The sequence below is a fragment of the Thamnophis elegans genome, chromosome 1 (assembly GCF_009769535.1).
Source record: "Thamnophis elegans isolate rThaEle1 chromosome 1, rThaEle1.pri, whole genome shotgun sequence".
NCBI classification, from domain to species: Eukaryota; Metazoa; Chordata; class Lepidosauria; order Squamata; family Colubridae; genus Thamnophis; species Thamnophis elegans.
Window position 1 is genome coordinate 175,158,315 of NC_045541.1, and position 70,818 is coordinate 175,229,132.

Here is a 70,818-nt window from a genome sequence, read left to right on the forward strand (position 1 = left end):
GCAGATGGGGACTGCAACCAAGAAATTAAAAGATGCTTGCTCCTGGGGAGGAAAGCGATGGCAAATCTAAACAATATACTAAAAAGCAGAGACATCCCCCTGCCAACAAAAGTGCGTCTAGTCAAGGCTCTGGTTTTCCCAGTTGCAATGGATGGCTGTGAAGGTTGGACCATAAGGAAGGCTGTGCGCCAAAGAATGGAGGCCTTTGAGCTCTGGTGCTGGAGAAGACTCCTGCACTGAGTCCCTTGGACTGCAAGGCCATCCAACCGGTCAGTCCTAGAGGAGATCAACCCTGACTGCTCTTGAGAAGACCAGATCCTGAAGAGGAAACTCAAAGACTTTGGCCACCTGATGAGAAGGAAGGACTCCCTGGAGAAGAGCCTCATGCTGGGAACGATGGAGGGCAAAAGAAGAAGGGGACAGCAGAGAATGAGGTGGCTGGATGGAGTCACTGAAGCAGCAGGCGTGAGCTTAAATGGACTCCAGAGGATGGTAGAGGACAGGAAGGCTTGGAGGAACGTTGTCCATGGGGTCGCCATGGGTCAGACATGACTTCGCAACTAACAACAACATGGTCATTGAGTGAATCCATCTTACACCGCCTCCCCCCATTGGCTTTCCTTGTCAGAAGCTGGCTTGGATGGTCAAAAATGGCAAACACATTCCTATTTGTATCATATTCTAATACAGAAAATTCTTCAAGTGAATATAAAGATAAAACCAGACACTTTTCTTTTGGGCTTAATGGAAAAAGACTTGGAAAAATTTCGTGGAACTTTGATGCTATACACCAATGGTGGGTTTCAAAAATTTGTAGAACCTCTTCTGTAGGTGTGGCCTGCTTTGTGGGAGTAGCTTGCCGCCCGTGTGACCGGGTGGGAGTGGCTTGCCAGCCATGTGACTGGGTGGGAGTGGCTTGTCAGCCATGTAACCGGGTGGGAGTGGCTTGCCAGCCATGTGACTGGGTGGGCGAGTCCTTGGGAGAAGGGCGGCATATATAAATCGAATAAATCGAATAAACCTAACTTGTAAAATGTGGTGAAACTCACTTAACAACGCTCTTGCTTAGCAACCAAAATATTGGCTCAGAAACTCTGGCACTGAAGTGTGCAAGTCTTAAAGATGTCAAGTTACAAGACCCTCGCACCCCTAACCCTTTAGAAAAAAAAACCCAGGGGTGTTCAAACTTGACAGCTTTAAGACTTGTGGACTTCAACTCCCAGAATTCCTCCTCTCGCTCTTCATCTTGATGATGTGCGGACGGGCGGGGTGGGGAGGGAGCTGGAACCGGTTCTAAATGGCACTGTAGATTTGTGGAACCTCTTCTATAGAAGAGGCTAGAACTGGCAGGAACCCACCCCTGCTATACATGTTGACCAAAGGTGGGTTGCTGCTGGCGTTACTCCCGGTTCGGTGCAAAAAAAAAAAGTGTGTGTGCGCATTCGCTTCACACGCCAAACCAAAAAAGGACCAAAAAAGGGCTGTGGGGTGGCACCACAACCCCTGTGCTTCCCCCCTGCCCCCTGTGCATTTGCGGGCGACCCTTCTGCGCCCCCCAAGCAGAGACCCAAAAATCAGCTGGCTGCTGGGAGTGCTATAGGTTCGCCATCATGGCCCTATACTATTTCAGACATGAAATGGTTGTCCAATCTCTTCTTAAAAAATTCCAGTGTTGGAGCATTCACAACTTCCGCAGGCAAGTTGTTCCACAGATTAATTGTTCTGTCAGGAAATTTCTTCTTAATTCTAGGTTGCTTCTCTCCTTGATTAGTTTCCACCCATTGCTTCTTGTCCTGCCCTTGGAGAATAGCTTGACTCCCTCTTCTTTGTGGCAACCCTTGAGATATTGGAACACTGCTGTTATGTCTCTCCTAGTCCTTCTTTCTATTAAACTAGACATACCCAGTTCCTGCAACCGTTCTTCATATGTTTTGGTCTCCAGTCCCCTAATCATCCAGGTAACCTTCCCAGATCCTTAGCTTGTCCACCCTCCCTTCCCAGGACCTCAGAAGGGCCAAATTCGGGCACAGCCCAAGAACAAAAGTGCAGCTAGTCAAAGGTGGCATTCTGTGTGTGTGTGTGTGTCTCTGTGTGTGTGTGTGTGTGTGTGTGTGTGTGTGTGTGTTGGTCTTGCTAGCACAAGCAGCAGCTGCAGCAGGGCAGCAATCAATTCATGTGGGTTTTTAAAGGGGCTGGGAGTCCTTATCCAAACACTGCTGTTTGCCTTGTTTTACCCCACCCAAAACGTTTTGGAATATTCCGCTGGTTGTTTTGAAACCCTGGGTGAATCCAAAGCAAAGAAAAAAGGGAGAGAAAGCCGACCTTTGCCAGCTGAGTCACCGGCCACAAGGACATCTCTGAAGGCAGAAGTCAGCTGAGACACCCGGGGATGGATGCTACCGCAATCCAGGGCTCCGTAAAGCTACGATTGCGTCTGCTTATTAGATCTCTCTTGGTGGGACGCAATACAGGCAGTCCTCGACTTGCGACCACAATGGAGCCCCGAATTTCTGTTGTTAAATGAGAGATTTGTTAAGTGAGTCTTGGCTCGCTTTACGCCCTTTCTTGCCACAGTTGTGAATCACTGCAGCTGATAAGTTAGGAACCTGATTGTTAAGTGAATCTGGCATCTCCATTGACTTTGCTTGTGAGCAGGTCACAAATGGGAATCACATGCCCCTGGGACACAGCAACGGTCATAAATATGAAACAGTTGCCAAGCATCCGAATTTTGATCACATGTTGCAGCCAAGGTTCATAACTGGGGGGAAAAACCGGTCGCGTCAACTTTTTTCTTCCTTTAAAAAACAAATTGTTTCATTAAACATTTTAAGCTTTAAAAACAGAAAAGAACAACCAGAATACAGAAAAAACAAGACACACATAACAATATAAAACAATTCTACAGGCTTCCATATTCGGCTTACATACTTAGCTTTTATAGTTCTCTATTCTACATTGCCTTCCTATCAGTTTTAACATCTGTAATAGTGTAATAACCGTTCTACTCACAGTTGTAACAACAATAATTTGTTCATATCACCATTATAGTTACATTATGGTCAATGCTTTAAGTTTGATAGTAATTAGTAACTTTGGTTAATTTTTATTCAATACTACCGTGTTTTTCAGAGTATAAGACGCACCCTTTTTCTCTCAAAAAAGAGGCTGAAAATCTGGGTGCGCCTTATAGGCTGAATGCAGCATTTTTAGCCTCCCAACCCCGACCCCTTGCAAAAATGGCTGTGCATAGCCTTTAGGAGGCTTCCAGAGTGCTCCTGAGGGCTGGGGAGGGCAAAAATGAGTGAAAAACTGGGTGTTCTTTCCCCCCCCCCCAGCCCCGAAGAGCACTCTATAAGCCTCCTAAAGGCTATGCATGCCCCTTTTTTGACAAAAAGGGCCCGTTTTTGCTAAAAATTGGGCATTTTGGGGAGGTCTGCAGAGTGCAAAAACTTTTTTTTTAATTTGCCTCTTCAAAATCATGGTGCATCTTATACTCCGGTGCGTCTTATACTCTGAAAAAATAAGGTAAGTTTTAAAAAAGCAAAAAAAGAGAGACTTCTATCTCCTGTTTTGGCTTCTGTTTCGTAGCCACTTGTACATTCTACATGTCACTTTTTTCAGTGCCGTTTTAACTTTGAACGGTCACTAAACAAACTGTACAGGTAGTCCTCGGCGTGCCCTCATTCATTTAGCGACCTTTAGAAGTTACAATGGCACTGAAAAAGTGAATGTTGACCATTTTTCACACACGACAGTTGCAGCATCCCATGTGTTCAAAATGTGGGTGATTGGCAACTGGCATGTATTTATGACCGTTGCAGTGTCCATCGGTCATGTGGTCCCCTGTTGTGACCTACTCACAAGGAAAGTCAATGGAGATGCCAGATTCACTTAAGGTAGCAATCGGGTTACTAACTTATCAGCTGCAGTGCAAAATTTGACAAAACTCAACAACCGTCTTGCTTAGCAGCAGAAATTTTGGGCTCAATGATGGTCGTAAGTCAAGGACTACCTCTTCTTCTGCAATGCTGCTGAGAGAACAACATGACCACCCACCTAAAACCAGTAAGAGCTAAGCACCAGATAAAACAGTTGTTCTCGTGACTGGGGCCACGAGTGCCCATGACAAAGTTCGCACGAGCGGAGATGCGCGCGCCCACCGGCCAGCTAGTCACATGGCCCAGGGATCAATAGGTTGGGGTCCCCTGCTTGGACCCTTAAAAAAGGATTGGAGGGTGGGGGCCAACCTCATATCTGGAGGGGCAAGATGTTCTAGAGCAGGGGTGTCAAACTTGATATCATTGAGGGCCGCATCAGGGTTGTGTTTGACTTTGGGGGGGCCGGGGTGGGTCTGGCCCAGTGGTGGGTTCCGGATCCCGGTGCAACCAGTACGGTGCAACAGGGCCGTGTGTCCACCACATGCACGTGTGCAGCGGGTGCATGCATACTTAGCGCCTGTGACGCTCTGCGACGCTCCAGCTGCTCGGGGGAGTGTCGCGCAGGCGCCATACACTCCGTGCATGTGCGCAAAAGCCCCAATCGGCTCAAATACAGGTAAGGAATGCGGGTGGGCAGGTGGGCCCGCCGGAGCACCGTACCGGAACGGTATCTGGTGCTCCCAGCAGGTACCAGTACACCTGTATCGGGGCGTACCGGTCATATCCCACTACTGGTGTGTCCAGGATGTGCAAGGCCAGTTCAATGTCACCTGTGTTGGGGCACCTGTGGTGGGCTCTGCCACCGAAAACGGGCTTCCAAGTTCCATTTTCGGCTGCAACACCTCCCGCAACCCTCTGCCAGCCCTCCTGAGCTCCGTTTTGGCTGGCAGAGGCAACACGGGCCAGTCCTTCACTGTTTCCAGGGTGGAACTGCAGGCCAGATCTAAGCACCTCGTGGGCCAGATTCGGCCCCCGGGCCTTGAGTTTGATACCCTTGTTCTAGAGGACAGGAGCCACAGCAGAGAAGGCCTTGCTCCTGGTCCCAGCCAGCTGGAATAATCGGCCTGACAGGACCCACAAAATGCCTCCTCTGACGGCACGGCTGGGAGTTAAAAACTGCCTTGTATAGCAATGGAAATTCTGGTCATAAGGATGAGTCATGTAGTCATAAATCAAGGACTGCCTGTGCTATGTTTGTATATGGGTTAGATTAAGTTACATGGTAAAGGGCAGAATTCATTCTATTTTAATATGTGAATCTTTTTTCTTCATTTTAACCTCTCTGGGGTATAAAAAAAAGTTAAGATTGTGCGATCAGTGTTGTGTCATAACAACTTACTATTTTGGTTACATTTGATGAATAATAACATTAAAATAGGAAACAAGGAAAAATACAAGAAAAAATGGCACCAAGGCTAGCATTTGCAATTTTACTGGGTCAAACAATAATGTCTGGCTTTTGTCTTAAGGCCCACAAAAATGAGGCCGACAGAATATTAAATTTAATACCATTTCATTTACACTTGGATTGTGGCCTTCCTCTTTTCCTAGATCAGTGTTTCTCAACCTTGGCAACTTGAAGATGTCTGGACTTCAACTCCCAGAATTCCCCAGCATTCGCTGGCTGGGGAATTCTGGGAATTGAAGTCCGGACATCTTCAAGTTGCCAAGGTTGAGAAACACTGTCCTAGATGTTACGATTCGCATCCTCTCTTTTTAATATTTGGGAATTCTTCTAAGAGGTGTTTTTAAATATAGGTAGTCCTCAACTTATGATTGGTCATTTAGGGTGTCTTACAATCTGGATCTGAAATTTTGGCAGTTGTGGACAAGTGACCAAATTTCAGGTATAATAGGGCTTCATTTGCTATTTGTAGCATCCTGCAGTCACACGATCACACTTTACGACGATTTTGCTGAAAACTGGCACTTGCTTCCGGTTTCCTGCCGAATCATGCCCAGAGTGAACTATGGGTTCACTTAATGACTACAGCATTCGCTTAAACAACTGTTTGTAACATTAAGTAACGCCATGTGACTCATTTGACAATCGCCATGATTTATGACCATAATGGGAAGGTTCCATTACTGTCATACGTATGCCAAGGACTACCTATATGCATTTTGAGACCAGAATGAAAATTGATACCCGAGTACTCTACACAGTGAATTTTCTTGGGTGAATGGGGCTGTAGTTTTATGTTTATAATGTTATGCCAGTTATTGCAATTTTATGGGCTGGTATGTTTGATATTTTTTTTTATTGGTTAATGTATTATTGTATAGGTATATTTTGCCTCCTGGGAACCATAAAAGCATTTGGAATAAATTAAATAAAAACAAATGGAGATAAGAGTTGATAAGGATTACTCTCCAGTCACATTTAAATAATTCCCTTCTATCTAGGAATGTCCATAAGGACAAAAAAAGTCAAGATGGCAGCCGTGACCATAATTGACATTAACATTTTTTTTAACTCTCTCCCACAAATGCCCCTCATCTCCACTAGGGGCAGCAAAGACCCCTGGCAAACTCTTAACTTCCCTCTAGTGGCCATCTCGATTTTTACTTTATATTTTATTTTCCTCAGTGATGATCTTGATGTTTATTTATTGATTGATTTATTCATTCATTTATTTTTCCTATCCCTATTATTTCTAAACCTCCCATCTCCCTCCCAGCCCAGATAGGGTGGTGGGTGAACTCAGTTGACCGTGATGTAGCAAATAAACTAGGCGGAGGGATGCGGGCCCTTTCAGGATGCAGGCCAAATTTTGGAAAGATCTGCTGAAGTGACCCCTTCCATTGGCAAGACTGTGTAAGCTCAAAAATAGCTCCGGCCTTGGATTTTACCCATTCACATAGCCCAGTGATGGCTAACCTTTTTGTCCTTGCCTGCCGAAAGTGCACGCACGCTCATGATAGTGCGTATGTGTGCGTGCCCAAACCCATAATACAATGTGTGCATGACCCCCCTGTGACCTTTGCCCCTGTGACCGTGCACTCCCCCTGCACCCACCCCCCTGCATGAGCGGACGCCCCCCCCCCCCGCACCCCATTTTGGGCCTAGCAGGCCTCCATGAAGCCTCCTGGGACCAAAAAAGGGGCGCAGGAGGGAATGGGAGGCACGCTGCCCCCCCATCCCCATGCACGCCTACGCTGTTACAGGCGCTAAGTCCGCCTTGTATGCCGCTTTATTCCTCTCTAGCGTTCATCTCCATTGTTTAGTGATGCATTTCCTGCCTCTCTAGGATTTACCTCCATCTGCTCCTGGGAGGCATTTCCTGTTCCTGTGGGTTGTATATAGTTATATTATCCATAACTTGTATAGTGTTTTAACTGTGTTTTGATTAAACAACATGTGCTGCAGAGACACCAAAACCAGCTGGCCGGTGGGAGGCCCACGCAAATGCACGGTGGAGCTCAGCTGGGGCGACAGCTCACGTGCCGGCAGAAAGGCCTCCGGTGTGTCACCTGTGGCACGCGTGCCAAAGGTTGGCCATCACGGATGCAGCTCTTTCCTGAGCCACTGATAGCCTCACACCCTCGCTGGCTGCCTTCACACAACTCTTCTATACCTATTTACCCCGTTAACTCCTTTGGGGAAGCACACTGTCTACTATCCAGCCCACCAAGCCAGAAACTAAACACGCAACAGCCTGTTGCCCAAACCCGTCTGCAGCCCACCGGCTCCAGGGCGTCGTGTGAATGCCACGACCACGGTCTTCAAATGCTTCTTCTTGCCCACAGAAGAGCGAGCCTGGGAGCGTTTCCCAGGCTGCTTGGCTTGCCTCTCCAAGTATCGCTTTTCGACCCTAATAGGGTCAGGGAAAGCCAAGGCTGAGCTGGCCATCCCGCAACAAGCCCTCATGGGCGGAAAGAGGCGATCGGGTGCCACCGCCATGCCCAGGGCGATCGCGGGCTTTATGCCCTCCCACCCCTAGTCTCCAAGCCTCACTTTGCGACCTTAAAGGGGTCGGGGAAAGCCAAGGCTGGTAGGCCATCCCGCAAAAGCCCCAGTGACCGGAGCTGCAAAAAAGGAGGAAAAGGACCGATTGGGTGCTGCCACCGTTCCTGGGGGTGAACATCCCTCCTGCTCCTAATCTCCAGCGGACTTCGACTTCATGTCTTCCTGCCTGTCTCCAAGCCTCGCTTTGTGACCCTAATGGGTCTGGGAAAGCCTAAGACTGGCTGGCCATCCCGCAAAAACTCCCACCGGGCGGAAAGAGGCGATGGGGGGGGGGTGGGGAGGTGCCGCCGTTCCCCGGGCGGATCGCAGACTTCATGCCCTCCCGCCTCTGGTCTCCAAGCCTCGCTTTGCGACCTTAAGGCGTCGGGGAAACACAAAGCTGAGCCCGCCATCTCGCAAAATCCCCGTAGGGTGGAGCTGCAAAAGTGGGGCGGGGGGAAGCAGGCGATCGGGTCCCGCCGCCATGCCCGGGGCTAATCCTAACCCCTCCCGCTCCCTAATCTCCGAGTCCCACTTTGCGACCTTAAGGGGTCGGGGAAAAGCCTTAAGGCTGAGCGGACCATCCCGGAAAAGCCCCGGTGATCGGAGCTGCAAAAAGGAGGAAAAGGGGCGATCGGGTGCCGCCACCGTGCTCGGGGTGAACGCACACTTTACCCCTCCCGCCCCTAACTTCCAAGCTTCACTTTGCGACCTTAAGAGCTCGGGAAAAGCCTTAAGCCTAAGCCAACCACGGCTGCAGGAGCTGCAAAAAGGAGGAAAAGAGGCGATCGGGTTACGCCGCCGTGCCCGGGGCGATCACGGACTTCACCCCCTCGCCCCCCCCCCACTCTCCCCTCCCCCACGACTCCGGCTCGAGTCCCATTGGCCTCGCTTTGGTCGCCCGCGAGCGCCGCCGCCGCCTGAGCCGGCGAGGTTGGCGAGTGTGACGTCAGCGGGCAAATCCCACTGCTGACTTTGCAGCCTCGCTTTGCCCCATCATCCCCCCCCGCCTGTCCCCCCCCCCCGGCCTTCCCTTCTCTTGACTTGGATCTTTTTTCCCCTCCCTCTCCTCCTTCGCAAGCCCCACCCAGCCCCGTGTGACTCTCCTTGTGTGTGTGTGTGTGTGTGTGTGTGTGTGCGTGCGCGCGCCCGCGCGGGACCGCGCGTGTGGGATATATTTAAAAAAAAAAAACTTTGGAGCGCCTCCCTGAACATTAAAAAAGCCACCGGGCGGGCAGCAGCGGACACCTTTGGCGAACCGGGCAGCGCAGGCGGCGGCCGCTGCTGCTGCTGCTGCTGCTTGCAGAGCGAGAGATCCTCGCCTTCCCTCCTGGCCTGCCTGCCTGCCGCTGCTTTCCCACGACCGATCGATCACCCGGGTTGGCTCTCTCTCTCTCTCTCCTTCCTCCCGTTTTACGGATCTTTTGCCGGCGCTTCCAGAGCTCCCGTCTTGTCCGGAGCGAGGATACCCCCCTCTCCCCTTCGATTTCATTTCTGCCGAGAGGACATTTCGGATTGTCGATTATTCCAAGTTTCTTAAGATTCCTGTTTTGTTGGGATTCGGGATCGGTCTGACGGCATCGGTGAGTCCCCTTGGAAAGCGCCTCGGAGTGGCCAAAAAGGGACCCTCGGGGCGGGGAACGCGAGTCCCTTGTAACTTGGGTTAGAGCCGGGCTTGGGTTCCCACGTTACGCGGAGGAGACGCGGGGCCAGCTTTCCCGTGGGAAACAAAGCGATCGGGTCGGAACCAGCTTTGATACGGTAGATGATCGGGGTTTCTTTGGGATATATTTTTTCCCCCTCTCTGGTCTTTCTTTTACTTCGGAGTAAATCCCGCTCAAAGCCGAGCCGTGAGTAGTAGAAACTCCACAACTCCTTTCCCGAAACTGTTTTAAACCACAACCTGGATTAGGGGCACTTTACGTTGGAGTAGGGCCGCTTCCTCTTGAGTCGATCTCTTTTGTCCTGCCGAAGACTTGCTGGCACGATCGAGAGAAATCGTTGTCACAATAATAAATCGGGCGGTGCTGGAAAGAAGCAGGTTAAAACACACACACAGAGAGAGAGAGAGAGATCGGTCGTAGCTAACCTTTATATCTTTAGGGTGGCAACTGCTTGGGAGAGTTAGATCCAGTTTATTGTCCTGGGGAGGATTCAATCCGGATTAAGCAACCCTAGCATCACAAGGGAAGGGCTCTCTTAGGAGGTGATTCCATCTGGGGGCTTTCTTCCCACCGAATTAATATACAATTAGGTCTGCGGGTAAGAAGGGAAAAATTAGGGTTAGGGTTAGGGTTATATTTAATATAAAATATATAAAATTATATATATATAAAATTATACCCTGTTTTTCCCTCCCTTTTTAATCCAAGAAAGATTCCCCCCCCCAACAACACCCTTTTCCAGGGAAGAAAAAAAAAATCAGTACAATGGTCCCAGATGTGGGATTTCGGAGGCCGATAGATAGGAGCGAGAATGGGGCGAGCGTGACTGAACAAAGCTTTATGTGTTCTCTCCAGCCTTTGTGGAGGAGAAAAGCTTTATTTTTTTCCCAACCAGCCAGACGCTCTCTCTGAACCAAACTTGATGGTTTTATTTGAAACCATTCGAAATAATATGTTAATTGAACAGAATCAAGCTACCCTGGGAGAGAGAGAGGAGAGGTTGGCATTTTAAGTCCATCTGGCTGTGGGCTTCTCTTTCTTAGCCTTCCTGGATTCTCCTCTGTGTCTACCTGCAAATACCTGTAAGGAGGTTAGGAGCCTTTCCTGAACTACCAATTTGCTGGGGTGAAGGAAAGAAAAAATAATATAGGGGGGAAAAAAGGCCTGCTCCAGTTAGAACCGAAGAAGTTTCTTGGATGAGAAGCGAAAGGTTTTCGGGGGGGGGGGGGAACCCCCCAAGAAAATCAGGTTCCTTTTTAAATCTGGATGATTTAAGAATCTCCATGGACTTTCAGCCTGCTTTGAAGGACCCCTGTCAAAAAAGACCATTTCTTGGGTTTGTGGTTTGGATGGCCTGCTAACTTTTCCAAACCTTCCCGATCCATTTCTGTAATATTGCAAGGACTTAAGATGTGGGTTTTTTGTTTTTTTTTACAAAACTCCCCTGTCCTGATTTTTGGGGAAGCGTTTAGACAAATCCAGAGAAGCAGGAAAGACAGTCCTATATTTTTCCTTTTCTCCTGTCCTAGAGAGTAACACAGATGGGAAATAACATACCCTATATTACCCTGAATGCCATGTCTGTTGGGGAGAATCTGTGTCTCCCTTTTGAGGGAATCCCATTCATTTATCCACTTTTTTTCCTGCCCAAAGACAACGCAAGCACCCTCCCTTGGAGAGGTGGGGCAGCCAGCTTCTGCTGAGCCCTTCCACCTCCCATTGATTTTTGCCCACGTCGGCAGGATCTGACTTAATCCCAGTGTCTGGCGCCCACCCTGTCCCCTCTTTTTTCTTTGTTGCATTGTCAGGATCTCTTCCGTTCATCCTTGGTTTCCCCCCACCCAAAAAAAACCCTCCGGTGGGAAAAACTGATCTCTGCTCTTCTGTCCCAGCTTTCTCTGTCTCTCTCTCTCCCACTCCGTTTTCAGGCTTCCCAGAAACTCCATGATAGGGTGGGAGTACGGCGTGGGTGACCAGAGTCCGATGCCTCCTTCTAGGCAAATAGATTGACACACACACACACATATTAATTGCGATATTCTCCCGCATGGCTTCTGACCTGGAAACCCTGGGTGTTGTGCAAGTTTCCTTTGTTTACTCTCTGATGAGAGAGACGGCCCGGTGACTTTATTCTCCCCAACTCAGGAGCCGGAAAGAATTAACTTTGTGGGCCGGAACTGGTTCTGATGATGCGGGATCCGATGTGGGTCGGTCACCTCGAGGACCAGAGGTTTAATCTTCTGAGCTTTCGGACTCCTGCTGGAGCCCATCATCTGGGGACACATTCTCTCTCACTAGAATGTGTTGGAAGCAAAACCTCTGGTCCTGGGGATGGATCCAGATTGGATCCAGGGACGTTATCCTGGGACATGTATATTGGTTTGCCTTTGCTCATGAGGTTTAGATTTGTGGGCAGGGAGGCCATCTTTCAGCCAGCTGCTCCTCTCCTCCTCCTCCTCCTCACCCACCCACCCCCCATTTAAACCCTCCCCACCTAGGGATGGCCTTTCCTATCCTGCTCCTCTTTGCCTCTGCGATGCTGCTGCGACTTTTCTATTCCTTCTCCTCCCAGTCGCCGCTTCCGCTGGCCACCCACTTGGGTGTCCTTGGGGACGAGGGGTTCGCCTTCCTAAATGGAAGACAGGGGAGGGAGGACAGTTTGGGTGGCGACCCCCAGCTCTCCGAAATCCCGGAAAAGCCGGGGTGGAGATGGAAGGCAGCGTCGTTTGGCGCTGGGGAGAGGAGGCTGCTGGAAGTGGGAAGGTGGGTGAATCCAAAGATGTGTCACTGAAGCATTCAGAAAATTAAACTCGGCCACGCGCAACGCCCTGTGCATTGGCAAAGGCTGGCGGGGTGGGTGGGGGGGAAGAGGGGGAAGGAAGGAATCTCAGGCCATCAGAGCTTGCTTGTCTGAGTCACACAGGTCTTGAGCCCTTCTCTGCCCGCTTGGAATATTGCTTCAGCATTTGCAATGCCCCAGTTTAAAAGGGGAGGTTTTCCGTGTGCAAAAATGTTGGCTTGTAAGGAGGGCCCAGAACTCCTCTATGGGGGTGGGGGGTGGGGGCAGACTGCTTTCCTTTGAGGAATGGGTAGAGATCCATTGGAAAGCCACCTTCCAGATTCCAGATCCTGCCACCTTAGTTGTTCAGAGAAGGTTGCAGGGGGCAGTAAAACAAAAAAAGCGAATTTTTTTTCCTTCCTGATTCTCAAAAGAATTGTGGATTTGGTGAGGCACAGGCAAACTTTGGGCCTCTTGGATTATTCCTGTGCCACCATCTTCAGACCAAGGCATTGAGTCTTTTCTCACTCCGTAAACCCGTGTTTCTGCATCTGAGTTTGTAGGTCTGGGTTTATGGCGCTGAATCTGCTCCCGGAACACGTTGATGCAAGGACTCTGAAAACTCCTGAACGTTAGTTGTGGCTCCTCTGAATTAAAAGAAGGAAAAAGGGGAAACGCTACCGATTTGCAAATGGCAAAGGGCTTTTCCCCTTTGCTTTGACACCTCTGCCCCTATTTTGTCCGGAGGATGTCCTGGAGATGGGGACAAACACCCACCCGCTCCGTAGGGTTCTGTGGGGCAGAGAGCATTTAGTTGACTTTATTTTTCCTTGGTTTGAAAATAAATCCGCCGCTTCGGCTTGCAGGCTTAAGCTGTTGGTGCGGAAGGGGTGTGCGTGAGTTTGCAGAGCCCCCGTCCACCCCATCTCACTTGGAAAAAATGCAGCGGGGCTGGAAAATTTCCAAACTAGTTTTGCAGGCCAGGGGAAGGGTATTCCGGCAGGCCCTCTGGCATTTTGAAGGGGGACTCTCTCCTTTCCTTTACAACAGGAGTGGGTGCTCCCACAGGGGGGGACCTGTGGATGACACACGGAAAAAGGCCCTTGCTTCCAAAGGAAGGGGGAGGGAATGGGAATTTCCTCTGTGGAAGATTTTGTTGAATTAATAAGTCAGCTGCAATTAATACGCCCTCCACACACCCAGACAGGCTGAATCCTGTTCTTTTCCCTGACCGGTTCAAACTTACAAGGTCAGTTTGGAGGCAGAAACTTCACAAGCTTTGGGGTATCCCAAACACTGAAAAAAAAAAACAAAAGCTTTGATTGCCCTAACTAAGGAGTCCCCAAACTTGGCAACTTTAAGACTCGTGGACTTCAACAACTCCCAGAATTCTCGAGCCAGCAAAGCTTCCTGGGAGGTGAAGTCCACGAGTCTTAAAGTTGCCAAGTTTGAACCTCTGCCCTAAGTTGTAGGGCAAAATTTTGGGGTGTCTCTCCTTCCATGCAAATGAAGGAGGAATAATAGTTGTTATTCACCCTTTGGCCTTAGGGAGGGTCACTTTAACCACACACTTCCCTTTGGCTTGCTCCTTGTGCCACTTTTTTTAGGTGGGGGGCTCACACAACCAAAGACAGCAGTGGCTAAACCGCATGTAGAGGTAGACCACAACTCACAGTCCCAATGGGGATCCCAATGTCCATTGCTAAGCAAGGCGGTGGTTAAGAGAGTCGCACCTGATTTACAACCTTCCCCCCCCACAGTTATTAAGTGAACCATTGCAGTTGTTAAGTGAATCATGCGGTCGTTAAGCAAATCCAGCTTCCTCTATTGAATTGGAAAGCCGACTGGGAAGGTTGCAAACAGTGACCACGTATGGTGAATAGATACTGGTTCCCAAACTCCCAAATTTTGATCACGTGATTGTGGGGATGCAGCGATGGTTGTAAGTGTGAGGACCGGTCCAAAGTCCCCCCCTTTTTTTTCAGGGGCTTGGAACGTTAAACGGTTGCTAAATGGTTGTTACGTCTAGGATTAGCTGTATCTTTCCAGTGCTAGAGGATGCTATGAACAAGAGCATTGCTTGTTTTCATCTAAGATGGTTTGTCTGAAATGCTCTTTGCAGGGAGACGGAGAAAGAGAAAATATTTCTGTCTCTCCAGAAATTTGAAATTAGTTTCAGACCGCAATCTTAATTCCAAAGCCCATCCTGGGCTTTCAGACAAAGGTTGCAGATAGGAAAGGTTGCAGTTTAATATGAGGGCAATCATGATATTACTCACTGACATCCCCCCTCCCAAAAGCTTCTCCCCTCACACCCCCACCCCATCCCACCCTGCCATCCTCAAACCATTCATCTCCTTGGATTCTCTGTCACTCAATCCTATTGTTCCCCAACCATTTGGGTTTCTCCCAGCAGAGGGCGCTCTTGCTTTGCTGACTCATTCTTGATAATACCCCTGTTAACTTCCACACTTTAAAGCCGCCACGTTCATACAGAATATCTGTAGTCAGATTAGCCTGGAAAGCAGGCTGAAGCCCTATAGTAATGTTGCTCAATCTTGGCAATTTTTAAGAGATGGGGACTTCAACTCCCAGAATCACCTGGCCATGGGGAATTGGCTGGGTAGCTGGCCATTGGGGGAATTCTGGGAGTTGAAGTCCACACCTCTTAAAGTTCCTAAGGTGGACAAACATTTCCCTATTGGCTTTTTGCAATAAAAACAGAATCAGTCCCTTCGACGCTCATTCTAGGCCTGGCGTCTGTTCTTAGTCCCAGTTGCAATGGATGGCTGTGAAGATTGGACCATCAGGAAGGCTGAGCACCGAAGAATGGAGGCCTTTGAACTCTGGTGCTAGAGAAGACTCCTGCGAATCCCTTGGACTGCAAGGCCATCCAATCAGTCAGTCCTAGAGGAGATCAACCCTGACTTTTCTTTAGAAGGCCAGATCCTGAAGCAGAAACTCAAAGACTTTGGCCACCTGATGAGAAGGAAGGACTCCCTGGAGAAGAGCCTCATGCTGGGAACGATGGAGGGCAAAAGAAGAAGAAGGGGATGGCAGAGAATGAGGTGGCTGGATGGAGTCCCCGAAGCAGTCGGGGTGAGTTTGAATGGACTCCAGAGTATGGTAGAGGACAGGAAGGCCTGGAGGAATGTTGTCCATGAGGTCATAATGGGTCGGACATGACTTCACAAATAAGAACAACAAAGACAAAAGACCCAACTTAAGCTTTCATTGCATCCTCAAAGCACTAGAGAAATCAGATCTGGGGTTGTTGTTTTTTTTGGTGTCCCTCCAGCCCAAATTATCCTCCCATTGATGGCCTAAAGATAAAGTAGAAGCAAAGCTGGCTGAGGAATTCTGGGAGTTGAAGTCCACCAGTCTTAAAGGGGCCAAGGTTGGAGCCCCCTGATCTGTAATCCATCAAAGTTTATTCTGTTGTTATTTTTTCTTGTTTAGCTTTCAACGTTCACAAGACTATTGTTTTTCTTGGTGACTTGTCTGGAAAGTCTTTTCCAAGATAAAATCTCTTGGAGGACATCACTTTTTAAAGCAGGAACTGAACAAATCCACAGTATGGACTTGCTTTGAAACAGGAATCCAGCTATGATTTCCCTGGTCTCTCTTCTTTTTTAACTTTGTGAGCATCTTTTTTCTCTCTGTCACTATCTGAAAGTGGTCTAATTCTCGATTCAGCCCAGAGAAGCCCAAAAGTCTGCATAGAGATTGTTGGGGGCTATATGCGAACTCTGTAAACTGCTTAGAAAAGCGAGAAAATTTTGGTGACCTTTGCATTTTTGCTTTTTTCATATTGCACTAAATCAGGGATCCTCAAACTATGGCCCCTGGGCTGGATACGGCCCGCTGAAGCAATTACTGCTGAAGGACCCCATCCCGTCCCTAATTCATATTAGTGGTGTCCATGTGATTTAAAATTACGAATTTAGTGATCCCTGAGGTCTGAAAGGTTGGTGAGTGCTGCTGTAAAGCACTGAAGAAGCTGTATATAAGTCTAAGTGTGACTGCTATTTCTGATTTTAATCTAATTATACGTACAGCATTAGGTTTAAAGAAATTTGCCTGATACACTATATTGCCAAAAATATTCCCTCACCCATTCAAATAATCAGAATCAGGTGTTTCAATCACTTCCATGGCCACAGGTGTATAAAATCAAGTACCTAGGCAAGCAGACTGTTTTTCCAAACATTTGTGAAAGAATGGGTCGCTCTCAGGAGCTCAGCGTGGAACTGTGATAGGATGCCACCTGTGCAATAAATCCAGTTGTGAGATTTCCTCGCTCCTAAATATTCCAGAGTCAACTGTCAGTTGTATTATAAGAACGTGGAAGTGTTTGGGAATGAAAGCAACTCAGCCACGAAGTGATAGGCCACGTAAACTCATCCAACATCAGTGTGTGACTTCACAAGCGTGCTTGTGGAGGAATGGTCACAAATTCCCATAAACAAACTCCTGAACCTTGTGGACAGCCTTCCCAGAAGAGTTGAAGCTGTTATAGCTGCAAAGGGTGAACCAATGTCATATTGAACCCTATGGATTAGGAATGGGAGGTCGCTTACAGTAGGTTCATATGTGAATAAAGGCAGGTGAGCGAATACTTTTGGCAATATATTGTATCTTCAACACGCTTTCTCGGTGATTCAGTTCAGTCTGGAGTTGTGGGTTAGTCTTCAGACACTTTATCACCCAGTAGATAATACAAGCTTCCCAAATCATAAAATGAAGCATCAGCTATCACGAACTCATGCCCACTTCATATTCTTCTGATAAGTCTTTATCATATAAATGGCGATCCCATTGAATACATCCTGCCAGGGCAATGGGGTTAAGCCGTGATCTGTGAAATCATAGCCTGCTGAACATTAGCTAGATCCATGCCTCAGACTACGCCAGTCTTTTCCAATCTTGTGAGAATTCTGGGAGCTGAAATCCACACAACTACAAGCTGCCACGGTTGAGAAACACTGTAGTAAGGTGTCAGTCATGGCTTACAAATGATGGTAATTCATTTTCAGCCCATAGATTGTGCTCAGTCAGGACACAGCAAACCACAATGTGCTAAGAAGCTTAACTGGTTGATTGAGCACCAGGCAGCTGCATTTCCACCCCATCTTATTAAACTTGGTTAGCATTCATCTTGGTTATCTTTTGCGAGTACCCAGCTAGTATCCCAGTTTCGATCAGAATAGAGCTGGCTTTGGAGGTCTTCTAGATAAACCCTGCTCAAGCAGGAGACTCTATACCATTTCAGACAGGTGGCTGTCCAGTCTTTTCTTTAAAACCTCCAGTGATGAAGCACCTACAACTTCTGGTGGCGAGCTGTTCCACTGGTTAATGGTCTTCACTGTTGCGAAGTTTCTCCTTAATTCCAAGTTGCTTCTCTCCTTGATTCGTTTCCATCCATTGTTTCTTGTCCTGCCCTCTGGTGCTTTGGAAAATAAATTGACCCCATCTTTGTGGCAACCCCTCAAATACTGGAATACTGCTATCATGTCATCCCTAATCCTTATTTTCTCTAGGCCGGCTATGCCCAATTCCTGCAACTCTTCTTCATATATATCCATGCCTTATTTTCACTCCTTGACATCCCCCCCCCCCAAAGGAAGCTGAAATAACAATAAAGCCAGCCCCCCCCATTTTTTTAACCCCATGGGCACAGAGTAGGTGTGAATTTTGATTCATGACTGTAAGTGTAAGGACTGGTTGTAAGATTCAGGGGCATTGTAACTTTGAATTCGCTAAATGAATGGCCGAGGACTACTTATATCTCTCCAGAGAGGATATATGCTATGATGAGCCAGGTGTCAGTTTTTAAGTGAGATTTCTCAGCTGAATGCACTTTTGTGGTGTAGAGAGGAGAGAGAGAGAGGGAATTCTGTTTCCCCCAGAATTTTGATTCTGTAGGGGGCCTGTGAACTTTTTAAAGTCAGAGGCTTAAGTTCCTGAGAGCCGCTTAAAGTTGTTTCAAACTGCAAGGTGGGCGGCAAATAAATTTAGTAATAATATTTTTTTCAAACCAGGTGTTTGTATTTGCATCTTTGTTTTAAAGGGAAGTGAGAACCAGGAAGTTAAATCATTTCCCCTATGGAGTGACCAACCCACTTAGGTATGTCCTGTGAATATGATTGGCACAAGGGCCAAATTATGTGACTGGGCTGGTCAGAAGGAAGCCAGAGTGTTGCCCTTTTGGCTTGGCAGGGAGATTTCTGGCTGGTTCCTGCTTCCCCCACCCCCCCACCCCGCCGTTTGCTCCCCAAGGCTGAAACCTGGCAAGCTCTAAGGGACAGCAGAAGCCATTAGAACAATGTTTCTCAACCTTAGCAACTTTAAGACCTGAGGACTTCAACTCCCAGAATTCCCCAGCCAGCCTGGCTGGGGAATTCTGGGAGTTGAAGTCCTCACGTCTTGAAAGTTGCCAAGATTGAGAAACACTGGATTAGAACATAGATTCATAGTGCTAGAAGGGACCTGTGGAGGTCTTCTAGTCCAACCCCCTACTCAAGCAGGAGATCCTTTTCCTTCTTGGCTAAATCGTGGCTCTTGATGGCCTCCTTGCAAAGACACAAAAGACCTGGGAAGGTAGAGAGCACCACTTGTAAACCAAGGTTTATTTACCCTAAACCAGGTTTGTTGAAATCAACAGGGGGGCTGCCTGCCCACCAGTCTAATAGGGCAGCGTGTGAAACAGGTCAAACTTTGGCTAATTGTGCCTCATCTCTCACTCAAGTCTGCCAAATATAAGGCTAAAGCATTATATTGTATCAGTGTTTCTCAAACCTCGATCAAATAGAAATAGAATAGAACGGGTTGGAAGGGACCTTTGAGGTCTTCTAGTCCAGACTCTTGATCAAGCAAGGGGCCCTATACAAATTGAGACAAGTAGCTGTCCAGTCTCTTCTTAAAAAACCTCCGGTGATGGAGCATCCCCAACTTCTGGAGGCAAGCTGTTCCACTGGTTAATTGTCCTCACTGTTAGGAAGTTTCTCCTTCTCTCAAGGAGAGATTGCTTCTCTCCTTGATAAGTTTCCTTCCATTGTTCCTTGTTTTGCCTTCTGGTGCTTTGGAAAACAAGTTGACCCCCTCTCCTTTGTGGCAGCCCCTCAAATACTAGAATACTGCCTATTCCCCACCAATAGGTAGGGCAGAGGTCAGCAACTTTAAACACCTAAAGAGCCACAAACCTCCTAACCAGAAGCCCCCTGTTCAATTCTGGAGCCGACCGGAAGTCCGATTCCCCCACCATAGAGTCTTCTCCTAGCATGGCATCCTTTTTCCTCTCTCTGTCCTAACCGAAGGCCCTATCAATTGTGGAGCCAACCTGTGTCAGGGAGCTGTAGCAGAGGGATGAAAGAGCCACATGCGGCTCCAGAGCCGTGGATTGTTGCTCCCTAGTGTAGAGGCAGAAAGCAAAGGCATCACAGAAGCCTGAAATTACATGAGTCTGGTCTGTGTGACCTAGTTGGCCAGTTCCAAATTGCTAGATGTCCACTGTAAAATCATTGTGATTGTCTACAGGCAGTCCTCCACTTACGACAATTGGTGCCAGAATTTTCATTGCTAAGTCAGGCCGTTGTTAAGTGTGCCGCGGCCAATTTTACCCTCTTTTTTTTGCCAAAGTTGTTAAGCAGATGATGCAGTTTTGACAACATGCTAGCTATTTGGGTTCCCCCATTAAAGTTTCTAGCCCCCCCTTGTTCCTACCATTCCCAGTCAGACAATTATATACTCAGGTTATCTGGTTGATTCTATCCCTGCATGTTTTAAAGCTTAGATAGTGGAGATTGTTGTTATTAGTTGTGTCGTGTCTGACCCATCACGATGGGTTGTGTCTGATGCATCGCGACCCCATGGACAATGTTCCTCCAGGACTCCCTGTCCTCTACCATCCTCTGGAGTCCATTTAAGCTCATGCCTGCTGCTTTGGTGACTCCATCCAGCCACCTCATTCTCTTTGTTCCCTTCTTCTTTTGCCCTCAAATCATTCCCAGCATGAGGCTCTTCTCCAGGGAGTCCTTCCTTCTCATCAGGTGGCCAAAGTATTTGAGTTTCCTCTTCAGGATCTGGCCTTCTAAAGAGCAATCAGGGTTTAATCTCCTCTAGGACTGACCGGTTGGATGGCCTTGCAGTCCAAGGGACTCAGAGCAGGAGTCTTCTCCAGCACCAGAGTTCAAAGGCCTCCATTCTTTGGCGCTCAGCCTTCCTTATGGTCCAACTTCCACAGCCATCCATTGCAATTGGAAAAACCAGAGCCTTGACTAGAGGCACTTTTGTTGGCAGGGGGATGTCTCTGCTTTTTAGTAGGCTGTCTAGATTTGCCATAGCTTTCCTCCCCAGGAGCAAACGTCTTTTTTAATGGGGGAACTATTTTGAGTTCCCCCATTAAAGTTTCTAGCCCCTCTTGTTTCTACCACCACCACCACCCCTCAGACAACTGCATACTCAGCTTATTGGGTTGATTCTATTCCTGCCCACTTTTAAGCTTATTGACAGATAGTGGAGATAGGAAACATAAATGGGAACGGTCGTATTTCCAATATGCCCCAGGGAACAGTAGGAAGTTACTTCCCGAGAAAAACGTACTAGTCGTCCAGCATTCGAAAGAATATCCAATCGAACAGCTAAAGAAATCCCAAATGTAATCCTTCCTTAATTAATACATGCAAAAGCTATTGCAGCCTTTCTTTGGAAAAAAAAACAAACGATTTTTTGGGGGGAAGCCAACAAAATTTATGACGTTTGAATTCTGCCTCTTTTAATGCCATTCTCCCCCCGTTGCGATCCCCTCCGTTTTTCGCCGTCTAGTGCATGCATGCACCTCTCCGTCCCGAGTTAAAAAAAAAACAACCCGCACGCCGTATCGTTCTTTTATAAAAGCTTCTTTGTTGTAGAAATAATACATCATGAATGGCCCTTTAAAAGGGGGGGGGGCGGAGGGTGAGGAAATACGGGGGCCGGCTTCGCAGAAGCGTGTGGGCGGAGGAAAAACTCCATTCTGGCACCCAAAGCCCCGCCCACTATTGCTTGATCGCTGGGCGAAGGCGGGAGGTGGGGGGGGGGGGGAGAGCGCGGCGAGGCGAAGCATCCGGTCTCCTTCCACGTGGGGGCAGAGCCGCGAAGCGACGCCCATTGGTCGGGCCGGGCTGGCGTCTGAGCGGGAGGAACGCTCCGATTGGCCGCGGCGGGAGAGAGAGAGAGAAAGAGAGAGAGAGAGAAAGAAGGGAGTAAAGAATGAATGGGGAGGGGGAGCGTGGCTCCGCCCCTTTAGAACGTTGATACATTCTAACTTTTTTCTCTCTCTCTCCCTCCTCTTTCATCTCCCCTCCCTTCGCCCTGTGTCTTCCCGGCACTGGTTTACTTTCACACCAGAACCTCCGGGAGCAGCAGCAGCAGCGGCGGCGCGGCGGCGGGAGCCGGCTGCTTCGCTGCTCGGTGGGTGCGCGCGTTTGGCCAGGGGTTCGAAGCCCAGGTGGGGAAGCCGAGCTAAGCCTGCGCGGGTCCGCTTTTGTTTCCTCCTTTTGGGGTGGGGGCTTTTTCAGATTATTTTTTTTAAACCTTCCCTGCTGCATTAGCTTAAGAAGGTAGAGAGTATTATTTGGGAGTGGGGGGCGTGGGGGGGATGTGGAGGATGAGTGCGGGGTGGGCGATCTGCGAGAGAATGCCAACCTTTTTTTTTTTCCACCTGGGTGGGAGGACGGAATAAGTGAGCTTTTGGGGGAAAGGGGGTCGTGAAAGGACAAAAGACGCCCCTTTCCCCCCTTCTCCGCGATCTCTGCGCCCTGAGGCTTGGCGGAGCGGAACTTTTTTCTAAAAAAGATCCGAAGACGGTAGTTGGACTTGAATTTGCGCTGGATGGGAGGGAGTGGGAGAGAGAGGGGGGGGGAGGAGAGACGGAGTGGGTCGCTCCAGGGTCGTGTAAACGCGGCGGGGAGGAAAAGGCCCTCCTTTGTCTGCGGGGCAGCCTTGTCTACCAGCTTCGTGGCCTCATCTCTTGCCTCCTCCTCTCCCCCTCCCCTTTTCCTCCCCCCACCCCCAGGTGAATCGAATGGACCACCAACCCACCCCCAGGAGCTGCAGCCGGGGACCCCCAGCCTGCGACACTGTCCAGAGTGATCCTCCTATGAATGTTTTCATTCACACGACCACCGGGGCCCGGTATGAGCTCGCTGTCCCCGTGGAAGAGACGGTGGAAGGTCTGAAGCGGAGGCTGTCTCAGAGGCTGAAAGTCCCCAAGGAGCGGCTGGCGCTCTTACATAAAGAAAGGTATTCAGTCTTGTCTTTCTTTGTGGCTCTCTCTCTCTCTCTCTCTCTCTCTCTCTCTCTCTCTCTCTCTCTCTCTCTCTCCTTTCATCCATTTCTCATCCCCCCCTTTTTAAATAAAGACTTGGGGGGGTGTTAGAAGATAGTGGGAAGTTAGAATTTTAACCCCTTTGTTTCTTTTCATTGGGAGAGATCTTAATTAAAAGCTGTTTTAGCTGCTTCAGTCACCTTGAGTTCAGGTGAGAAGGTAATTATTCAGGAACAGCTTGGAGCTCCCCTGTTTTTTCTTTTCTTTTCTTTTCTGGATCTCAAGATTTCTTTGCAGCCTTCAAACTTCTCAAAGTGTAGAAGTGTAGAAAAAGTAGAAAGTGTACAATCTCTAGGGCCTAGGTTAACTCAACAAACTGCCTTGAACTTTCTTGGGTATGGCGTGTGAAAATGCCTGCAAAAACCTTTGTGCATGCCTGTCATTTTATATATATATATATATATATATATATATATATATATATATATATATATATATATATATATATATATATATATACACATACATACATATAGTCTTTTTTTTTTTTTACAAAAAATGTTGGAAATGTGCCTATTGTTGGAATACTGTTTAGATAGGAACCGGTGTATCTCTACAGAAGGGAGACTATCCAGAGGGGGTTGGGGAAGAGAGTGGGAGGGATTGCGGTGGGGTTCATTTTTGACATCCAGGCATATAATATAAAAAAATAGCCAGAGGGAGTTTATGTGAAGTACTTGGGTAGAGGAGAAAAATATAGCTTGAAACGCTCTTTGTGGGTTTCTGGAAAATGCCTTTATTCCTCGTTTATTCCCTTGTTAAAGGGGAAAAAAAAACCCTCAGAAGGCTTTTGTAAAGAGCGAGTGTAGCCCCCTCCCCATAGATAACATGCTGGGTAGTCTTAATTGGCAGAGTTGGCACTCGCCTTTCCAGTCAACCTCCCCCTTCCCCTCCCCTCCCCTCTTTCTCCCGGCTAGGGAAGAAATATTAATATCTATCGATCTGATCTCAGGGTCAGAAATTTGTCCTGGCACCTTTGCTGAAGATAGAAGAGAGGAAGACTGGGGAAATAAAGATTTATAAGCAAGCCCCCTCCCCACCCCCCAAAAAAGAAATTTATTGGGGAATCAGGCTTCAGATTCCCTTTCTGTCCTTGTCTCCCTTCTCTTGGAGGTATCCTTTGTTCTGAAGGTTGAATTTGGGTAGCGTGCAAGTGCATAGAGAGAAATGTACACCTACACACACGCACACACACACACACATTCACGCTTGCATGCACATGGATGCAGGCCACCGCTTATGCAGACCTTTTAACTGCTTTAAAAAAATCATAATTCCGCGGGGATCTCTAGAGAAATCTTGGAGGCACCGAGAAGGCTAGCTGGGGCTGACTTGAATGTCCTTTGTTGAAGGGGAAGAGAAGGAAGGGTTTGGTTTGGGGGTGGGTGGGTGGGGAGGATGGGGCTATCTGGAGTGTCTCAACCACTCTCTTTGTTTAACTAAATCCCCCCCCTTAGCTTTGTTAGAGAATGCAGAACGGATCGGTCCTTAAGATGCAAAACGGGTCTTGCCTTCCTACAACCAACTCTCTTGGCTGCAGCAGGGCCCCCCAAAACTCCCAAGCCCACCCCCCTCCGTTGACTCCTTCCCAGCCTTCTGAGCTTACAGGGCACTGAAAGAGGATCTAAAAATCGTTATCAAATCTAGTTTTATTTTATTTTTTTAAAACAAATATCGTTTACATCTCCCAGCCTTTCTGGCGATTCTGAAGTTCCAAGTATCCATACAAACTTAGGGAAATATTCTGATTTTGGAATAATGGGTAAAATGATAGATTGAAGGGGGGGCGGTTTTATCAATCAGTCTCCTCCCAAAGCTGCCTCCCCCCCCCAATCATCTTTCGAGAATCAGACTTGGAAAAATTAAAATAAAATTCACCCACCTTCAAGTCTCTTTCTTCTACAGCCTCCACCCCCACACCAAAAATATTCAATAGCTCCTGATGGGATTCTTTATTTCCCCCCCCCCCTTTTTTTTTTTAACCTTCCTTAGCTTCCCAGATCTGTCAATTCAATTGTCTGGAACCGTAGTCAGTTCGCAAAGCAAGGGATCATTTTCTATTGGAGAGTTGCCTGCAGAATCAAAGCCCTTCTCCCTCCCTCCCTCCCTCCCTCCCTCTCTCTCTCTCTCTCGTGGGGGCAGCAGAGGGAAGAGAGAGACTTATAATATTATGTTTACATAAGGAGCGGAAAGTGGAGCGCCTGTTTGGTGGGAGGGAGAAAAATGGAAAAAAAAAATCTTGGTGGCTGCATCTTTATTAGAGATCCGGAAGAACTAATTTTGTCCCAGAGAACCGTTTTAATAATAATAAAAGCAATAGTTGCCCTATTATTGTTATTGTTATTGTTGTTATTTTAAAAATCACAACCTCCTTAGCAACCACATGCTGGCTTTTTTTCCCTTTTTCTTTTCTGTCTTCATAACAGTTGTTGTAGTTCTCTGGCTTTAAAAAAAAAATATTTGAGGAAGTGTTTTGTCATCTCGGGTGGCTCCCTCTGACATTGTTAAACCAAACCTTCACTTTTTCTTTCCACCTTCTCCTCCAGTCGTCTGAATTCAGGCAAGCTGCAAGATTTGGGAGTTGGGGAAGGGAGCAAGCTGACTCTGGTACCCACGGTGGAAGCTGGCTTGATGGTAAGTTTTTTTTTTTTTTTAGCCTCTTTGTTGATCAGGGTTTCAGGCCGGAGGCTGTGAGATTCTGGTGAAGATCATTCTAGGTCAGTGGTCTCTAATCTTGGCTCCTTTAAGACTTATGGACTTCAACTCCCAGAATTCTTAAAGTCTTAAAGGCGCCAAGGTTGGAGAGCCCTGCTCTATAAGGGGCAGGAAATTCAGAAACTTAAACTTCCTCTCTTCTGTTCTTCCACAGTCTCAAGCATCTAGGCCAGAACAGTCGGTGATGCAAGCATTAGAAAGTTTAACTGAAACTCAGGTAAGACGCGACACAGGTAGATAAATGATCTGTTCTCTTTTAAACGAGTCTGTTTTGGGCCAATTCTTCAATCTTTAAGAGGTTCAGACACCTCCGCAAAAAAAAGGGGGGGGGATTATAGTGGATATAGGACTGTCAGTATGGAATCACTGCAAAGGGAGTAGATCCTCCATGGTTTTTCATCTCAGCCACTTCAAAGTATATGGACTTCAACTCCCAGAATTCCAGTGGCTGAATTGAAACACACTGCTGTAGAAGTTTGGATGACAATCCCCAGGAGTCCCAAGTGGTTTGGCACCTCAGGCCACGAACCTTGAAAGGACACCAGGATTGGTTCCTCTTAAGTTTAAAATTTATCAGAAACAGCAAAATATTTCTGTCAAGATTCTAGTCCATGGGAAGATGGAATGGGTTTTTAGCCTATTTCCCTTCTATTTAAGGAGTTGCTTTTCTCTTTGCATTTATGACTCAGTTCTGTTATGGCTTTATTTATTATTATAATAGTAATAAAAACCTATCCTCTACTTGGTGCCCTAGTTCTGGGGTCGGCAACCTATGGCTCTGGAGCCGCATGTGGCTCTTTCATCCCTCTGCTGTGGCTCCCTGTCGCCAGTCGGCGCCACAATGGATAGGGGCTTTCGGTTAGGACAGGTAGAGGAAAAAGGACGCCGCGCTAGGCGGAGACTCTATGGTGGGGGAGTGCAGTGATTCGCTTAGCAACTGTGGCAAGAAAGGTCATACAATGGGGCAAAACTTCACTTAACAGATGTCTCACTTAGCAACATTCGGGGCTCAATTGTGGACGTAAGTCAAGGACTACCTGTACTGTGAGTAGGTTTGTGGTGCGCTCGATCACAAATGCGAAGTTTGGTGAAGCCTGGTTGAGGTGAGGTGTAGAAAGATTGGCTTTGATTTTGTGGGCCTTATTCTCAAAGGTTCTCTCCTCTCCTCACCCCCTTTTTTAAAGGAAGTCTTTTAGACGAAGTTGCTTCTCCAAAGAGCTGAGAACAATAAGAGTTTTTCTCCAGCCAGATAATACTATTTCTTAGCTGTCTCCCCCGCTGGGAAGAGAGCTATCAATCAGAAAGGTCGGTGGTTCGAATCCCTAGTACAGGTCTCCTGCGTGAGCAAGGGGTTGGACTAGATGACCTCCAAGGTCCATTCCAACTCTTGTTACTGTTACTAGGATGACTTCCTCACTCCCTACTCAAGCTGGACCCCCTTAACCAGCGGTGGGTTTCACTTTTGTTTGCCACGCGCCCGCACATTTATGCTGAATGTCACCTCTGCCCTTAACATCCTTGCCTAGGCTGTCTCAACAGCCCTTTCATTTTAATTGCATGCTTGCTCATTTCCCCCCCTCCCTTATCCAAAGGGTTTCGCATCCTTCACTTCTGCTGCCCCCCCCAGCCTTCCCCCCCCCTCACCTTGCAAACACACCCAAAAAGGTTTCTTCCCTTCCAACTTCTTCTCCACTCAATCCAGTCCCTTCCCTTGTTGCACGGGACTCTTCTCGTTTTTCTTTTTTCTTTTTAACCCGACGTGACATCCCTTCCTGTTCTTTTGCAATTTTAGAAAACCGAGTTGCAAGAGGAGTTAAGGGATTGCAGAGTTCCCTTGAGGAAGAGGAGGAGGGGTGGAAGGAGGGGTACGGAAGTCTGTCAAAGTCTACTGTATTTAAAATGCAAAAGAGGAAGGATTGGATGGAGTAGGGAGACCTTTGGAGGAAATAGATAGAGGATTGCGGGCAGGAAGGATACTAAAGAGCGGTGAAGGGTGGCTTGCTAGCTGGCCTTCTGTTTGTCTACAGCTCTGGCTCTCATTAAGTTGCCTTTGTTATCTGCACATTCCTTCCTCTTCCGCCCAGACAGGTTGGCATATTTTCAGGAGTGAGAATTCTCCGTGAGACTACGGTAGTCTTTCTTGGAAGAGAGGAAGGGGCAATGCAGGCAGTGGGGTTTGATAGACCTCCGAGGTCCCTTCCAAGCCTCTGTGAATCGATGGCCCACAATAATATTATAAAGCAGGAAGTTTTTTTTAAGTTACCATTCTGATATTATAAGGCAGGAGATGAAAGGAAGAAGCGATGAGGAGGGAAGAAGAAGAGACGAAGGGTGCACCGTGGTCTGTGGATTAATCTGTAACAGTTCTGGGCTTTGGAAAAGACTTTTGGCATGGCTTATTTCTCAAGAAATTGGACCGGGGGGGGGGGGGGCGCGGTGGGGGGTGGGAGAAAGCACACAAAAAGCTAAAAGTTGCCAGGATGTTTCTTATTCCTAGCCTCACTGGCCAACAAGACATGTTTGTGGATCAATCTTTCAAAGGGAAATTAAATTAAACCCATCCCCAGGTATTATGAGGACCCAGTATTAGGAAGCCCATATTTGGTAAATTTGGATACTTCTTGGTCTTAATTATTAATTGGGGGGGGCTGAATGATGCTGGGGAGTGACCTTCCACATGTGGCCCTTGATGCTTTCGGGGTGAGGAGGTTCCCTCGGCCCTCTGATTGGCTTCAAATTGAGGAAGGGCGAGCAGGGGCTCTAGTAAAAAAAAAAAATTCCCCCCTCCCCAAACTTGGCACCTTTTAAGACTTGTGGACTTCAACTCCCAGAATTCCTCAGCCCCACCAAGGGAGGGATAAGAAGGAAAGCAGGAAGGGCTTACTATTCTTGCCCCATCTATTCAACTAAGAAGTGACCCGTAGCTTGCCCGATGTTCCTGGTTATATTACAAATCCCATTGTTTCTTCTGGCTGTGGATGCTGGGACGGGGGGGGGGGGGTTATCATCTGACACCGGAGGGCATTCCTGGTTATGAAATGAGGTCGGCGGCGTTGCTGGCAAGGAGATTTATCAGGCCCAGCTCACTCTGTGTTTACAATGCCACCACCCACAGCTGGGAGAGAAGCCAGGGTTAAGTTAGGCCAGGCGTGGTTGAATGCCACGGGGGAAAAAAAACTGGAGTCTAATCTGAGTTATCTCTCTCTCTCTTTTGGAAGCCGGACTTTGGTTTCTGAGTCAAATGAACCTTCGCTCCGGATTTTCTTCCTCTTTTACTAGCTCCCATCCCCGCCGTCCCTTTGGAGCAGTGTTTCTCACTCTCGGGAACTTTACGGATGTCCTGGGCTTCAAATCCCAGAATTCCCCAGCTGTCTGTTAAGGGAGAATCCAGCTTCCTTATTGGTTTTGCTTGTTGGAAGCCAGCTGGGAAGGTGGTGATTGCAGTGGTAACACTGCAAGCATTGTGAATCCATGCCTGTTGCTGACCTCCCAGGTTTTGACGGTGCGACTGTTGGGGACATTGAGATGGTGTGATGATAAATCACATTTCCCCCCCCAGTTCCGTCATAATTTCGAATGGTTGTTGAACAGATGATCCTAAGTTTGAGGACTAGCTATATGTTGGCAAGGATGGTGGAAGGGAGGAAAGCATGAAAGGGCTATAAATATGTGTATCCAAAATAGGACAAGTATTTAAAGAGTTTGTCACACCTAAAGAGGAACAAGACCTGATTTGTTTTGGGTTAGAGGGCAGGAGTCTGATCAATGGGGAAATAGATTTTTTTTTTACATTAGTAAAGACTTCCCAGTGTTTTTGATATGGTATGTATGGCCTGTCTCTGAAGGGAGTTTTTCTTTCCTTTGCTGAAGAGTTGTTCTTTGACATTCATTCACCTTTGGGCAGGGGGGTCAGACTGGATGACCTCAGGGGCATTTTCCAGTTCGGTGAATTATCATTTGTGCTTTTTTTTCTTTCTCTTCTGAAACTCTGCTTTTGCAGCCTAAAAAAAATCCTTCTCGGATGGGCTTTTTAAAGATCTTCTACCCCACCCGTTCTGCATGAAAATCGGGAATGACACCTACAGAGGGAATGAAAGTCACGCTTGAGATTAGGATGGATTTGTTTGAAGCTAAGAGCTGTCAATCACTAGGAGAGAGGTGGTCTCTTGATATGTGGCATGTATCCCCTTTGCTGGAGGTGTTCGAAACCCAAGCTGGATAGCCTGGGAGGATCCATAGTGTTTTAGTAGACTGCACCACCGAGCAAGAGGGTGGTCTAGATACCTTTGGAGGTCCCCCCTTAAAGGGGCTGCCTGAATCAAACCAGGGGGCTTATTGATTGCCCTGGACAGAGAGGCTCCCATTTTGTGACCTCCAGGTTTTGGTGTGCAAATCGTGGGTGTTGGAAGGGGGCAACATTTCCATTCCCTGCTCACCCACCCCATAGCCTGGGGGGGGGGCAGCAAGCAGCTTAGGAAAGGACATGTTGGCGCTGCCAAGAATCCTGTGGCACGCCAGGGCCTGGTCACGGAGTGTTCCACTTTTTCCGGAGAAGGGGAGGGGGGGATGACGCTGAGGCTGAGTGACTCATCCTACAAAAGGGGGGGAGGGAGGTGTCCAGGGTGGTGGGGGGGGAGATCTCCGCTAACCGAAGATTGCTCTCTTGACGTCAAAGGGATCTGGAGGAAGAGCAGAAGGGATGGGAAGGAGGGAAACGGCCCCCCTCTGGGCACTGTCTGACGGAAAGGTGCCAGCCTGATCCTCAGCAAGGAAGGCCAAACTTAAGATGGCCAGCTCTCATCCCAAACCAGAAGCAGGAGGCTAGATCTCAAGAGCCCGTGGATTTAGTTCCCCGTGCTGGGTATGGAGAGAGAGGGGGGTGGGGGATTGTGAGGATCAAGTCTTGGGCATATTGTTTCAGAGAGATTTCTGTGATCCCTTCTGGGTTGGAGGCCCAGCTCTAAATCTCCTTTGGCTTAGAAGAAAGCAGATTGGGGTGGATCTTGAGCCGGTGTTTTTCAACCTTGGCAACTTTTGAAGAGGTCTGAAGGACTTCAACTCCCAGAATCCTCCTCTCCCCCATAGCAATTCTGGGATTTCAAAATCAAGACCCCCTTAAAGCAGTGTTTCTCAACCTTGGAGACTTGAAGTCCACAGGATTTCAAGTCTCCAAGGTTGAGAAATACTGCCTTAAGGTTGAGGAACTGTCTCCTCTCCACCCGGCTTTGTGTGTCCCCCCTTTGTGTGGGGCGGCTGTCGAGGGAGGGGCTGTCCCCCTCGGCAGCCCTCCCTGCAAGGCGGGCTGCTGCAGTAGATCGGAAAGAGGCTATAAAAAGGAGGCAGACTGGGGGGAAAAAAATTAAAAGAGCTGTGTTGTTTGGCAACCGAGAAGACAAAGAAGTGCCGAGAGCAGATCTGGGGAAGGGGGGGGGGGCTCCCCAGCCAAGGACCCCCAGTCAATCAAACCTTTCTGGCTGGGTTTTTTTTCTTTTTTGCATATGGTAATTACCATCTGTGCTGGATGTTCCGGGGAGAACAAAGGAATGATTTGCATTCAGACACCCAGAAGAGGGAATTCCAGGGAGGGAGGGAGAGGGCCGAAGCACATCAAAACGACATGCATGCATGTATGAAGAGGGAGGTTAGTGGGGAGGGGTGTCTGTGCAGCTGGTGCTCTTGTTCTCCTTAAAGGAGCTTTCCCCCCCCCCTTCCCCTCCCTTCTCTTTTTCTCCCTCCCCTTTTGCATTTTAACCCACTTGCGGTAGGCACTGCCTTGGGGGGGGGTGCCCAGCGGTTTTTAAGGTGCCGCCAGTGGGGTCGTGCGCCTTGCGTCCGCACTGGGAGCTGAGTGCGGATGTCGTGACTGCAGGGAAGGCCGCCTGCTGGTAAGGGAGCCTTTTGTGACTCGGCCGAATCTGGAATTTCGTGACTGGTAGCATGAAGAAAGGCTGGGCGATCGGAGACGGAAGAACTGGGCTGCAGAGAGTTTTTAAAAAAATAAATAAAAGGTTTTAACCGATGCTCCCAAATTTTGGGGTAACCAGTGTTGGAGACCTGAGCTTTTAAGGCCCAGGAATCTCCTGGCTGGCCCAGAGCATCCAGGTTTGGTCACCACACTATAAAAAAGATGTTGAGACTCTAGAAAAAGTGCAGAGAAGAGCAACCAGGATGATTAGGGGACTGGAGACTAAAACAATGAATGGTTGCGGGAACTGGGCATGGCTAGTCCAGTGAAGAGAAGGACCAGAGGAGACAGGATAGCAGTCTTCCAATATTTGAGGGGCTGCCACAGAGAGGAGGAGGTCAAGCTGTTCTTCAAAGCACCTGAGGGCCAGAGGAGGAATAATGGATGGAAACTGACCAAGGAGAGATTCAACCTGGAAATAAGGAGAAATTTTCTGGCAGGGAGAACAATCAACCCATGGAACAGAAGTTGCCTTTGGAAATTGTGGGAGCTTCATCACTTGAGACTTTCAAGAAGAGACTGGACTGCCATTTGTCAGAAATGGTGAAAAGTCTCCTGCTTGAGCGGGCGGGTTGGACTAGATGACCTATAAGGTCCCTTCCAACTCTTGTTAATCTGTTATCTGTATCTCCAGTTTCTGCCTCCGAGGGCTACATTCTGTCTGCAACCCATGGGGTAATTTTTTGAGGGGGGGTGTTGTTCCTTGACACTTTAATCTGGCGGTCCCATTTATTGGTAGCAAAGGCTGCTTTGGGCCTATCTTCCCCTTGTGAGCACAGGATAGTAATCGCTTTCCCCAAACTGGTGCCCCCCCCCCCCAAGTTGTACTGGATCATTATCTCCATCAACTGTGGTGTTGTTAGTTGCAAAGTTGTGTCCGACCCATCGCGACCCCATGGACAATGTTCCTCCAGGCCTTCCTGTCCTCTACCATCCTCTGGAGTCCATTTAAGCTCACGCAGGCTGCTTTGGTGACTCCATCCAGCCACCTCATTTTCTGTCGTCCCCTTCTTCTTCTTTTGCCCTCCATTGTTCCCAGCATGAGGCTCTTCTCCAGGGAGTCCTTCCTTCTCATTAGGTGGCCAAGGTACTTGAGTTTCCTCTTCAGGATCTGGCCTTCTAAAGAGCAGTCAGGGTTGATCTCCACTAGGAATGACCGGTTGGATGGCCTTGCAGTCCAAGGGACTTGCAGGAGTCTTCTCCAGCACCAGAGTTCAAAGGCCTCCATTCTTAGGCGCTCAGCCTTCCTTATGGTCCAACCTTCACAGCCATCCATTGAGACTGGGAAAACCAGAGCCTTGACTAGAGGCACTTTTGTTGGCAGGGGGATGTCTCTGCTTTTTAGTATGCTATCTAGATTTGCCCTAGCTTTCTTCCCCATCAACTGTGCTGGCTGGCCAAGGGCAATGGGCATTGTAGACTGGCACTCCTGCAGGGACAAAGTGGGAGAAGATTTTTTTTCCCATCGCAATTCTACACCCTATGGAGTTTGCGTTTAGGGTTCACTGTTCTATTCCATTAATGCCTTTTAGATCCACAAGGAAACCTAAATTCTTGATGCTGGTTGTGATTGATCCAGGCTTCATTTGACTTCCAGAGGCCTCCATCCATTTTGATGCCATTTGAAAAAATATTTTCCTTGAAGCGTTTGCTTAGAGTTTTGGGGGTAGAATGCCCCTGTAAATGAAGGCTCCACTCCCGGTTAAGTATCTCCAAAGACCTTACTGAGTTCTGCAATCCTTTGTGATTAACCTTGCTGGATTTTAAAGCCGGGGGAGTAATGGAAGAAGTCGGTCTGTTTAAAGAAGGATTATTGCTTACCCAGAAATTAAGCGGTGCTTTGAGTCCTCTGATCTCAAAAAGGATGCACCTTTTCGGCTTGCGATAATAACCCCGAAAGGAAGGAGCAGAGGTGTGAATTATGCAAGCACCCTTTCTTTTGCTGGCAGGGGTGCCCTCTGCACATGCTCGAATGCCCTCTTGGGGAGAATAGGTCTTAGGTTTTTCTCTAGCTCTCCCTCCCACTCTTGTTTTGTATATTTAAAAAGAGTTTCTTTTCTTCAAAAGTCCTACTCAGTCACTATGGTTGCTTCCCCCCACCCCCAATTTCTTTTTTTCCTACCTGGTGTCCGAAACTCATCTCCCCACCCACCTCTTCCTCCCGTAGATGATCTGTTGTGCACGGACGGCCGCTTCTCAGGCCGCCACCTTTCCTCGAATTGCCGTTCCCACGGGTTTCTCAGAAACCTCCCTCCCATCCGTGCTTCCGTCTTTGCAGTGAGGCACCAGGGGAGGGCAAGGGAGGGTGAAGAAGGGAGGCAGAAGTGGGAGAAGGTTTTGCAATAATAAACTTGGGTGTTTTTGAGCTGGAGGCATGGATAACGCGTAATCCAGCCGGCCGCCTTTCCTTTCCTTCCCTCCCTCCCTCCCCCCCCCTCCTTTCTCCTTTTGCTGACGTTTTTGCAGAGGCGAAGGAAGAGGAGATGGGGGGGGGGGTTGGTTGCTGATCCGCGCATTGACAGGAAGCAAGGAGTTGTGCAGAAGGGTGATTTGCTGTCAACGAGGAGGAGGCGAGACAGGTCCTTTTCTCGGTGTGCGTGTGCTTTGTTTTCGGAAGCCGGGGGTTGCCATCTGGCACCTTCTGAGGGCTCTGTGCATCATCTGCGGTCCTCCATCTCTTGTGTCCTTGCTTGTCGTGCGTCCTTTGCTGTCCCTCCATCTCTTGGGTGTTTCGGTGCTGCTGAAGGATGTGGCGTCCTCCATGAGATCTCCATTAGGGGACTGGAGGCTAAAACATTGCAGGGACTGGGGATGTCTAGTTTAATTAAAAGAAGGACCAGGGATGGACATGATAGCCGTCTTCCAGGGGCCTCTGCCACAGAGAAGAGGGAGTCAAGCTTTCCTCCAAAGCACCTGAGGGTAGAACAAGAAGCAATGGGTGGAAACTAATCAAGGAGAGAAGCAACCTAGAACTAAGGAGAAATTTCCTGACATTTAGAACAATTAATCAGTGGAACAACTTGCCTCCAGAAGTTGTGAATGCTCCAAAACTGGAAGTTTTTAAGAAGATGTTGGATAACCATTTGTCTGAAGTGGTGTAGGGTTTCCTGCCTAAGCATGGGGTTGGACTAGAAGACCTCCAAGGTGCCTTCCAACTCTGCTATTCTATTCTATTCTACTCTATTCTATTCTAACTAGCCACTTGCTGGGTGCATGTAGGGGTGCATGTAGAATAGTGGGAGTTGAAGTCCGCCAATCATAAAGGGACTTTAATTCCCTGGTCTAGGAAGACAACTTTGAGACGGGGGTTGTGTTTTCTTGAACACTTTATTTTATTTATTAAAGTTGTTTGTCACCAATCTCACTTCATCAAGGCAAGTCTGGACACAACACACCAGCTTTAAGATCTGGGCGATGCGTCTCTTAGTTTGATTGTTATGTCAGCAGTGCAACCAAAGGCAATCTGAAATAATAAATCATATTAATTAATACATGGGTACATTTGCTTTTCATAGCAAACAAGGAAGCGTTCCCACAGACCCACTAGAGTGCTGAAGCCCCCTGTCTCCTTAAGAAAGGACCAAGAAATCTTAAAACACGTTTTCAGGCCCAGGTGGTCCTTGACATACGACCACATTGGAGCCTTCCCATTACAGTGGTAGGTCGCGACAGTCATAAAACCGGGTCAGTCCTGTGACCAACTTGATTTACATTTTTTTTTTTGTGGCAGTGAAGCAAATGCTGCAGTCATAAAGCAAATGGCCACCGTCTTTAAGTGAACCTGTGGTTCACTATGAGTGAAGTTTTGTTGAACCGTGAAAGTTCAGTGTCGGGTTTTTGGAAAGAACATTCTAAAACAGTCACATTACCGCTGGGCATTGCAAATGGGTATAAATGTGGCTCTGTTGAGTGCCCAAACTTTGGTCGTGGATGGAGTCTGACCGTCTAAAACAGTGTTTCTCAACCTTGGCAACTTGAAGATGTCCGGACTTCAACTCGCTGGCTGGGGAATTCTGGGAGTTGAAGTCCAGACATCTTCAAGTTGCCACGGTTGAGAAACACTGGTCTAAAACTTTGAGTAGTAAATTTCTTTTTTTTCAGATCAGCGGTGATTTCGAAATATCACTGAGTGGACAGTCATAAATCAAGGACTGCTTCTATAGCATTTGCAAGTGTAGTGTTGTAACTGCAGTAACTTAAGGTTTATTTATTAATTTAATTTGATCTAATCCTGCCCCAAGTAGCACTAATTTCCATCTACCACTTGTCTTGGTGGGGTTCCAGAAATAGCTTTGTGCCCTGTTGAAACTCGCGGCTTAAAAATCAGCCACCTGATCTAACCACTCAACCTGCTGTTCTCTTTTCCAGGTAAACGACTTCCTGTCCGGGAGGTCCCCCCTGACCCTTGCCCTGCGGGTGGGCGACCACATGATGTTTGTCCAGCTGCAGCTGGCAGCTCAGCAAAACAGCGGGCAGCTCCAGCACCGCCACGTGATTGCCGGCCGCGGAGAACAAGCTGGAGGCGCCACAGCCCCCACGCCGGCGCCGCCGGCCGGACCAGCTGCCTCCAGTTGCCGCACCCTGCCTGGGAGCACTCCCGCCTCCTCCCCTACTTTTGCCCGGCTCCCTACGGCGCCCGCTTGCCCGCCAAGCCCCGTGCCCAGTCCTGCTGCTTCTCCGTCGCCAATGCAGACTATGCCTCTCTACTGTACCACCGCTAACCCGACCCCCGTCACGGCAGGGATGTTCCACTCCCATGGGACCAGCGCACAGACGGTCAACGGAGGCGGGAGTGGCAGCGTCGTGTCTTCGTGTTCAGAGGTCAGTCCTGGAGTGCTTTGCTGGGTGTTGAAACCAACGAGGGTGGAGCATGAGCAGAAAAGACTGAAGCCGGACTTTGGGATGTGGAGTCCTGACCCATGGGAGCTTTTAAGGCACCAGGCTAGAACCCAGGCAACAGAGTTCTAGTTCAGCCTTAAGCATGAAAGTGAAATAGGTGACTTTGGGCCAGTCACCAGGAGACAGCGAGTTCTAGTTTGACCTTAGGCCTCAAAACTCTCTGGGTGACTTTGGGCCAGTCACCAGGAAACAGCGAGTTCTAGTTTGACCTCAAAACACTGGGTGACTTTGGGCTCATCACCAGGAGACAGAGAGTTCTAGTTTAGCCTTAGGCATGAAAAGTCAAATAGGTGACTTTGGGCTAGTATCAGGAGACAGCGAGTTCTAGTCTGACCTTAGGCCTCAAAACTCAGTAATTTTGGGCTCATCACCAGGAGACAGAGAGTTCTAGTTCAGCCTTAGGCATGAAAAGTCAAATGGGTAACTTTGGGCCGGTCACCAGGAGACAGAGAATACTAGTCGAACCTTAGGCCTCAAAACTGTCTGGGTGACTTCGGGCCAATCACCAGGTGACTGTGAGTTCTAGTCCCATCTTAGTCATGAAAGCCAGCTGGTTGACTCTTAGCCCAGCCCACTTAAACAGTGGTTGTTGCGGGGGAAAATAGGAAGAGGAAGTATGTCGGGCATGTTTGGCACCTTGAATTATTTCAAAAAAATAATAAATAAAACAGAGCACAAGGGTTAGAATTGATTATTAAGTCTCCTTCCACCCTCCCGGGAATCAAGAAAATAACATCTACATGCATTGGGAGATTTCTGCTATGGACAATTGAGAGGCATTGCCTTCTGGATTTTTAAAAAGGCTCAGTGGTTTTTTTTTATCATTAGTGGCTGTAGGGCAGAGCAGAGAAGGAACTGGGGCCAGAATCAGGGAGAATCTTCCTGTGTTTCTTAGCTTTTTATCTCATGAGAAAGTTGGAGCAGCTTTATTATTACTATTTTTAAAATATGTATATGCTGCCCATCTCATTACCAAGTGATTTTGGGCAGCACGCTTCCCTCACCTCCTGCACTGCAGCCCCACTGTAAGTCTAGGCATCTTGGCTTTTTATATGGGTTATTCCTACAAATATTCTCTGGTTCAGAAATCACTTTCTAATCTAGGTTCTTAGATACACATAGTATTTTTTTATAATCTCCCTGCTATTGATCCAGGGAGATGCATAGCTGGGCATTGCTCTTTGTCAATTGTGTGGTCTATATAACTGTATGCTTGGCTAAGTCTGCCTTTTCAAACCCGGCGTGTTAGAACGGCAGCTCCACCATTCCCAGAATTCCTCAACCCCGGCAGCCATTTTAGAAGGCTGCCTCAGAATTCTGGGAAATGCAGTCCCAATCTGTCAGGAAGGCACCACCATATTCGATTGGGTTGGGGATGGCCACGTTGATGATTGCCATTCTCCAAACCTTGTAGGTTTGTAGAAAAGAGCCTTCCCCATAATTTATTTATTTATGAGCCACGGTGGTACGGTGGTTAGAGTGCAGTACTGCAGGCTACTACTGCCGGCTGCCTGCAATTTGACGGTTCAAATCCCACCAGGCTCAAGGTTGACTCGGCCGTCCCATCCTCCCGTGGGGGCTAAAATGAGGACCCAGATTGTTGGAGGCAATAGGCTGACTCTGTAAACCGCTTAGAGAGGGTTGTAAAGCACTTTAAAGCGATATATAAGTACTATTTCTGTTTATATAAAATTCATTTGCCGCCCATTTCTTATCCAACAACTCTGCTGCTTGGTCCTTTTCCACGGGAGTTTGAGGACTGAAACCTTTCACTTACAAAGGAAAATCGATCCGGAGGGAGGAGGAAAAAACAAAGAGTAACCTTTGTTTCTAGAAACGACTTTCCGGCAAGGAAGAGCAACATTAGGTTCCTCTCCAGATGACTCAGAGGAGGGGAGCCTCGTGAAGATGCTGTCCTTAAAGATGACCATTGCAAGGTTTCTGGTTTTCCCAGAGAGCAGGAAGATTGACTTTTGGGGATCATAGCACCTTGTCTGAAAAAGGGTTGGGGTTCACGAGTCCTCCCGTCCATTCTTGTCCCTGCTTAGCATCTGTTTTTTGGCTTTTGCAGGTAGACTGCGCCTCAAGAAGTAAAAGTTCGCCCAGCAGCAGCCCTTCTCAGGCCTCTCGGACCCGGAAACACGGCGCCGTGATAGAAAGCTTTGTTAACCACGCCCCTGGGGTTTTTTCGGGAACGTTTTCTGGTACGTCTGCATTACATTTCTCTGTCTGCCCCATCAGAGGACATATGGGTAGAAGGGAATACATGCTCTGATTTGATCAGTGTCACCATGCCAATTTTAAGATAGGTGGACTTCAATTCCCAGAATTCCCCAGCCAGCAAAGCTGGCTGGGGAATTCTGGGAGTTGAAGTCTACCTATCTTACAATCACCCAGATTGAGAAATACTGGATTAGATAAAAGATATCAATGAAATTTCCAATATTTGTCTGGGTTGATATTCTCCCAGGAAATGCAGCAACCATATCTGATGGGTTTATCCTTATTTTAAGCTAAATGCCTTTTTTTTCTTTTTGCTTTTCACCTCTGCCAGCCTGTGGAACTCACTGTTGATGGCTGCAGACCTTGTTCAGCTTGTAAAAAAAAATACATCATGGCTAATGGTCACTAGTTCTAAAGCAGTCAGTAATCAAACAGCCCCTTAGGGGTTTCAAAACTATCTTTTCATCCTGTTTTTTTTTTTAAAAGAAAAACTTTTTCTATAGCTAAAGTCTGAATCATAAGAGAATGTACTTGGCTTTAAAAAGAATTTTAAAAAATGCATGTATTGCCTTCTGTTACAAAAAGTTGAATAAAAGCCTTGAAGGAGGATCAGCACACTGTGGCCCCTGGGCCAAATCCGACCTGCCACCTGTTTTTATGTCGCTGTGAGTGGTCCGTGTCTCTCTGTGTGTGTGTGTGTGTGTAATATCAAACCCAAATCTCAGCTGAATTCCCAGGACACAAGGGGGCAGGGCTTATGAGTGAGAGCAGCCTATCAGCAGACTCCTTGCTGGAGGGTTGGTCTTGCCCAAGGACTGGCATATTCCTTGGCCTGCCAGCTGTGTTTGCAGACGTGAAAGAAGGGCAGGATCTGGCTCCTTAAAGAGAAGAAAGTTTGCTGATCCTTCCCCCTACAGGACTAGCAGGTTGGCTTGTTGGAAAAGCCGCGAGAGATATTGAAACATTTTGAAAAAGTCACTGCAACATATAGCGATGTGTGTGTATGGACTTCAACTCCCAGAATTCTCCAGCCAGCTATGCTATGCTGGCTGGAGAATTCTGGGAGTTGAAGTCCACACGCACCTTCAAGTGCCTATGGTTGAAAAACACAGCTATAAACCAATACTGCTTCCCGCAATAGATTTTAAGCACTGCTATAACCTTCCCTACACCCTGCAGGCACTTTGCACCCCAACTGCCAAGACAGCAGCGGCCGGCCGCGTCGAGACATCGGCACCATCCTGCAGATCCTCAATGACCTCCTGAGTGCCACGCGGCACTACCAGGGCATGCCCCAGTCGCTGACGCAGCTGCGGTGCCAGACGCAGTGCTCCTTGTCTACCCCTTCCCTGGATCTCAACAACCACACTACCTCAGAAAGAACGGCAGCTGCTGCTAACCAGCCCTTGCACTTGGGGGTCCAGTGCCCGAGCCAAGCAGCCACCTGCAAGCCCACCGGTGAGTTCACAATCCTGTTTTTGGGGTCCTTTTCCTTGTGTACCCCTTTCCCACCTTTCTCAGTCCTCCAGAGAAGCGGAGAAACAAGCTGTTTTCTGCAGACTGGTCTCTGAGCAGCCTAGAAAGTCCTTCTGGTGGGTGGGGCTTGGGGGACGGGTCTTATTCTTGGGGGAGGGTCTGGTTCATGGGAGCGGCATATGTAAAGGAGCAGGGTCAATAATGGCTTGGGATTGGGACTGTCCCAGAGGTGGGTTCCTACCAGTTTGGCTGAACTGGTAGTGATTTGGTGGCCTGGGTCGCTGGAACCGGCAGAGACCCAGGCCTGCCATGCCCCCGAACTGGTTCTCCTACAGGGCCGCCATTTTGATTTTCGGTTCTGTGCATGTGCAGAACAATTGTAATTGCACAAATTTATTTTTTTTAACGTTTTGCGTATGCAAAATATTTGCACACACTGAACCGGCAGCAATGCCAGGAGCAACCCACCCCGGGACTGTCCTAATTCTTCAGGAGTTTAGCGCAGCATCAATGGAATATCCAGTATTATTCTTGTTACAGTATTATATGTATTCCTTGACTTACGACCATTCGTTTAGCGACTGTTCAGAGTTACGATAGTACTGAATAAAGTGACTTATGACTGTTCTTCATATTTAACTGTCACAACATCCCCTGATCAGAATTCAGGCAGTGGCCTCGACTCATATGTTCCCCATTTATTTATTACATTTTATGCCATTCCTCTCACCCTGAAAAGTAACTCTGGGTGGCTCATAATTAAGATCAACCTTCCCAGCCAATGTTTCCCCCAGGGAAGCCAGATTCACTAAAAAAAAATGTAAAATTGGGTGTGACTCACTTAATGTCTGTCTCACTTGGTGACCGGAGTTGTGGTATTCCAAATACGGTCATAAGTTGAGGATTAGCAGGATTATTATTTGTAGTACTATTAAAGTAGTTGTTGTTAAGTTGTTTTCATGTAATAAATTGTTTGGGGGTCGATGAAGGGGATGAACTTGGGTGCATGTAGAGTTGGGGGGAAAAAGAGTTTGGGGAATCCTGGTTTAAAGAGAGGCTGATTTAAGTTGGCACTTTTATCTGTTTGTTGCCAGTCGTGTTTGGAGTCCTGCGTTTGGATTTCCAGCACCGTGACGTTGGGCAACGAGGAAAAATAGACTCTGCCAAAGAAACTTAAGTTGCAGTGAACTTTTCTGAATGATTTAATTGGTTTCGTATGTTGAATTCCTCAGGCAGAGTAGAATTGGAGTGATTGGTTGTTATTCATCCAGAAAAATTGTCTGAAAGGCGGAAAAAGAGGGCTTCGCTCTGTATAAGCCTGTGTTACTCCTGATGTAATGTGGTTTTTTTCCCCCTTGATGTGAGCTGTTTTAATTCTTTGCCAAAGAAGTTTATGGTTGGGGTTTTTTTTTGGTGGGGGGGGATCTAAAAAAGGCCAGGAAGTGCCAATTATTACCAGAGCTGCAGGATGCCCTGAAGAAGGAAGGGAACTCAGTAAACCAGTGGTTCCCAAACTTGGCAACTTTAAGACTTGTGGACTTCAACTCCCAGAATTCTCCAGCCAGTTGAAGTTCACAAGTCTTAAAGTTGCCAAGTTTGGGAACCACTGCAGTAAACCATAGATTGCTTATCACCATGATACATTCATGAGGAGGTGGCTGATTGCCTTAGCCACCATGAACATTTGTGAGAATGGCAACAAGCAGTAGGTGCACTTTATATCAGTGTTGGCGAATCTTTTCAGCCCCACGTGACGAAACGGGAGTGCGCGTGTGCCAGAAACTGGAAAAGCAGACGGCCCCGGGAAGATGATCTTCCGGTTTCCAGTGCACCACCTAGTTCTTCAATTTCTTGCCCGCATATGCACTGGGCAGCTGCTCTTTCGGTTTGGAGACCAGTTGGCTGGCGTGCCGGAACCCGGAAGAGCAACGGGCGATGGCTCGCGCGCCCGGAGAGATGGCTCTACGTGCCACTTGTGGCACGCGTGCCATAGGTTCATCATCCTGGCTGTCTGAAATGAGCCAATAGGATTCCTGACTGCGCAGTAGTGGAATATTGCAAATTATATGGGGGTATACTTCAGCTGCAGCTTGAAAAATTAATGATAAGGGCTATGAGGAATTAGGACTAATTTTTCCAGAGGTATGACCCCATTCTCGGGATCCTCGAATGGGTATTGCATCAATTCCATTCCTGGAAAATAACAATCCGCCTCCGCAGGTTATGGTTCTCAACAACCGAGTCTTTTTTCTCAAGCATACAATTAGCTTTCTTCCCGCCAGGAGTAGGTGTGGCAGGATACAACCCTGTGAGGTAGGATAGTTTGTGATTTAAACCACGTGACAACTTGAAGATGTCTGGACTTCAGCTCCCAGAATTCAAGCGTGCTGGCTGAGGAATTCTGGGAGTTGAAGTCCAGACGTCTCCAAATTGCTAAGATTGAGAAATACTGTCTTGGATGGATGAAATATTATTGTTTGTGGCTTTTAAGTATAGGCGTTTTTATGCTTGTTTGCCTTGTGGGTGTTGTGGCATATGTGTCAAGAGTGTCTTGCTTCGGTCCCTACCCTAACCCTACCCCAACTGTCAGCTCTTCCAGCAGGCGTGCAAAGCCTCCACCCCATAATCCACTCTAGCCCAAAATGCAACAAAGGAGCTGTGAAATCAAAGCAGACCTACATTTCCTTCAAGATCAGCCCAAGACTTCCTCCTCTTGATCTGATTGGCCTTGGCTGAAGTCCAAAAGCCCGGCCTGGGAGTTGATTAGTTCTTGGGAAAGGAGGCCACCAGGAAATTTCAAAACTAGATTTCCTGCTGAGGAATGAAAATCCTCCTCCTCTATATCACTTGCCGAGAAAAACGGCTGGAATATGTTTGTTCTTGTAGTCAGGAATTAAATGTGACTTATATGTGGTGTGAACTCAGATATTAAATAAATCCTGGTTTAAAGCAGTGTTTCCCAACTCAATTCACAAATCCCAGAATTCCCCAGCCAGCGGTTTAGAACCACACCTGAGCTCTGTCTCTAAATTTTTTGCAACTATCTAAGGCAGGGGTATTCAAAAGTGGGAACTTTTAAGATTTGTGGACTTCAACTCCCAGAATTCCTCAGCCGACAGTTCCCAGGTTTTGACACTCCTGATCTATCAATCTAATAAGACCTGGGTCACTGGCACCCTGAAGCATAATGGAACAATAGGTTATCTATTTGCTTTTGCTAATAGATGGCATTAACCCATTGCCTGCCCAAGAGACCTTGAATTTTTCTTCCCTCAAGACATTTGATTACTGTTTTATCAACTTTGAATTTGCATATGTAAACAGACTGCCTGTTGCTTAGGGGAGAAGTGATAGCAGGATTACAGTGTGCAAATACTTTTCACATATACAAACACACTCATCGAATATTGGTCAATGGCTCCCAACATTCCTTCACTAATATTCAATGGGTGTGTTTGTATATGTGAAAACTTTAGAATAACAGAGTTGGAAGGGACCTTGGAGGTCTTCTAGTCCAACCCTCTGCTTAGGCAGGAAACCCTGCACCACTTCAGACAAATGAATATCCAACATCTTCTTAAAAATGTCCAATGTTGGAGCATTTTAAATTGCTGCTTTTTATTTTATTTTTGAACCCCCTCCTCTTTTTATTGTTAGCTGCCCTGAGTCTCTCGGGAATAGGGCGGCATACAAACCAAATCAAATCAAATCAAAATCAAATCACAACTTTTGCAGGCAAGTTGTTCCATTGATTAATTGTTCTCACTGTCAGGAAATTCCTCTTTAGTTCTAAGTTGCTTCTCTCCTTGATTAGTTTCCACCCATTGCTTCTTGTTCTACCCTCAGGTGCCTTGGAGAATAGTTTGACTCCCTCTTCTTTGTGACAACCCCTGAGATATTGGAAGACTGCTATCATGTCTCCCCTAGTCCTTCTTTCTATTAAGCTAGGCATACCCAATTCCTGCAACTGTTCTTCATATGTTTTGGTCTCCAGTCCCCTCATCCTCTTTGTTGCTCTTCTCTGCACTCTTTCTAGAGTGTCCACATCTTTTCTACACCGTGACGACCAAAACTGGATGCCGTATTCCAAGTGTGGCCTTACCAAGGCCTTATAAATTAGTATTAACACTTCCCCGTGATCTTGATTCTAGTCCTTTTCCCATTCATACTTCCCTCCCCTCCTCCTGCGTGAGTGAGTGTGTGCTTCTTTTCCAATGGAAGTGGAATATGGGTTTTATCTTTATTTTTTTATTTTCCTTGGTATGGTGTGAGTTTGTGAATAGAGAGGCAAGTGAGTAATAATAAAGATGCATTTGGTTGATAACAGGCAGGGTCATAAAGCTCTTGCAATCAAAATCTCCTTTTGAAGTTCCTTGATATCGGAGGCTGAGTTCGAAAGAAAGCATGGGAATTGTAGTCCCAGCCTACATTAAGTTGGAGAAGTTAGTGTGTTCAAAATATTTGCACATCTAAATCCATCTCAATGGCTACTGTCGGCCTTGGGATTCAGTTTTGGATCTATCTGGTTTGAAAAAACATGAACTGCATTTAGTTCATGTTTAGCATTTATACGTTTTAGTGCTCTGAACACAGTGTTGTTCCACTGTGGCAGCTTAAAGATGGGTGGACTTCAACTCCCAGAATTCTCCAGCCAGCTGGCTGGAGAATTCTGGGAGTTGAAGTCCACCCATCTTCAAGTTGCTACGGTGGAGCAACACTGGTGTAGATTCATACCATCAAATTGGTTTTGGCTCTTATTGGTCCATTAGTCTTCACATCATGTGTCCAAAGTAGGCTAATTTGAGCCTGGTCTTTGGTGCTCCAAGTGCGAATTCTGTATGGATTTGTTTGATGATCTATAGCGGGTGTCGGCCACCTGCAGCTCCAGAGCCGCATTCGTCCCCCTGCTGTGGCTCCCTATCGGATGAACCCATCACTGGCTGGCCTTGCCCCACGCCCTCCCCTTCCAGTCACTCCTCGCCTGGCCTGAGAGAGAGACAGAGATGAGAGAGAGAGGGAGAAAAAGAGAGAGAGAGAAAGAGACAGTGAGAGAAAGAAAGAGAGAGAGACACACACACCTGTTTCCCACAGAAAACTATGAGAGCCACAAAACCTGGGTAGGCGTGGCTGGGGTGTGTGTCATGTGACTGAGTGGGATTGAGTGATGTGGAGTTGGCCACACCCACCCAGGTATTGATGCTCCCGATGTGGGAAACGGGTCCTAATGGCTCTTTGAGTGTTTTAAGGTTGCAGCTCTATAGTGTTCCCAGGCATCTTCTCCTACTCCAGATTTCAAAACCTACCTGCCTGTTTCAGAATCCAACTTTAGCCTCTGTGGTGTGTCAGAGGAAGAACAAATAACACTTGCATGATTCCAAATATCTTTTCAACTATTCTACTCACCCATCCTAAAGTGGCCCAGGTTTAGAAAACAACACGTTAACGCTACATGACTTGCAACCCCTCATTTAATGAACATTCAAAATTACAACCGTAACCCGTGATGTGACCAGTGCTCTGACTTAACGACCGTTTCTAATTTCTTGCCGTCAAATTATCAACATTTGGCTGCCTGGCAAACCAACGTGTCCTTTTTCTGGCAGTTGTCAGCACTGTGGGGCTCATGTGGTCTCTAAATGTGACCTTCCCAGCCCACTTCCAAGAAGCAGAGTCAATGGGGGAAGCCAGATTCGCTCGATAACCATGCGATTCCCTTAGCAGGAGAATCGTGGCAAAAAAAATAAAGGTCATAAAACCGAGGAGTGTGCAGCAGCAGCCAAAAAAGCCAATGCAATCCTAAATTGCATTAACAGAGGGATGCAATCAAGATCAAGTGAGGTACTGATACCACTAGTAAGGCCACACCTAGAGTATTGCATCCAGCTTTGGTCACCACACTATAAAACAGATACGGAGACTCTAGAAAGAGTGCAGAGAAGAGCAACAAAGATGATTAGGGGACTGGAGATTAAAGCACATGAAGAACAGTTGCAGGAACTGGGCATGGCTGGTCTAGTGAAGAGAAGGACCATGGGAGACAGGAGAGCAGTCTTCCAATATTTGCGGGGAGCGGGTCGAGCTATTTCCCAAAGCACCTGAAGGCCAGACAAGGAATCATGGATGGAAACTGATGAGGGAGAGATTCAACCTGGAATTAAGGAGAAAGTTTCAGACAGTAGTGAGAACAATCAACCCGTGGAACAGAAGTTGCCTTCGGAAGTTGTGGGAGCTTCATCATTGGAGGCTTCCAAGAAGAGACTGGACTGCCATTTGTCAGAAATCGTGTAGGGTACCCTGCTTGAGTGGTGGCGGGGTTGGACTAGATGACCTACACGGTCCCTTCGAACTCTGTTAATCTGAGTCTTGGGAATTCTGATCCCAATTGTGATTGTATGTCAAGGACTACCCTGTATTGTGCTGCCCCTCTCCGCCCATAGTGAGAAAAGGGGTTGGGTGAGAAACCCGCAGTGCCGCGTTCCTTTGCCCACATGAATCTGGCCGGATGTCGCAACACACTGCTGGTTTCCAAGGCTATCTGGACTGCCTCGCCCTCTCTCAAGTCAAGGGAGAGATCTTGAGATCCCCTCCTAACCACCTCCCTTGCTTGAGCAACCAGCTGGAGCCAGCGAAGGCCGCAGCCTCTTGCCTGCTTGCGTCAGAACCTGGCTTAGTGTCGTCCCTTTCTCGGCTCTGCTGTTTCTGCGGCGGGGTCACGCCAACCTACGAACGCTGCCGCGGAGGAGGCCGTCTGCCTTTCAAGGCTGCTCCAAAGAACCGGCAGCCTCCACTTCCCATCCCTTCCTCCCGCCTCCCCGTTTGCTGGGAATTCGCAGCCTTCCTCTCCCCGCCTCCCCCCCTCCTTCCCTTCTCGTGCACCAAAGCCGCCCGACTCCTCGGGCACAGACGCACATCGGCTGAGCTAGGACGTCACCCTCAACGCCTGGGGAGGCTGGCAACCACCGAGGCGCACTCCTTGGCACGGCATTTTTTTTTTTTTTTTGAAAAAAAGCAAAACTCAAGGAGGGAGATGCCCAGCTGAAGAGGGCCACCTGCCTGAAACCCCAAAGCCAACGGTTGCAAGTAGGAGGGGGAGCCACATTTTTAAATGGGTGTGCTGCAAAGGAAGTGCGGTTGTGTTGCACGCTTCCTTTGCTGTTTCAGCCCCGGGATCTCGAATGCTGCTTAGTCTCTGGTTCCTATCTGTCCCCCACCCACCCACCCCACCCACAGCATTGGGGTGTGTACACACACACACACACACACACACAGACAGTATTTTTCTCTTCCCCAAACAAAGGGCTCCAGAATGAATGGGGAAGGAACGGAAGGAAGCAAGGGAAGGAACCGGAGAAAGGAGGTTTTGAAATCACAAATGCTGCATTGAGCACTTTGCAAAACACACACTGTTTGGGCAGTGTGTCTGCAGCCAAGTTGGAGAGATGCACAAACCAGTTCTGGGGTGAGGGAGAGCTCTATACCCGCTCCCTTCATTATATTGCAGGGGGAAGGGTCAGTTCTTGGGGCAAATTTTTCATAGGCACCAATTAAGGACACAAAGATCCCTTTCTTCTTTAAAACAAAAAACAAAAAAAAATCATTCCACGCTTTGTTTACTGGTGTCTCCTTTCCACTGCTTGTATCCCGCAGAGGAAAGTGAGTAAGTGTGTGGAAGAGAGAGACCCTCTCTGAGCATAGGCAGAGTGCGGTGCCCTTCAGCGCGTTCGGAAATGATTTTGATTGCCAAAAAAAAGGGAGGGGGATTGCCTGCCAATCATCAGCCTGGGTTGCTACCAAAAAGGGGAATGTGTAACATTTCCCAATTAGATATTTACTTGGTAAGAAACAGACAGTGGACCCCATAACTTGTTGACATCCAAATGTGATTTATTACCTGCCTTTCTTCCTCCCTCCCTCAAATATAGCTAATTTATCCCTTCCAGTCCTCCCATTTAATTTTTTCCCGGGCAACCTCGGGCCCTTCACCCACCTCTCTTCTCAAGGCTTCACTTTTTTCCCCCCCCAGAAGGTGTTAGGTAAGAGACCTTTGCTCAAAGGTGTGGTTATTTTCATCAGAGTAAGCACTACAGCAATATGGAGACTTTTCTTGTTGTTAGTTGCGAGGTCGCATCAGACCCATCGCAACCCTATGGACAATGTTCCTCCAGGCCTTCCTGTCCTCTACCATCCTCTGGAGTCCATGTAAGCTCAGGCCAACTCCTTCGGTGACTCCATCCAGCCACCTCCTTCTCTGTCGTCCCCTTCTTCTTCTTTTGCCCTCCATCGTTCCCAGCATGAGGCTCTTCTCCAGGGAGTCCGTTCTTCTCATTAGGAGGCCAAAGTCTTTGAGTTTCGTCTTCAGGATCTGGCCTTCTAAAGAGCAGTCAGGGTTGATCTCCTCTAGGACTGACCAGTTGGATGGCCTTGCAGTCCAAGGGACTTGGAAGAGTCTTCTCCAGCACCAGAGTTCAAAGGCCTCCATTCTTTGGCGTTCCTTATGGTCCAACCTTCACAGCCACACATTGAGACTGGGAAAACCAGAGCCTTGACTAGATGCACTTTTGTCTTTGGGGAACCCCAAATCCAGAGGCTTTTCTTTATTCGAAATGCCAGACATTTGCACTCTGTGTGCAAAATGAGAGGAATATCCCCCAGTTGTGCTTCAATAAACTACACATAACCTTCGACATAACGACCACAATTGGGACCGGCTCTTCTGCCACTAAGGGATGCAGTTGCTATGTTAGGCCCCTGGTGAGAAGAGTTACAGAAATGTACAGGCCAGGGGTCTTTGGATCCAAATCCTGCAAAATACAGAAGAGGGAGTGAAGGAACAGGCAGAAGAACGCACGAATCGGTGTGTTTATCCATGGGCTTTATCCATTTGTTTTGCACACTTAGGGATGGGGGAAGGGTCCTCCCAGAAAAGAGACACCCAGGAGAGGATTGCACTCTGGTGGTGTGCAAAGGCCTGGAATGTTTTTCTGCTTGCTTGGAGGAGTGTAAAAATGCTTGGAATGGCTGTAGAAAAAGATTTGACAAAGTGAAGGGCCTGGCCCAATGGTGGGTGGTTGATTTGGAGGGGAGGGCTGTAGCTGCAGAGGACTGGTGGGAACGTTTTGTAACAGTTCTGAGAATCTGAGCTGGTCAGGATTATTTCAAATCGGGAAGAGAATTATTCTCTCAGAATAACAGAGTTGGAAGGGACCTTGGAGGTCTTCTAGTCCAACCCCCAGCTCAAGCAGGAAACCCTACATCATTTCAGACAAACGGCTATTCAATCTCTTCTTTAAAATCTCCAGTGTTGGAGCACCCGCAACTTCTGGATTCAAATTGTTCCATTAATTAATTGTTCTAATTATTACTCAGATTATGCTCTTTTTTTCTCTGTTTTGGGATGGTTTCTAACTCTTAACATTTGGCTCAACTTTACGCTGATCTTTGGCTATAATAAATATTTGAACTTAATACAGTTCAGTTCAACTGATTGATTCTATTTGAGAGTCATCGGCTTACATGTGCGTAGGGGCCTACTTTAGTGTTCAAAAGCATGATGGGAATCGGTGTTCAAGGCACTTGAACTCTGGACATTTAAATATCGCTGCTGCTGCTGTTATTCCATTGCTGTACTAATTTTCCAAAGCAATTGGACCATCTCAATTTCCCGAGGATGCCACAGTGTTTCCCAACCTGACTATTTCTCAGATGCTTGGACTTCAACTCCCAGAATCCCCCAGTCAGATGGGCCACGGCTGAGAATTCTGGGAGTTGAAGTCCACTCCCCTCACAGAAGCCCAATTTGGGAACACTACATGACAGGGCCAGATTAAGATTGAGGAGATCCCGGTTCAAATCCTCCCGTCCACCTTAACTGGGGGAAACCTTCAGCCTGGCAGAGTCTCATCCTGGCCTACCTTGCAGGCTTGTGGTAGACGCCAAAGGAAATTAGAGATCTATTCCTAGAGTTTCTTGGTGGGGGGGCGGGAAAGCTATCCAATTAAAGCCGAGGTGGGGAGCAATGGCCTCTTTATGACTTGTAGACTTCAACTCCCAGAATTCCTGAGCCAGCATAGCATTGTATAGCTGCCTCAGGAATTCTGGGAGTTGAAGTCTACAAGTCATGAAAGAGCCATCGGTCCCCACCCCTGAATTAAAATGTCGATGGAGAGAATGAATCCTCTCTTCCAACATTTTCCTCACTCTGCCCATCCAGTCAGGTTTTTCTCTCCGGGGGTGTTTGCACACTTGTGGGTGAATTCCTCCAAAATAAATGCCGCCTCCAGTTTCTGTCCTGCCTGCCACCAATAGTGCAGATTAAAAATGCCCTTCTACGCTTTAGGGCATGAGATCAGATAGTTAATTCTCAACATGCATGGCTACTTTTCGGCCTTCAAAAGCTGGCACCGCCTGGCCTTCCTCTCACATGCGTGTTTTCCTCCTTTTTCCTGATTCCAGGGCCCATCACAAATGCCCATTCTGACATTACTTTTTCTTGGTCACTCCGGGGAGAGAAAACAAGGTTTAAATAATGGCAGAATAAAAAGCAAGCTGCTCTGTGACTCCAGCTTTTAAGCAAATCTGAGGTTTGAATTCAGGTTGCCCTTGACTTATGACCGTAATTGATTCCAAAATTTCTTTTGCCCCATTTTACAGCCTTTCTTACCCCAATGGTTAAGTCAGTGTTTCTCAACCTTGGCAACTTGAAGATGCCCGGACTTCAATTCCCAGAATTCCCCAGCCAGCGAATGCTGGCTGGGGAATTCTGGGAGTTGAAGTCCGGACATCTTCAAGTTGCCCAGGTTGAGAAACACTGGGTTAAGTGCATCACTGCCCTTACTAAGTGTGTAACACATTTGTTAAGCGAATCTGGCTTCCCCATTGACTTTGTGTGTCAGTAGGTCGCAAAAGGTGACCTCTGGGACATTGCAACGGTCATAATTATGAATCAGTTGCCAAGCGTCTGAATTTTGATCATTTTGACCATGAGGTTGCTGCAACGGTCTTAAATGGGAAAAATGGTCATAAGTCAGGTTTTTTTAGTGCCGTTGTAACTTTGAAGGGTCACTAGATGAGTTGTTAAGTCAAAGGCTACTTTTAATGGCAGAATAAGGAGCGTTGCCCTGTTATTTCTGATTTTGGCTTTTTTTTTTAACCAAAGCCTTTCTGTCTTAAACTCCCCATTTCAAAAATCTCTGTATCTCTCTCTCTCTGTCTGTCTCTCTCTGTCTCCTTCTCTCTCTCTCTCTCTCTCCCTCTCTCTCGCCCTGCGGCCCCTAGGGTCATTGACACAGGAGACCCTGCGAAATAAAAGGCCATGGCCAAGACTTATTTGAGTGGGCTCCACTTTTTTCTGTCTCATTTTTTGTAAACGTTCAATTGTTCACCCACCCACAGCCTTGCTAAAGCAAGGGGGCGAAGAAGAAGAGGAGGAATTTTCTTTCCCAAAAACGTCCTCTTTTTTTGGAATCTGGGAATGGAGCAACTTCAGTTTTGTTTAAAAGGGGGAAGCCATCTAAATCTGAGAAAGGGTCCGGATGAATGCCCAGCACCATTGTTTACCTGCTGTTTCAGCATCCTGACTCTGTTGCCATGGAGACTGACCTAGATGAAGCCCCTCCCATGGCTGACAGGCCTAGTGGGCCTTTTAAGTGCATGGGAAGGGGAATCTCACATGACAGAGCAGGGCCTTGGGGAAGAAAGCGGCCTGATTTTAACTTAGTTATCCAATATATTCGGACGCGGTGGCTGAGTGGCTAAGACGCTGAGCTTGTCGATCAGAAAGGTCGGCAGTTCAGTGGTTTGAATCCCTAGCGCCGCGTAACGGAGTGAGCTCCCGTTACTTGTCCCAGCTTCTGCCAACCTAGCAGTTCGAAAGGATGTAAAAATGCAAGTAGAAAAATAGGAACCACCTTTGGTGGGAAGGTAACAGCGTTCCATGTGCCTTCGGCGTTTAATCATGCTGGCCACATGACCATGGAGACATCTTCGGACAGTGCTGGCTCTTTGGCTTTGAAACACAGATGAGCACCGCCCCCTAGAGTCGGGAACGACTAGCACATACTTGCAAGGGGAACCTTTGCAGAGGAGAGCCGAGGTGGCGCAGTGGTTAAATGCAGCACTGCAGGCTACTTCAGCTGACTGCAGTTCTGCAGTTCGGCTGTTCAAATCTCACCGGCTCAGGGTTGACTCAGCCTTCCATCCTTCCGAGGTGGGTAAAATGAGGACCCGGATTGTTGTTGGGGGCAATATGCTGACTCTGTAAACCGCTTAGAGAGGGCTGAAAGCCCTATGAAGCGGTATATAAGTCTAACTGCTATTGCTATTTACCTAAGTATAAGAATCAAGAGGTAAATCTAAGGGCCATTGTAATTTTGAACGGCCACTAAACAAATGGTTGTAAGTCAAGGACTAACAATAGTCCATTAATTTTTTTTGTCAGTCCTGTGAGTACAAAGTTCAAATGAAGATACCGGGGAGCCCTATATATATATAAACCCACTTTTTTCACAGCTGAATGAGTGATCTGATTCCATCTCAACTCTTCCTTTAATAACCTTCGTTTCTCTGTGTGTCTCTGCTTTTAGGCGACCGCTTGCGGCAGACGGAGAACCGCGCCACCCGTTGCAAAGTGGAACGCCTGCAGCTTTTGATGCAGCAAAAAAGGCTGCGCCGGAAGGCGAGGCGGGACGCCCGAGCCCCTTACCACTGGCTGCCCAATCGAAAATCTGGCCGCAACAGCAGCGTTTCCAGCGAAGGCAGCCTTGATCTGGACTTCGAAGATTCGGTTTGGAAACCCGAAGTCAAAGCGGACATGAAATCCGAATTTGTCGTAGCATAAAAAATAATAAACCTTGGGTAGGGGGAATGGCATCTTTTGGGGTGGGCAGGGTGGGGCCAAGGGAGTGTTGGAAAAAAAAAGAATCGAAAGACCATTTAGTAGTAATAATAATAATTATAATAATACATTTTTTGGTCCGTGAAGCAAAGTTTTTGGGTGCTTGAGTCTTAACACAAGACTGGATTGGTGTGGATTGCGTTGAGCGGACCTCGTCTTCAGCTGCACCGAAATGGATCAGCCCAGCCTTGGAACCGTATTTTCTATTTTCAAAACACACAAAAAAAAACTGTTCTGCTTTTATTTTAAGAACTGAAACAGCTTGGGGGGGCAAAGCAGGCGAGCGAGAGACAATTTGGAAAGCAAGACGGCAAACACACTTCTTGGGGTGGGCTTAACTTTGATTTCGGAGAGAAGAATCTTCAATGGCTGCCTTAGAAAAAAAAAAAATACCTGTAGAGGGAAAAGCCGGACCGATTGATCATGGATTGAACGGAGAGAGAGAGAGACAAAGACTTTTAACCTTCTGACTTCCTAATTCTTACGTTTATCATTGGGGATCGGAGGGCCGAAGAGGAAGGGGCGAACCCACCAACGGTTTGCGTGGGCTGAAAAGCTGCTTCCTCCCCCACCCGAGCATTGACAAAAGGGGGTGTGTGTTTGAAACTTGGAGGCCGGGGGGGGGGGGCGGGTTTGTCTTGGAACGCTTCCTCCTTTTTTTAAAACAAAAAAAAAATAATTATTTTTTATTTGGGTGACTTTTGTGTAATGGGAAGCGCTGTGCATTCTTCAGCCTAAGGGAGGGGCCCCAGTAGAGGGTGGGTGGGTAAAAGAAGAAAAAGAAAGAAAAGAAATGAGGGTGTATGCTTGTATGTGTGTTTGCACACCTCTTATCTGTGTGTGTTTCTTTCCCTTCCTGGATATATGTAGCATTTCTGAATTATTCTTGACCTGTCTGATCTCCCTTTAAGACCCCATTGCTCTCTCCTGCCCCTACTCACTTCCAAGGATGTTTTCCGCCACGGGGCATTTTAAAGCAATGTGACTCGTGCCAGGGGTGGGGGGGCTGGGACACCGAAACCCTCAAATTTTTGGGGGGGAGGGGTTTCTCAAAACGATGGAGGAGTGAGAGGGGATATGGAGTGGGGGACATAGGGTAAAAGAATACCTTATTCCTATCATTTGAGGGCTTCCTCTCTTCGCATTGTACAACGTGAATGCAAGATACTGCAAGGTTTTTTTAAAAGAAAATTCTGTGCATTAAAACGTAAGAGGGGATCCGATTTTGCCTGCTTTTTTTTTTTTTTTTTTTAAAGAACCACCGAAGTACGTTACGAGCTAGGCAGAGGGGAAATAAGATTTAAAACCTATCATTCTGTAGCACAGTGTTTCTCAATCTTGGGGACTTTAAGTCCCATGGACTTCAAGTTGCGAAGGTTAAGAAACACTACTGTAGCACCATTAGGCAGCTAGAAAGGTGGGGTTTTTTTATTAAAAAAAAAAGTTTGCGCTATTTCTGTTTTTGCCAACTGCACCCAAAAATCAACCCTAATATTTGGTCCCTTTGGTTCTCCCTGTGGCAGAATGCTCACCTGGCCCCCTTTTGTGTTTACCTCATCCATGTGGGTAGCTGCCGAGAGGGTTTTTCAATGCCTCTCTTTTTAGCCCCTAAAAAGGGCCTTCATCCTTGATCCTGCTTCCCGTAGCCTCCATGAAGAGACCCAGGCTTTCTGTCCATGCTCAGAGGCCATTTTGCCCCAAGGCATATACATTCACACGAATCCAAACTGCACCCTCTGGTTACAGAGACCAAGTCCTTGTTCTCATCCACTTTTTTTTTAAAGGTTTCTGTTTTTTTATTTTTAATTAAGGGACACAAAAGTAATGTCTGGAAACTTAAATGCTAGGGTGGTGTTTTTTTTTTATTTTAAGTTGCTGATTGACTTATGATCTGAGCCAGTAATTTTTCATAGGCAGTAGAAATTAGTTCTCATTCTTCTTTGCAGACCTAGCAACCACAAGTATGTTTGTGGATATATGTGTGTGTGTGTGTGTCTAATTTGAGCTTCAAAGAAAAGAGAATGTGGAGAATAACTTGGGATCATCCATAGATCCAACTTTTGAAATAAAAGATTTAATCTGCCAACTCCCATTTCTGTGGAAACCTAAGGAGGGAGGGTCCCTGGCTAAGCATCTCTGGGTCATGACGTGAATATAAACACATGTTTATAAAAATATCACAGCTCTCCCTGAAAAAAACGAGGCCAGAGGTTGTAATGGTGACTCATAGCTCGATCTTTGACCAATCATTTTTGACGACCACATTTCCCATGAATTTCTTTCTAGGTTCCGCAACCTACAATAAACTTAGATTTAAACTTAGATTTATGAGAAGAAGAGGTCACAATAACTTAGCTAGATCTCTCTACGAGCAAATAGGCAATTCCTGACTTGCCCGGTGGCCAACATCGTTGGGTGACTCAACCTTCTGGGTTGCGTTTTTTCACAATTGACCAGGGATGAAGCCTAGTACAAGTTCTCCATCGCCTCTTCTGTTAAACATCTGAGGCTTTTTTTTGATCCATCCAGCCATCCAGGCTGAAGAGAAAGGCAAGGACTCCTTTTCCAACACATGTTTTGGCTGCTTGAAAAGTTCAAAAGCTGGAAAATCCCCCCTTTTTTCTTCTTCTTCAGCCTTCTGTTCCATTTTGAGTTTTCATTACGTTGTCCAAGTGGATTTTGCAGACATTAAAACACGGGAAAACCATAGCGGGGGGGGGGGGATAACAGGCAGCGTTCCCTCTCCTTTTATCATTTTTCTCCTGCTTTGCTCCACTATCTCTTCAGGCAAACCTTTTCCATAGTTCAGGTAATCGAAGAAATATTGGGGTACAGGAGAAAAAGACATCTCCATCCGTAGCTAGCTTCATCCTCGGCCTAGGAGTTTGTAACACTACTAAGTACCCAATGTTAATTCCCCTTCCCCTTTAAAAAAAGGGGGCAGTCAAAACCAGAATAAATTCTCTAGCAAATGCAGTTTTTTAAAAGGTTTTCCTATCAATTACTCCACTATCTTCCCTCTCATCTGTTCTTACAAGCTCACAAACTAGTGCCAAATTTGCACCTGGTCTTGAAGTGATAATTTTTTTTCAGCAGTTGGTGCCTTAAAATCTGAGGCCAAGAGAGGCATTGTCAAAAAATAAAAAAAGAGTTCTCTTGGGAGGTTGCAGCTGGGATATTCTCATTTTTCCCCTTTTGGGGGGAAAAATGCACAAAACCTTTTGTAGCACAGTGGAAATATTCTTGCCTGTTCAAACTATGTCCTGTGTCCGTTACTTTTCATTCCCCCCCCCATCTGTCAATGAGATTTGCGATTAGAGACTAGTCAACTCTTCTGCTGCTTTAATAAGTTTATAAATTGTTTTAATTAAACTGGGTTTTCAGTCCATCATTCCATTTCATGGGGGCAGGGGAGGATAGGAGAGGGGGCAAACTTTGCATTTGAGTTTGGCTACAATTTTGCAGCATTTCATGGTTAGAAGTCAGGTTGAAGATACGGCCTTTTCTCCTTGAAAATTGATGACAATTCCAGAAACGAATACAATGGAAAGTTACCTGGCATTCTCCAGATGTGTTGGCCAGCTGCTCCAATGAGGTGCCTCAACACATCTGGATACATCCAACACATTTCGATGGACTGCAGAAGTGTTGGGGGAGAGCTCAACCAAATAAGATCTTGAAACAAATTTTGGGGTCCCTGCACGATGTCAGGTTGTTGCTTCCAAATGACTCCATTTATATTTCTCTGTTACAATAATACAATAGCAGAGTTGGAAGGGACCTTGGAGATCGTCTAGTCCAACCCCCTGCTTAGGCAGGAAACCCTATACCATTTCAGACAGATGGCTATCCAACATCTTAAAGACTTCCAGTGTTGGGGCATTCATAACTTCTGGAGGCAAGCTGTTCCACTGATTAATTGTTCTAACTGTCAGGAAATTTCTCCCCAGTTCTAAGTTGCTTCTCTCCTTGATTAGTTTTTCCACCCATTGCTTCTTGTTCTACCCTCAGGTGCCTTGGAAAATAGTTTGGCTCCCTCTTCTTTGTGGCAACCCCGGAGATATTGGAACACTGCTATCATGTCTCCCCTAGTCCTTCTTTCTATTAAATGAGACATACCCAGTTCCTGCAACAATTCTTCATATGTTTTAGTCTCCAGTCCCCTAATTATCTTTGTTGCTCTTCTCTGCACTCTTTCTAGAGTCTCCACATCTTTTCTACATCGTGGCGACCAAAACTGAATACAGTATTCCAAGTGTGGCCTTACCAAGGCCTTATAAAGTGGTATTAACACTCCATGTGATCTTGATTCTATCCCTCTGTTGATACAGCCTAGAACTGTGTTGGCTTTTTTGGCAGCTGCTGCACATGGCTGGCTCCTATTTAAATGGTTGTCCACTAGGACTCCAAGATCCCTCTCACAGTTACTACTATTGAGCAAGGTACCACCTATACTGTACCTGTGCATTTCGTTTTTGTTGCCTAAATGTAGAACCTTACTCTTTTCACCGTTGAATTTCATTTTATTAGATAGTGCCCAATGTTCAAGTTTGTCAAGATCCTTCTGTATCTTCAGCCTATCTTCTCGAGTGTTGGCTATTCCTGCCAGCTTGGTGTCATCTGCAAATTTGAGGAGTTCCCCATTTATTCCCTCATCCAAATCATTGATGAAGATGTTGAAGAGTACTGGGCCCAAAACAGCCTTGGGGTACCCTACTGCATACTTCCCTCCATGAAGATGCAGTTCTATTGAGGACTACACGTTGAGTGCGGTTGGTCAGCCAGTTACAAATCCATCTGGTGGTGATGCTGTCTAACCCACGTTCTTCTCCTTTGTCTACTAGTAGGCTATGGTCTACCTTATCAAATGCCTTACTGAAGTCCAAGTAAACTATGTCGATGGCATTCCTCTGGTCCACTAATTTTGTCACATTATCAAAGAATGCAATAAGATTAGTCTGGCATGATCTGTTTTTGACAAACCCATGTTGGCTTTTGGCTATTACTTTGTTTGCTTCTAGGTGTTCGCTAATCTGTTGCTTGATTATCTTTTCCAGAATCTTCCCTGATATTGAGGTCAGGCTGATAGGTCTGTAGTTTCCTGGATCTGTTTTTTTCCCCTTTTTTGAAAATAGGAACCACATCAGCTTTTTTCCCGTCCTCTGGTAGTTCCCTGGTGTTCCAGGATCTCTGAAAGATATAGTTCAGTGGTTCTGAGATCTCGTCTGCCAGTTCCTTCAGAACCCTGGGGTGTAATCCATCCGGTCCTGGTGATTTGAACTCGTCTAGGGTAGACAGGTGCTCACTTACCATTTTCTTCCCTATTTCAACTTGTGCTCCTAATCTGATTTTTGTGGTGCTGTTTTTGATAGGTTGGACTGTTATCCCTTTGTGTAAAGACAGATGCAAAACATGAGTTAAATAGTTCTTCTTTCTCCCTGTTGCTTGTCACCTTCTTGCCACTTTCTCCCAGCAATGGACCAATTGTTTCCTTAACTTTTTTTTTGTTTTTAACATGTTGGAAGAAGCTTTTATTTTTTTTTGTTATTTTTTACTTTTGTGACAAGCCTTTCTTCATTGTGAGCCTTAGCTTTCCTCCCTTCATCTTTACATGCTCAGGCTATTTGCTGATATTCCTTCTTAGTTATGTCTCCCCCTTTCCACTTTTTATACTTATCCTTTTTGTCTTTCAATTTGTCAGAGAGTTCTTTATGCAGCCATGCTGGTTTCTTTTGGGAGCTGTTACTTTTCTTCTTCATTGGTATTGTGCTAGACCGGGCTTTTGTAATCTCATTTTTCAAAATTTCCCAAGCTTCTTGAGTTGTTTTGCCCTTGAGGATTCTCATCCATGGAATTTTTCCCAAGCTCTCTCTAAGTTTATTGAAATGAGCTCTCTTAAAGTCCAAGACTCTCGTTTCACTTTGTTCTACTACTTGTGTTTGCATCATGTTGAATTCCAATATTGCATGGTCACTTGCCCCCAGGGTTCCTGTGGCTTCAACACCTTCTATCATTTCCTCTCTGTTAGTGAGAATTAAGTCCAATATGGCTGATCCCCTTGTTCCCTTCTCTACTTTTTGGGAAACAAAGTTGTCTGCTAGGTTTGTTAGGAACCCGTCGGATCTTCCACTTGGTGCAGAGTTTGTTTCCCAGTTGATGTCAGGAAAGTTAAAATCACCTACGACTATTGTGGTGTGCTTCCTACACACCTTAGTTAGCTGACTAACAAAAAGTTCATCTACTTCCTCTGCTTGGTTGGGTGGCCTGTAGTATAGACCTATGGCAATATCATTTCCCCCCAACCTTTAATATTGACCCAAATGCATTCAAGATAGTTCTCATCATTGTTGTGCTCTATTTCTGTAGAGAGGTAATTATTTCTTATATATAGTGCAACAGTGCAACTCCACCTCCTCTTTTATTTGGTCTATTTCTTTTAAATAATTTAAATCCTTCTAGCTGTATGTTCCGAGAGCCGAGGTGGCGCAGTGGTTAAATGCAGCACTGCAGGCTACTTCAGCTGACTGTAGTTCTGCAGTTCGGCTGTTCAAATCTCACCGGCTCAGGGTTGACTCAGCCTTCCATCCTTCCGAGGTGGGTAAAATGAGGACCCAGATTGTTGTTGGGGGCAATATGCTGACTCTGTAAACCGCTTAGAGAGGACTGAAAGCCCTATGAAGCGGTATATAAGTCTAACTGCTATTGCTATTGTTCCATTTGTCGGTTTCATCCCACCAAGTTTCTGTAATGGCAACAATATCTTTTGGTTGGTTGGCCCAGCCTTGTGTTTAGCAAAGATCCAGGGTAACCCTTTCATCTCATGTTTTGCTTGTATTTTAAGACAATTGCACAGCTCTTCACCTTCCCCACCCTCTGAGGCCACCAAAAATTTGCATCCCTTTTGGGGAACTTTCTTGCCAACTAAGGGAAGTGGGTAACCACTCCCCCTCTGGTCAAATTGTGTCGTTACACTTCCTCTTTTCTTTCCCCTAGATGTGAAATTTCCTTTGTATGTGATGCTGTAGTGGGATTTTTTTAAAGGTTTTTTAAATGTTTTTTTTTAAGTGTGTATTTAAATGTACTACTTTTTGTATGGTGTGTGAGTGTATATATCCTTACTTCTTGCCCCTCCCTAATTCATCCAATTTTTCCCCATTTGTCACCTGGGGGAGGGGGATCAGCTGTTTTCACTCACGTTTAGGTAACAGCAAAAATGAATCCCAGAAGCATTATTTAAAAAAAAATTAAAATAAAGATCCTCCTGTATGTGTGATTTGAAAGAATGTTGAGGGGGGAGGGAACGCAAGGGGAAAACACATAGACTTGTTTTATCACCTCATTTAAGTTACCTGTATTAAAAAAAAAGAAACTTTTAAAATGGTTTAAAAAATAATAAACACAAAATAAAGATTGCTTGAGCCACACATGGGTCGTAGCCTAAATGATTCTCTTTCATTTTGGTATGAAACTAAACTTGGGGAAAACGAGGGAAAGATCATTTTTAACGCCAGTTGTTTTTCTGTGGTTTCACAAATGCACCAGCATAAGTGTGTTTCAGACAATGTACCTCATTTCCAGTTTTCTCCCAAGGGTTCTACATATAAGGAAATGATAAGGAAAACATATTTGATCTGGGAATAAATTTCCTTTCCTGCAAGTTTTCCCCTGATGATTCAGATAGCAATGATTTATGTTTGTTTTTTTATTTCTTTACATCACCCACCTTTATTATTTTTTATAAATAATTCAAGGTGGTGAAAATAACCTTCAAATTTTCCCACAGCAGCCTTTTGAGATGAGTTGGGTTGAGAGAGAGAGTGATGGTATAGTCACTCAGCTGGTTTTCGAGCCTAAGACAAGACTAGAACTCACCAACTCCAAGTGATTGGTTCAAAGTCACCCAGCCGGCTATCATGCCTAAGACGGTACTAGAACTCACCAACACCTAGGGATTGGTTCAAAGTCAACAAGCCAACCTTCGTGCCTAAGACAGGACTAGAACTTGCAATCTCTTAGGGATTGGCCCCAAAACACTGAGCCAGCTTTCATGGTTACGATGGTACTAGAACTCACCACCTCCTAGTGATTGGTTCAAAGTCACCCAGCTGGCTATCATGCCTAAGGTGGTACTAGAACTCACCAACTCCTAGTGATTGGCTCAAAGTCACCCAGCCAGCTTTCGTGCTTAAGACTAGAACTCACCATCTCCTGGTTTTTAGCCTGGTGCCTTGGTCTAATTTCCAAAATATTTGTAATTTCCAACTAATGTTGGAAATGGGAGCACTGGAGTTTTAGTCATTGGCCTGGACTCAAAATGGAAGTCTGACTCATTCTTGCACTTGGTCGGCTGAAATCTAAGCCCCTCGGGATCTTTCTTGAAGCCAAGGAAAGATACTTTCCTCTGGTCCTCACAGTGTGTTTAATATCGTGTTGTCAATACTAAAATATCCTATTTGGGCGAGCAGAACTGTTGCTCTTGCACTGTTTATGTGGGGTAGTTCCAGGACAGCGGCTGATGGATTCCTGCCCATCCTTTCCCTCCTGGTCCATGTCACCCACCAGCAGCCGTATTCTGGCTCCAGAATATCTGGTGGGTGAGCCCTTAATTGGTCATTGGTTGATTTGGCCTTAATTTTCCTTCTTGACCACATCCTCCTCCTAATGGGACTATTGGTCCTCTAGGAGAGCGATAGGCTTACCGAGAAAAATCCCAAGCATCAAAGAAAGGACACTTCAGAAGAATATCATGGTGGAACCTGCTAGCAACCAATACACCACAGGTCGAGTGGTTTCTTCTTGCAGGAGACAAAGGTGTTGATTCCAGAAAAAAATACATTCCCCTGTTGTCCTTTTCAAAGCGCCAATGTTTCCTACTCAACTGACCCTTCCTGCTGCCACTGCCTTCCTCTTTCCCCATTAGAACTGATGGTGACAGGTGTGAATCCAGGGATTTGTGCACTACTGGAAGGTGACAATTAGCCTGGTCCTCCCCCTCCTCCTCTCCTCTGTTTCCTCCTCCCCCTCCTCTTCTTCCTCCTCCCCCTCCTCTTCTTCCTCCTCCTGTTCCTCCTCTTTTTCTCTTTCTCCTCTTCTTTTCTTCTCCCTATCCTTTTTCTCTTCCTCCTCCTTCCTCTCCTCTTCTTTCTGTTTTTCACCTCCCCTCTTCCTCCTCCTCCTGTTTCTCCTCTTTTTCTCCTCTCCTTTTCTTCTCCTCCTCTCTTCCTCCTCTTCTTTCTTCTCCTCCCCCACTTCCTCGCTTCCTCCTCCCTCTCCTCTTTTCCCCCCTTTTCTCCTCCCCTCTTTCTCCTTTTCCTTCTCTTCTTCCTTCTCCTCTTCCTCCTCCTGTTCCTCTTTTTCTCTTTCTCTTCTTTTCTTCTCCTCCCCTTTCCTTTTCTTTCTTCTCCCCATCCTTTTTCTCTTCCTCCTCCTCCCTCTCTCTGTTTTTCTCCTCTCCTCTTCCTCCTCCTCCTGTTTCTCCTCTTTTTCTCCTCTCCCTTTCTCCTCCTCCTCTTCTTTCTTCTCCTCCCCCTCTTCCTCGCTTCCTCCTCCCTCTCCTCTTTTTCCCCTTTTTCTCCTCCCCTCCTTCTCCTTTTCCTTCTCTTCTTCCTCCTGTTCCTCCTCCACCTCCTCTTCCTTTTCTCTTTCTCTTCCTCCTCCTCTCCTTTTCTTTCTGCTCCTCTCCTCTTCCTCCTCTTCTTTATTCTCCTCCCCCTCCTTTTCCTCTTACTCCCCCTCGTCCTTTTCCCTTTCTCCTTCTCCTACCTCTCCCCTCTTCTCCTCTTTCTGCAGTTTTCCTGTTATGACGCTGTCACAGAAAGCCTTTTCCCCTCCTAACCTTTGCAATTCTGCTAAGTGTTGGCTTCCCTATTGGCTCTCATGCTCTGGGACTGTTTTTCTACCATTCCGGGGGGGAAAGTGGAAATGAGGCAAGCCCAATTAAAATCAGGGGAAAGGAGACTTCTCCTGCGGTGCTTTCCTAAAGACATTAGCCATCCGTGGTTCCTGGAATGAAATCTTCTAGATGGTCCCTTCCCCTCAAAGGTTGGTGTGATAGCAACCCCAGTTTTTTAAAAAACAGAAGAGCAAATACCCAGAAAATTATGGAACAAAGCGATTTAGATTTGTGGCAGGGTAAGATAGTTCTAGAAGCTACAGATTAAGAGTTGGAAGGGACCTTGTAGACCAACCAAGTAGGAGACCCTACACCATTTCTGACCGATGGCAGTCCAGTCTCTTCCTGAAAGCCTCCAGTGAATGAAGCTCCCACAACTTCTGAAGGCAACTTCTGTTCTTTTGGTTGGTTGCCCTCACCGTCAGAAAATATCTCCGTGTTTCTAGGTTGAATATCTCCTTGGTCAGTTTCCAGCCATTATTCCTTCTCTGTCCTTCAGATACTTTTGAAAATAGCTTGACCCCCTCCTCTCAATGGCCGCCCCTCAAATATTGGAAGACTGCTATCCTGTCTCCCCTGGTCCTTCTTTTCATTAAATTAGACTAACCCAGTTCCTGCAACCGTTCTTCATAGGTTTTAGCCTCCAGTCCCCTAATCCTCTTTGTTGCTCTTCTCTGCACTCTTTCTAGAGTCTCCACGTCTTTTTTATAGTGTGGTTGACCAAAACTGGATGCAGTACACTCTAAATGCTGGGGACAATTAGATAAAAGACAGCTTAGCCCTAATTGCTAATTAGATGAAGACCATTCTCTTTCAGTTCAAAGTTCAGCTTTGGGCTCCTTGTCAAACGCAAGTTTCTAGTCCATAATGTGTTTTTTTTCAATTACCAAGCTGTAAATAATTTTAGGTAAGATCTCAGCTGCCCCTGTAGAAACCGAAGCCCAGAAACAGAGCTTCCTTCCGGTCAGGCAACTTCTGAGTTTCCCAGCCCTCCCTAATCTCTTTTTAAGCTCCCCTGGGGCCGTTTCAGGCTTCCTGGAAAGGCCTGTTTACATCTTAACATGGCAAGTCACTCTGCAGGGTTTGAAGCTGGAGCTCCTGACCTGCTTTCCTTTGGGTGAAAACCTTTGCAGTCTCAATTGTTATTTGTGAAATCTGTGTCCGACACATCAGGACCCCATGAACAATGTTTCTCCAGGACTTCCTGTCCTCTAGCATCCTCTGGAGTCCATTTAAGCTCACGCCGAACGCTTCTGTGACTCCATCCAGCCACCTCATTCTCTGTCGTCCCCTTCTTCTTCTTTTGCCCTCTGTCGTTCCCAGCATGAGTCTCTTCTCCAGGGAGTCCTTCCTTCTCATTAGGTGGCCAAAGTACTTGAGTTTCCTCTTCAGGATCTGGCCTTCTAAAGAGCAGTCAGGGTTGATCTCCTCTAGGACTGACCAGTTGGATGGCCTTGCAGTCCAAGGGACTCGCAGGAGTCTTCTCCAGCACCAGAGTTCAAAGGCCTCCATTCTTTGGCGCTCAGCCTTCCTTATGGTCCAACTTTCAATCCCAGTGAAGGAGAATATTTGTAGTTCAGTGTTGAAATGAAAGGTCCATGGTGTTACTTGTTTCTTTGCAGACGTTTCTTGAAAGTTAACACCCACCTCTCTCCTAGAAGAATGAAATACTTTGAGAAGTATTTAAAAAGGCGAAATATTACATATATTTCCCCTAAAAAAAGAAATAGAAATCTTAAAGGAAACAGAAACCCAAGAGCCACAGTTCTCTGCCCCCAAGCAGATAGTAAGCTGAGGCCAGCTTTTAGAAATGCAGATTTGGTGTTCCATTCAAGACAGGATATTCTGAACAAAGGCAGAATTAGGTAGATTGGTAGGATCAGCCCTCACTCAAGATCCAAACCAGGAAAGCCATTAAGACATAATAGAAATGGCCCAACATCCTTTCAAGACACAAGCCTCCTCATTATCATCTCAGAGAGTCCAGACTTCAATCAAACTTAATTCAGACAACCTAAAAAGTTAGCTATGACTCCTGCATAGCCCCCTGGGAGTCTGACAACCAATAGAATGCATGTTCTTGCATAGGAACAGGAGGCTCAAGGGCAAGACCCAACTCCATGTGGTCAGCTGCCCAGGACCTCAACTTCATGTGGTCGCGTCCATCAATAAAACATCTTTCCAATCAGCCTCCATGTTTCCAGTGTCTTTCTCCCTGCTGGGAACTGAACCAGATGGGTATTACCTCCAACAAAACTAGGCAAGAGCCGAGGTGGCGCAGTGGTTAAATGCAGCACTGCAGGCTACTGCTAGATCAGCAGTTCAGCGGTTCAAATCTCACCGGCTCAGGGTTGACTCAGCCTTCCATCCTTCCAAGGTGGGTAAAATGAGGACCCGGATTGTTGGGGGCAATATGCTGACTCTCTGTAAACCGCTTAGAGAGGGCTGAAAGCCCTATGAAGCGGTATATAAGTCTACTGCTATAGGTAACATCATCCATTACTATAACACTGATGATGTTACCTAGTTTGGGTCATGAAACGTCTGCAAGACAAAAAAAATCTATGGAGAATCTCAGTCATCCAAATCGAGGTTGTCCCGAAGGTGCTTTTTCAGGAGGCAACTGGACTTTTCTTTGAAGACGTTTCCCTTCTCATCCAAGACGCTTCTTCAGTTCTGACTGGATGCTGGGGAACAGGATGATTCCCAGAGAAAAATTGTAGGCTACAGGAATATTTACACTACTCGGGTGACTCGGAGGACACAGACAAACGTCCAAGTGGCCTCAACGACTCTAAAAGGAAGCAAATGACCAGCTGTCTGCAAGGAGTATAAATCTTTCCATTCCCCACCATCCAGTCAGAGCTGAAGAAACTTCTTAGATGAGAAGCAAAATGTCTTAGAAAAACCCAAGAAACTCCAGTTGCCTCTTGAAAAAGCACCTTTGGGACAACCCACTACATGGATTAAGTCAACCAGCAATTTACCTATGTTGCCCAAATGTAAAAGGCAAAGGTTCCCCTTGCACATATGTGCTAGTCGTTCCTGACTCTAGGGGGCGGTGCTCATCTCTGTTTCAAAGCCGAAGAGCCAGCGCTGTCCGAAGACGTCTCCGTGGTCATGTGGCCGGCATGACTAACCACCAAAGGGGCACGGAACGCTGTTACCTTCCCACCAAAGGTGGTCCCTATTTTTCTACTTGCATTTTTTTTACATGCTTTTGAACTTCTAGATTGGCAGAATCTGGGACAGGTAATGGGAGCTCACTCCGTTACGCGGCACTAGGGATTCGAACTGCTAAACTGCAGACCTTTCTGATCAGCAAGTTCAGCGTCTTAAACGCTGAGCCATCACGTCTCTTGGCCAAATGCAGCGACTGTGTAAAACAATAAAAGTCCAATTGCCCCCCCTGAAAATGGGTCTACAAGGAAACAACTGTGCTCAGAGAGCACCAAGGACCTCTCACCTCTGCAGTCTCTTCTACACACATAAGGGGGGAAAAACACATCTTTTTGAGATGTTTTTCAGCCTTCCAACATTCTGAGGTTTGCAAGACAGCAATTTTGCTCCTGGGTTTTTTTATCTAATTAAGCCAGGCTGCCAGGAAGGTGAAAACAAGAGGATGAGGGAGGCCCCTCCGCTGATTCTTACCAAACAGGGAAATGGCGTTACCCGCACACCCAGAAAACAAGCATAACTGCCTCATAATTGCTTTTCCTGGTCTGCTGGGGGAAAAAACAAGCACACCAGGGATGGATCATAACTCTGCCCTGAGGCACATCCTCCCATTGGCTGATCCCAGGAGTGGAGAGGGTCTCATCTCCCGTATCTATGGGAAATCTGTCAATACAATACAATACAATACAATACAATACAATACAATACAATACAATACAATACAATACAATACAATACAATACAACAATACAATACAACAATACAATACAATACAACAATACAATACAATACAATACAACAATACAATACAATACAATACAATACAATACAACAATACAATACAATACAATACAATACAATACAACAATACAATACAATACAATACAATACAACAATACAATACAATACAATACAATACAATACAATACAATACAATACAATACAATAATACAATACAATAATACAATACAATAGCAGAGTTGGAAGGGACCTTGGAGGTCTTGTAGTCCAACCCCCTGCCTAGGGAGGAAACCCTATACCGTTTCAAACAAATGGCTATCCAACATCTTCTTAAAGACTTCCAGTGTTGGGGCATTCACAACTTCTGGAGGCAAATTGTTCCAGTGGTTAATTGTTCTCACTGTCAGGAAATTTCTCCTCAGTTCTAAGTTGCTTCTCTCCTTGATTAGTTTCCACCCATTGCTTCTTGTTCTACCCTCAGGTGCCTTGGAGAATAGCTTGACTCCCTCTTCTTTGTGGCAGCCCCTGTGATATTGGAAGATTGCTATCATGTCTCCCCTAGTCCTTCTTTCTATTAAACTAGACATACCCAGTTCCGGCAAAGGTTCGTCATAAGTTTTAGCCTCCAGTCCCCTAATCATCTTTGTTGCTCTTCTCTGCACTCTTTCTAGAGTCTCCACATCTTTTCTACATCGTGGTGACCAAAACTGGATGCAGTATTCCAAGTGTGGCCTTACCAAGGCATTATAAAGTGGTATTAATACTTCACATGATCTTGATTCTATCCCTTTGTTTATGCAGCCTAGAACTGTGTTGGCTTTTTTGGCAGCTGCTGCACACGGCTGCCTCCTATTTAAATGGTTGTCCACTAGGACTCCAAGATCCCTCTCACAGTTACTACTATTTAGCCAGGTACCACCTATACTGTACCTGTGCATTTTGCAGTGTTTAAACCAGGGGTGGGATTGAAATTTTTTAGCAACCACTTGTCTGCCTGGTTGCTGGGTGGGCGTGGCCATGGATGTCATGGCCCCATCGCCTTCTTCAGGGCGCTGGTGGGGAGTTTTCACCCTCCCCAGGCTCTAGAAGCTTTGCCTGAACCTCCAGGAGGGAGAAAACGGCCTCCCACGGGCTCCGGAGGCCAGTTTCCGGACTTCCAGAACTTCCGGTGGGCCCGTTTTTTGCCTTCCCAGAGCCTCCACCTTGGCCCTGTCCTTACATGGCATGAGGAACAGGCCGAGGGGAGGGGAGGGGAGGGATGGGTATGGCCAGCCGGTTCAGCCAACCAGATGCAAAATTAGCGAACTGGCTGAATCCCACCCCTGCTTAAGACCATAATTGAGCCCCAAAGTTTTATTGCTAAGAGAGACAGTTGTTCAGTGGGTTTTTGCCCTATTGTGCAGCCTTTCTTGCCACAGTTCTAAAGTGAATCACGACATGTCTATGGAGATTCTCAGTCATCTAGGTCATGGTTGCCCCAAAGGCTCTTTGTCAAGGGGCAACTGAACTTTCCCTCAGAGCTGGGGAAGCTTCTTGGATGAGAAGTGAAACGTCTTCAAAGAAAAACCCAAAAGTCCAGTTACCTCTTGATTCCCCACCTTTGGGGTGAATCAATGCGGTTGTTATGTTATTCACAGGATTGTGAAGTGAATCTGGCTTCCCCGTTGATTTTGCTCGTCAGAAGGTTGGAAATGTTTTGGCCTAGGCCTCCCAAGATCATGAAGCCGACACTTCATCCAGATAATACCTCTTTTATCTAGGTTAAAGGGAATTCCTCTCCAGCAAAGTCCTGGCAAACCATCTTTCATGAGATTTCATAATTGCAGGCCTTTATCAGGTCTGGAGAGCTGCCAGGCCGATATCTTCCAAACGCCACGCTGTAGCAGACAATACTTGGCAAGAAGTCAGGAACAGATCTTCACCCTAATGAATTGAACTAATTGCCTCCTGCAAACTCCCCTCCCCTTTCGCTCCTCTTTATTCCCTATGGGAGGGGCCGTTCACCATCCACCTGTGGCTTTACTCCCGAGTTGACCCCTGTTCTTTAGCTGCTCCCTTCTCCTGGCAGCTCTGCGCATGCGCACACTGGGAACAGGCTCCAGTTGTTCTTCTGCCCCACTGATGTCCGACTCCAAAGGCAGCCGATAACTGTCAGACGGCCCTGGCCCCCTCTCTCCCTCCAACACAGAGCCCTCGTCAGACCCTTCCCCAGACTCCAGGACTGGTCCATCTTCCTCCCCAACCGCCTCACTGTCTGAGTCTTCCACCATCTCCGTTGGCCGCTGGCCTGGCCACAACAGGAAAAGGTGATCACATGATCCTGGGACACTGCAACCGTCATAAATACATGCCAGTTGCCAAGCATTTGAATTTTGATCATGTGACCAAGGAGATGCTACAACGGTCGTGTGAGAAATGGTCACAAGTCACTTTTTTCAGTGCTGTTGTACTTTTGAACGATCACTAAATGTATGGTGGTAGGTCAACTTTTACAATGAATTATCACAAGAACATGGGTGGGTTCTGTCCACCATGTAAGATATGACCAAGTTAGCTCTCTGCTGCTCCTTGTAAATTAATTCATCTGATCTAGTAGCATCCAAGAGGGAGTCCTTGTTCTCCGGCCTCTGGAAGAGCATCTCTTGATGTTTGCATGATGTCTGTCCGGCCTGCCACCATCTTTTCTTTTGGATCTTTGGCCTGCCACACTTTCTATTATTCTACTATGAATTTTGTATTGTGGGGAAATGGGAGGGAGGGTTGTAGGAGTGAGATGCGATGTAGCCATAACAACATTCTTTCTAGAAACCCAAGGTCATCCTTTGTCTTTGCACCTCTGCACCTGACTGGAACTGGATGTGTGGAAGTGCCAGCATGGCAGTGGGAGATTGGACCATGTGATGGTGTTGTGGGTGTGGGGGGCAAGATTATGGACTTTCAACTGGGTGGGGAAAACCGGGAAGCTTTCAGATTCGGGTTTTCCCAGATGTGCCAACGTGTCTCTCTTAATCAATTGGAACTTTGAGCAATACTTTGCCTTGGACTCTGATTTACTTTGGATGCTATTTGGAACCCTGACAATGTCCATCTTCCCACTGGCCCAGAACAATGTTTCTCAACTTTAGCTATTTTAAGATGGATGGACTTCAAACTCCCACATGGGGTATTCAGGGAGTTGAAGTCCAGCCATCTTAAAAAGGTCAAGGTTAGGAAACGCTGGCGTAGAAATTTGAGAAGTAAATAAATATTTGAGGACAGCTATCAAACTTTCCCTTTTTGCTTGGTGAAACAGATTCCCTCCCCCCCCTTTTTTTTTTTGTTCCATGGACAGAGAAGACATTTTCCAGATGCCCCTACAATCTCTCTGACCTTTCTTAAGGGATTCTCCAGTTTGTGTCTTTTCGGGAAATCTGGTATCCCTAATTAAGTCCAGGATTCCAGCTGTAGCTTAGTCAACCCCCAAATAGACTAGAATTAACCTGTGATGTCTACACCACAGATTGCAGTATTCCAGTATTTGAGAGGCTGCCACAAAGAAGAAGGGGGTCAATTTATTTTCCAAAGCACCAGAGGGCAGGACAAGAAACAATGGATGGAAATTAATCCAGGAGAGAAGCAACCTGGAATTGAAGAGAAACTTCCTAACAGGGAGGTCTATTAACCAGTGGAAGAGCTTCAGACGTGGTGGGTGCTTCATCACTGGAGTTTTTAAGAAGAGGCTGGGCAGTCATTTGTCTGAAATGGTATACGGTCTCCTGCTTGAGCAGGGGGCTGGACTAGAAGACCTCCAAGGTCCCTTCCAGCTCTATTTTGATTCTGATTCTGATTCATTCTTGTCTCTCAGCAGCCAGTCTTTCAGATGAGACACTTGTCAAGTGAGTTTTGGCCCATTTTACAATCTTCCTTGCCCCAGTTTTTAAGCAGTGCCGGATTTAGATGAAAAGAGGCCCTAGGCTATTCCACTTATGAGGCCCTTTCACCTCCCATTTTTAAGTTTGTAAATTACATGAGAGACAATAAAATACATCATTACTGTGATATATATCAATATATATCAATATATATATAGCTGGCCTCCCGACGGAGGGCGGCTCTGCTCTGCGGCAAAGGCAGCGAGGCCAGCCGCCTCCCCTGCTGCG

At 46.8% G+C, this 70,818-nt stretch overlaps 1 protein-coding gene across 5 annotated transcripts; it reads left to right on the forward strand.

Annotated features, from left to right (window-relative positions):
* Positions 1-9,047: 9,047 nt before the first annotated feature.
* MIDN (midnolin) lies at positions 9,048-55,587 on the forward strand. 5 transcript variants are annotated; one of them, XM_032221543.1, is made up of 8 exons: positions 9,049-9,473; positions 22,388-22,614; positions 25,246-25,333; positions 25,569-25,631; positions 35,748-36,200; positions 38,350-38,482; positions 39,681-39,959; positions 52,559-55,587. In XM_032221543.1, the coding sequence occupies exons 2-8, from the start codon at positions 22,397-22,399 to the stop codon at positions 52,810-52,812; spliced, it is 1,488 nt and encodes a 495-aa protein (XP_032077434.1). In that variant the 5' UTR covers positions 9,049-9,473; positions 22,388-22,396; the 3' UTR covers positions 52,813-55,587. The 5 variants fall into 5 exon arrangements, with proteins under 5 accessions (XP_032077748.1, XP_032077434.1, XP_032077673.1 ...); XM_032221782.1 differs by lacking the exon at positions 9,049-9,473 and adding an exon at positions 15,409-15,432; XM_032221626.1 differs by lacking the exon at positions 9,049-9,473 and adding an exon at positions 21,447-21,820.
* Positions 55,588-70,818: the final 15,231 nt, after the last annotated feature.

What these genes read in the sequence shown, in the direction of transcription:
- MIDN (XM_032221543.1), top strand. Translation starts at nt 22,397, where the DNA reads ATGGACCACCAACCCACCCCCAGGAGCTGCAGCCGGGGACCCCCAGCC. An exon ending in AAAGTTTAACTGAAACTCAG is followed by an intron (nt 25,632 to 35,747) that starts GTAAGACGCGAC and finishes TCTCTTTTCCAG; the next exon opens with GTAAACGACTTCCTGTCCGG. An exon ending in AGCCACCTGCAAGCCCACCG is followed by an intron (nt 39,960 to 52,558) that starts GTGAGTTCACAA and finishes CTCTGCTTTTAG; the next exon opens with GCGACCGCTTGCGGCAGACG.